The sequence below is a fragment of the Aquarana catesbeiana genome, linkage group LG07, assembly GCF_042186555.1.
Source record: "Aquarana catesbeiana isolate 2022-GZ linkage group LG07, ASM4218655v1, whole genome shotgun sequence".
Classification (NCBI taxonomy): domain Eukaryota; kingdom Metazoa; phylum Chordata; class Amphibia; order Anura; family Ranidae; genus Aquarana; species Aquarana catesbeiana.
In genome coordinates this window covers 100,719,733-100,791,821 of record NC_133330.1, presented here as the reverse complement: position 1 = coordinate 100,791,821, position 72,089 = coordinate 100,719,733, and the positions used below count along the sequence as shown (strand labels likewise).

Sequence of the window (72,089 nt, the reverse complement as noted above, 5' to 3'; positions counted from 1 at the left end):
CGGATAGCAGGAATAGTCTTCAGACAAGCCGGATCAAAATAGAAACAGGTTTCAGATTATCAGGGAACACACAGAAAGCTGCAGAGCAAACAGCAAAGTTTACCTGTGACAGCCAGGTTTAAATAGCCTGCCAGACGCTAACGAGTGCGTGCGTGTGCACATGCGCATAGGCACTCGCAATCACGCACCAATAGGTCTGGATTTCCCGTTACTGGCAGGATCTTCCTGACAGACACTCGCTGGTGGACACCCGAACTGCAGCCCATAGATTTGGAAGCCACAGTGCCACCAGCATGTGAAACCTTTCCTGACAGTATGTAACTATGTAACTTCCCTGCAAATTAAGGGAATACTTTGGGGACCCCCAGGTCTCCAGAACTAGTGTCCCCATTGGAAGATTTCCCCTCTATTACTTATCTGGTGATTTTTTTTTTTACCTTCACTTTCAATGATAATGGTAAACAGGACAAATATAGAGGGTGAATCTCCTTAACAGGGGTACAGCAATCAAAACTGACAAGTGTTTTAAATTCCTTTTGCACTCTATCCAAAACGGAAAAAAAAAAGTTTTACCTTAAGTTATACTTGAACTAAATTACACAACATGCTTTTTTGAGGGTTTTTTTCGATTAATCGAAGCAATAATCAGAAAACTAATTGATTTAGAAAATAATCTTTAGTTGCAGCGCTAGTTCTATTCAATAGAATGCTGGCTCATCCTCTTCTTGGTGTGCCACCATAGGAAGCTGCTTCCCATCATGGCACACCTGCGGACTAGATCCCAAGCCTCGTTGCCTGCATCCATAGACACAGACAGCATGGCTTGCCCCCCCTCCATCACAGGATTCGACTGACAGTAGCAGGAGCCAATGGCTCCAGCTGCCTCAGCAAAACCTGTGAGAGTAGGGAGAGCCTCTACAGATGGGCACAGTGCTGGATCGAATGAGGGCTCAGGTAAGTATATGGGGATGATATTACTACTTAAAATTTTTTACCTAAATGCAGGGAATGCATTAAAGTAAAAAAATGTTTAGCCTTTAGAACTTTTTTAATATTTAGTAAGATAATCCCAAATTGTTACTATAATTACTTCTAAAGGGATGCAGACCCTGCAACTTTCCTCATTAGAACTCTGAAAGTGTATCAGCTGGTTAATAATCAGAAAGTCCCTCATTTTCAGATGCACATTGACATAATTAAACCAAGAGCAATTCTTTCTGAGCTGAAACAGGTAGGAATCTGCGACAAAGTTTGTTAAAATCCTTCCAACGTAAATTGATCACACAGAGGGGATTGTTGTTTTTTTTTTTCTCAAAAAAAGTGGATTTGCTCTTTACAGGCTAGGTTTACCTGTAAAAAAATAAATAAATGCACAGGAAAAAATGTGCATTTATAATTTTTTTCCATGGAAGCCTGCTACTGAGCTGGAGGGAGTGTCAAGAAACTATTCTTACTCTGAATGGTCTAAGGTTATCAGTGGTGTACACCAAGGTTCAGTGTTGGAACCCTTATGCCGCGTACACACGAGTGGACTCCGTCGGACAATTCGAACGTGTGTGGTCTCCAGCGGAACTTTTTTTCCCCGAAAGTCCAACAGACCTAGAAATAAAACATGTTTCAAATCTTTCCGACGGACTCGAGTCCGGTCAAAAAATCCGCTTGTCTGTATGCTAGTCCGACGGACTAAAACTGACGCTAGTGCAGCTATTGGCTACTGGCTGTCAACTTCCTTATTTTAGTCCGGTCGTACGTCATCACGTACGAATCCATCGGACTTTGGTGTGATCGTGTGTAGGCAAGTCCGTTAGTTAGGAAAGTCCATCGGAAGTCCGCCGAAAGTCCGTCGGATAGACCGCCGGACCAGTCCGGTCGAAAAGTCCGGTCGTGTGTACGCGGCATTACTTTTAATATCTTTATAAATGATATAGGGTCTGGGATTAAAAGTACCATTTATGTCTTTGCAGATGACACCAAGCTGTGCAGTAGAATAACGTCCTTACAGGATGTCTCCAATTTACAAGCCAACCTCAATGCATTGTCTAATTGGGCAACTAAGTTGCAAATGAGGTTGAATGTTGATAAATGTAAAGTTATGCACTTGGTGGCTAAGAATATGCATACATCATACATACTGGGGGGGGGGTACAACTGGGGGAATCCATAGTGGAGAAGGAAAAACTGGGGGTTTTGGTAGATCATAACCTCAATAATAGCATGCAATGCCAAGCGGCGGTTTCCAAATCGAGCAAAGTCTTTTCTTGTAAAAAGAGAGGTATGGACTCCAGAGAGCGAGATATCATTTTGCCCCTGTTCAAATCATTAGTAAGACCTCATCTGGAATATGCAGTTCAGTTTTGGGCACCAGTTCTCTAAAAAAGGATATTGGGGCACTGGAGGAAGTGCAGAGAAGGGCAACCAAACTGATAAGAGGCGTGGAGGAGCTCAGCTATGAGGAAAGATTAGAGGAACTGAATTTATTCTCTCTTGAGAAGAGGAGATTAAAGGGGGATATGATCAACATGTACAAATACATAAGTGGTCCATATAGTGAACTTGGTGTTGAGTTATTCACTTTAAGGTCATCACAGAGGACTAGGGGGCACTCTTTACGTCTAGAGGAAAAAAGATTTCTTCTCCAAATACAGAAAGGTTTCTTCACAGTAAGAGCTGTGAAAATGTGGAATAGATTCCCCTTCAGAGGTGGTTCTGACCAGCTCAGTAGATTGCTTTAAACATTGCCTGTAATCTTTCCTAAATGTACATAATTTGACTGAATACTAACATTTATATGTAAAGTTGATCCAGGGAAAATTTGATTTCCTCTCGGGAGATCAGGAAGGATTTTTTTCCACTGCTGGAGCAAATTGGATCATGCTTTGCTGGGGGTTTTGGCTCCCTCTGGATCAACTGTGGGTATAGGATTGTGTATATTGTATTGTATGATATTTTTTCTTCTTTCCCTTTTATTAGTTGAACTAAAAGGTCTTTTTTTTCAAACAGATTAACTGTGTAAGTAGGTAAACCTCTCCCAGATGAGTTGAGTTACTACTGTTTACCTAGCTTAGTAGTGAAGTCATTTTCACTTTAAATGCCCAGCTATTTGCAAGGAAAATTAGAAAAGTGTTAGAAAAAAATCTGACACTAAATGATGTCCTTATTCTCCAAAAATAATTCATACACTATTTAATAGCCCTGTGCTATTTTTTTTAATGAAATTGTACCTTACTGTATTTTTTTGCATCCTTGTAATATCCTCCATGAACTCCTGATCCTGAACCTTTCTCTCTAACCACCCCCCCCCCCACACTTCTATTTGTTTGGAAAGAGCAGTGCACATTGGTTGGGGTCATGTGATGTGCACTTGCTGTATGCATACTACACATCCCATAGTCTAGTCAACCATGGGACCATGGAGAACAGATGTACAGTATCTCACAAAAGTGAGTACACCCCTCACATTTTTGTAAATGTTTTATTATTTCTTTGTATGTGACAACACTGAAGAAATTACACTTTGCTACAATGTAACGTAGTTAGTGTACAGCTTGTATAACAGTGTAAATTTGCTGTACCCTCAAAATAACTCAACACACAGCCATTAATGTCTGCTGGCAACAAAAGTGAGTACACTCCTAAGTGAAAATGTCCAAATTGGGCCCAATTAGCCATTTTCCCTCCCTGGTGTCATGTGACTCGTTAGTGTTACAAGGCCTCAGGTGTAAATGGGGAGCGGGTGTGTTAAATTTGGTGTTATCGCTCTAACTCTCTCATACTGGTCACTGGAAGTTCAACATGGCCCCTCATGGCAAAGAACTCTCTGAGGATCTGAAAAAAAGAATTGTTGCTCTACATAAAGATGGCCTAAGCTATAAGAAGGTTGCCAAGACTCTGAAACTGAGCTGCAGCACAGTAGCCAAGACCATACAGCGATTTAAAAGGACAGGTTCCACTCAGAACAGGCCTCGCCATGGTCAACCAAAGAAGTTGAGTGCACGTGCTCAGCGTCATATACAGAGGTTGTCTTTGGGAAATAGATGTATGAGTGCTGCCAGCATTGCTGCAGAGGTTGAAGAGGTGGGGGATCAGCCTGTCAGTGCTCAGACCATACGCCGCAGACTGCATCAAATTGGTCTGCATGGCTGTTGTCCCAGATGGAAGCCTCTTCTTTAGATGATGCACAAGAAAGCCCACAAACAGTTTGCTGAAAACAAGCAACCTAAGGACATGGATTACTGGAACCATGTCCTGTGGTTTGATGAGACCAAGAGAAACTTATTTGTTTCAGATGGTGTCAAGCGTGTGTGGCAGCAACCAGGTGAGGAGTACAAAGACAAGTGTGTCTTGCCTACAGTCAAGCATGGTGGTGGGAGTGTCATGGTCTGGGGCTGCATGAGTGTTGCCGATGTCCTGACGAAAAAGGTCCCCCAGGAGATAATGCCCCCCTGTACTGCCCAGGTGCAGCGTTTGCGCAGTACGAACCACATAGGAGCCGCCGAAAATAGCCGAAGATGAACAGCTCTGAGTCAGCTGTACATGGCACCTGCGCAATGACCAAGACACTGTGCCAGACGCTGCCGCATGCTCCCGATGCTCGTGCTACTCTGCAAGGGGCGGGTCTATTACTGTTATATCGTGTAAGGGGTGGATGGCTACAGAAGAGGCCGAATTTTAAATTGATGGGCAGTGCTCATAACTTAGGGGTGGTTCAAAATCTGCACTAATACTGTGATAAATTCATTGTGTTAGTTACTTAAATAGGTCACCCATCAATTTAAAATTCGCCCTCTTCTGTAGCCATCCACCCCTTACATGAGATAACAGTAATACACCCGCCCCTTGCAGAGTTGCACGAGCATCGGGAGCGTGCGGAAGCCTCTAGCACAATGTCGTCATCTTTGCGCAGGCGCCGTGTACAGCTGACTCACAGCTGTTCATCTTCGGCTATTTTCGGCAGTTCCGTTGTGGTTCGTACTGTGCAAGCACTGCGCCTGTGCAGTACAAGGGGTCATTATCCGCTGGGGGGACCTTTCTTGGCAGAACACCGGCACTGGGGTGCTACAGTTCATTGAGGGAATAATGAATACCAACATGTACTGCATGTACTGTGACATACTGAAGCAGAACATGATCCCCTCCCTTTGGAGACTGGGCCGCAGGGCAATATTCCAACATGATAATGACCCCAAACACACCTCCAAGATGTCTCCAGACCTAAACCCTACTGAGCATCTGTGGGACATCCTCAAACGGATGGAGGAGTGGAAGAGGACTCCAGTGGCAACCTGTGAAGCTCTGGTGAACTCCATGCCCAAGAGGGTTAAGACAGTGCTGGAAAAAAATGGTGGCCACACAAAATATTGACACTTTAGGCCAAATTTGGATACTTTTACTTAGAGGTGTACTTACTTTTGTTGCCAGCGGTTTAGACATTAATGGCTGTGTGTTGAGTGATTTTGAGGGGACAGCAAATTTACACAATTATACAAGTTGTACACTCACTACTTTACATTGTAGCAAAGTGTCATTTCTTCAGTGTTGTCACATGAAAAGATACAATAAAATATTTACAAAAATGTGAGGGGGTGTACTCACTTTTGTGAGATACTGTAGCTACCCTCTTAACAGGAAGTCAGATCGCAGCAGCAAAAAAAAAGGAATTTGGAGACTTGGAAGAGGCTGAGAGCAATAGAAGGCACATGATTTAAGAGTTGAGTTAAGAATACACACTTGGATAGATTTTTTTTTTAAAATAAAGTTTAGCGTCACTTTCACCTTATTCACTATTATTCTATTCTACTCTAAGCAAGCCTTAGATTATGCAATTTTCTTTTCTTTAACCATGGGTTGAAAGAAAGAAAATTTCTTGATTCCCCTATCAGCACAGTCATTGATGGGGGAATCCCTCCCGCTGTGCTATTGTACTCTGACAGCAGGAGGTTTCCCCTCTGTCGGAAAACAATGATCAGCGCTGTCAGCCATAGCCGCTGACAGTGATCTCACAAAGCAAAAACCCAACAGGCTGGTTGTAATGAATTCAATTTATAGATTGACTTCAGTACAACCAGCCTGCCCATAAATGGATTGAAATTTGTCTGGTTGCTGCTGAACCGGCTGAATTTCAAACCCGTCTACAGCTGGCTTTAGTAACTCAACCCTAAAGAACGGTGCATCTAAAAGAACTGAAGCATTCTCCATTGTTCTGGTATTATCAGCTCACCAATGAAGTTACATGACGTGGTTTTCAGGCACAAACCATGGCAGGTAGGAAGTGTGACACTGCCCTAGAAATTGTTTTCCTTTGAACCTGCTATGGACCAGGTCAAAAAAATGTCAGTATCTTGCATAAAGTGGATACATACCATATGGTTCAGTATCAGTGCCTTGTTTAAAAAATCCTGGAATATCTGTTTACTTTTTCTCTCTCAGATCTGATTGTCATTTTAACACATTCTTATATAATCTATTAAAACTGCATTAATTTTTCTCGCTTTGCTGGAAATGAATATGTATAAACAGAGGAATCTTCACAAATGGTAATTACTGTATTTTTTTCACAATAGCGACTGTCTCTTAAATATAATAAAAAATTTACTTTTATTTCCTAACACAAAGATAGTTTCAGTTAACAGCCGAATCATTTAGGCCTTGACATCTAAACCATACTATACTATAATAATACTATTATTAATGTTAATACTTACAATTGGTATTATTCAGTTGGAGGTAATATTATGAAAGACAGATACCATATGTTAGCTGTACATGCCTTTTTTTCTCAAGTTAATGGCAGTGCAAGTAACAGGTTTGGTAAAGTTGACGTAAACGAATTCACACAGCGTGACACTGAGGACAGAAATACACCTAGTAACAAACAGTAGGAGTCATTGTGAACGCATACGTCACTTACTGCCAGGAATCAATAGTGATGAGGTGATTTAAAAATAGAAGAGACTCATAGAAACAAAAGGAAACAAACACAAGCACTTTAGCTAAACCTTTAATTTAATATTTTGTTATATTTTAATTATTTTTATGTACAAGCATCAGAATCTGGTGTAGTTCATGAAAATGTAAACTAATATCAAGAAAACATCAGCACCAGTAATGTACAGCGATCTAGCTGCATTGCGTCTTGTAGTTATGTTTTATTCCTACTAAGCTTTCCAAAAGAATACTTACTATAGTGTAAAAAAAAAAAAAAATGCTTCCTGCCACGTAAGTGGTACGTAGTCAGCAGTGTGTAAGAATAAAAGTAGTTCATTTTAACGATAAAGCTAGTTGTGTTCAAAATTCACACAGAGAAGCTGAGGTCAGGCATCTTCAAGTAAAACTTTCAGTAATAAATATATGTATGAAAAGCTATTTTCTACACTGCAGATCATCAAAAGACTTTCACAACTTATAAGTAGGAAAATGATATTCATTATCAAGGATAGCATTGTGATATTACATAATATCTTTGAATGCTACAGAATTCATAAGAAATAGGTATTTGTGGAGATGGTAAAACGGCTTTATATGCCTTATGCCCAGTGCCCCAAATTTTCTTCTGATATAGAAAAGTCAGGATGAATCATGTGACTATTTAAAGGCCAACTCCAGGGTAGGCAATAGCAAAGTTCCGCTGCTCACGGGTGAGTAACTACAGCCATAATCTACATGGTGTGATGCAGGCAGTGGGGTGCACACCCTGTCACTGCTTACAAAGATCAATGCGAACCAAAAAATTGGATGGCTGCACTCCCACACGATGCAATACGGCTTTATTAAAGTAAACAAATGTCCATAAAAACAACCAATCACAGACAGGAAGGGGAAAAACAAGGTTGACGCGTTTCACAAGGAATCTGTGCTTTATCAAATAAATGATAAAGCACGGATTCCGTCTGAAATGCGTCAACCTTGTTATTCCCCTTCCTGTCTGTGATTGGTTGTTTTTATGGACATTTGTTTACTTTAATAAAGCCAAATTGCATTGTGTGGGAGTGCAGCCATCCAATTTTTTGTTGGCACCCAGGGTAGACGACCCCACCTGATTTATTTTATTGATTATTTTTAAATAGTTACATAGTTACATAGTAGGTGAGGTTGAAAAAAGACACACGTCCATCAAGTCCAACCCATGTGTGTGATTATATGTCAGTATTACATTGTATATCCCTGTTTGTTGTGGTCATTCAGGTGCTTATCTAATAGTTTCTTGAAACTATCGATGCTCCCGGCTGAGACCACTGCCTGTGGAAGGGAATTCCACATCCTTGCTGCTCTTACAGTAAAGAACCCTCTACGCAGTTTAAGGTTAAACCTCTTTTCTTCTAATTTTAATGAGTGGCCACGAGTCTTGTTAAACTCCCTTCTGCGAAAAAGTTTTATCCCTATTGTGGGGTCACCAGTATGGTATTTGTATATTGAAATCATATCCCCTCTCAAGCGTCTCTTCTCCAGAGAGAATAAGTTCAGTGCTCGCAAACTTTCCTCATAACTAATATCCTCCAGACCCTTTATTAGCTTTGTTGCCCTTCTTTGTACTCGCTCCATTTCCAGCACATCCTTCCTGAGGACTGGTGCCCAGAACTGGACAGCATACTCTAGGTGCGGCCGGACCAGAGTCTTATAGAGCAGGAGAATTATCGTTTTGTCTCTGGAGTGATCCCCTTTTTAATGCCTGCCAATATTCTGTTTGCTTTGTTAGCAGCAGCTTGGCATTGCATGCCATTGCTGAGCCTATCATCTACTAGGACCCCCAGGTCCTTTTCCATCCTAGATTCCCCCAGAGGTTCTCCCCCCAGTGTATAGATTGCATTCATATTTTTGCCACCCAAATGCATTATTTTACATTTTTCTACATTGAACCTCATTTGCCATGTAGTTGCCCACCCCATTAATTTGTTCAGATCTTTTTGCAAGGTTTCCACATCTTGCAGAGAAGTTATTGCCCTGCTTAGCTTAGTATCGTCCGCAAATACAGAGATTGAACTGTTTACCCCATCCATCCTTTATATCTTTTTAGTATATATACCCTTTTTAAAGGTGTCTTCTGTCTAGGCAAGTGATGACAGGGGTCCTCTTTCTCAACTTAATTCAATTTCTTTATTTTTTTATTTAATCAATCAATTTATATATATATATATATATATATATATATATATATATATATATATATATATATTTTGGCCTTGGCTATTATCATTGGTTTTTATTTCAAAATACAATATAACTTAAGCACTTAAGGACTAGGCCAATTTTTCAAAATTGTTGTTTACAAGTTAAAATCTTTTTTTTTTTTTTGCTAGAAAATTACTTAGAATCTCCAAACATTATATATATTTTTTCTAACATCCTAGAGAATAAAATGGTGGTCGTTGCAATACTTTCTGTGACACCGTATTTGCGCAGCGGTCTTACAAGCGCACTTTTTTTTTGTAAAAATACACTTTTTTGAATTAAAAAATAAGACAACTAAAAAGTTAGCCCATTTTTTTTTATATTGTGAAAGATGATGTTACGCCAAGTAAATTGATACCCAACATGTCCCGCTTCAAAATTGCGTCCGCTCGTGGAATGGCGACAAACATTTACCCATTAAAATGTCCATAGGCGACGTTTAAAAAACTCTACAGGTTGCATGTTTTGAGTTACACAGGAGGTCTAGAGCTAGAATTATTGCTCTCGCTCTAACGATCGCGGTGATACCTCACATGTGTGGTTTGAACACCATTTTCATATGCGGGTGCTACTCAAATATGCGTTCGCTTCTACATGCGAGCTCAGCGAGATGGGGCGCATTAAAAAATTATTTAGTTTTTTTCTTATTTATTTTACTTTTCATTTCCATAATATTACATTAAGGATATTCAAGGTAAGCATACAGAGATGGGTGGGTGGACAATACCAGAATTTACATGGGCCCAGCGATTTGAAGGTATACATGCAAACCAAAACTGTAAGAGTGGTTTATCGTTCAATCCAAATATAACGACAAAAAGTTGTATAACAACGGTATAGTGCACTTAAGGAAATACAGAGGAGTAGTATAGGTTATATGGTGAGTATTAACAAACTTTGTAACTTGTAGGTCCGAAGGGACCTAATTTTTAGGGAAGTCAAATCCATGTTGTGAATTAAGCTGGCTTCTTGAGATAAGAGAGATTGGTTAGGGGAGTCTCTATGTAGAGGTGGATGAGAATAGTCTACAGAGTGATAAATTACATGGGGTGGTTTTTATATGTTTTTGGGCGGTTTACATGGTTGGCAGAACTGCTGACAGCCAAGGTTAGGTACATTACTTGGTTTGGGGTGCTAATAATGTGTGGTAAGGAGGGTGGTGGGACGAGAGAGGGTGGAGAAGGGATCGGAAATGGGGGTGGTGAATGGGGGAGAGGATGAGTGAGAATGGCAGGGGATATGGGTGGGGTAGGCCGAAACAGGGGAGGCTTATGCCTCCTATCTGACCCTGGTTTACAGTCTATCCGGCCTCAACTATCCCCGGGGCTTTATGTAGGGTAGTTTGGTGTTAGGTCACCCAGTAAAAAAAAAAAAAAAAAAAAAAGGTAAACCCTGGGTCATTTCCTTCTTTATTAAGGTTTGGAGTCCATGGTATGAATATATTCAGGGGTGGTTCTAAACTGGGACCAACAAGACCATGAAGTAGTGTGTTTTGAGATGTTGTCATAGGAGATGGCTATGAGCTCTTCCATTTCGGCGATTTTGTCAATTCTCAGAAACCATTTTTTGGTTGAGGGGGCGTGAGTTTTGCCCCACAAGGTTGGGACACATAGCTTAGCAGCGTTTAACATGTGCATAGCAAGAGATTTGAAGTAAGAGTGTCTGGGTATAGGGGTATGGTGTAAGAGAAATTAGGAAAGAGAGAATTCTAATGTGAAGGTAGATACCCTGGAGATTATGTTGTGGACTTCGCTCCAGAACTTTTGAATGATGGGGCATGACCACCAAATGTGAAAGAGAGAGCCTGGTACAGGTTTGCACCTCCAACATAAATTGGATATCGATGGTGCAATTTGTGAATAACGGTCGGGACTCTGTACCACCTAGTGAGAACCTTGTATCCATTTTCTTGGGTTGACACATTTATTGAGCCCTTGAGAATGTTTTCAAATATTTGCTCCCAGTGTTTATCTGTGAGGTCTAGGGATATTTCTTTCTCCCAAAAGTGACATGTCTTGTTTTTCGTGGGGTGTTTGGCAAAGAGTAAGGAGTAGATGGTTGAAACCACATGTCTCTGCGGTGTGTTCTCTGAGCATTGTGATTCTAGAGCGGCTAAGATAGAACATGAAAGACACATAGCAGAGGAGAGAGAAAAAAATCCCAAGAAATTCTTTAAGTATGTAAACAGTAAAAAAGGGAGGACAGACCGTATTGGCCCCATAAAGAATGAAGAAGGACATCTGGTTACAAAGGATGGGGAGATGGCGAAGGTATTGAATTTATTCTTCTCAGTCTTCACGAGGGAATTGGGGGGCTTCAGTAACCAAAACTGCAGTGTTTATGCTTATGACACATCACAGGAAGTACCTCCATGGTTAACAGAGGACAGAATTAAAATTAGATTTGGGAAACTTAACATTGATAAATCACCGGGACCAGATGGCTTGCATCCGAGGGTACTTAGGGAACTCAGTCAAGTAATTGCCAGACCATTGTTCCTAATTTTTACTGACAGTCTACTTACTGGAATGGTACCAGGTGATTGGAGAAAAGCCAATGTAGCACCAATATTTAAAAAGGGCCCAAAACACATCCCTGGGAATTACAGATGAGTTAGCCTAACATCAATAGTATGCAAGCTCTTGGAGGGGATGATAAGGGACTATATAAAAGATTTTAGTAACGAGTACGGTATCATTAGCAGTAATCAACATGGATTCATGAAGAATCGTTCTTGCCAAACCAATCTATTAACCTTCTACGAGGAGGTGAGTTGCCATCTAGGAAAAAGGAAGGCCCGTAGACGTGGTGTATCTGGATTTTGCAAAAGCATCCAACACAGTTCCCCATAAACCTTTATTGTACAAAATAAGGTCCGTTAGCATGGACCATAGAGTGAGTACATGGGTTGAAAACTGGCTACAAGGGCGAGTTCAGAGGGTGGTGATAAATGGGGAGTACTCGGAATGGTCAGGGGTAGGTAGTGGGGTCCCCCAGGGTTCTGTGCTGGGACCAATCCTATTTAATTTGTTCATAAACGACCTGGAGGATGGGGTAAATAATTCAATCTCTGTATTTGTGGACGATACTAAGCTAAGCAGGGCAATAACTTCTCCACAGGATGTGGAAACCTTACAAATAGATCTGAACAAATTAATGGGGTGGGCAACTACATCGCAAATGAGGCTTAATGTAGAAAAATGTAAAATAATGCATTTGGGTGGCAAAAATATGAATGCAATCTATACACTGGGGGGAGAACATCTGAGGGAATCTGGGATGGAAAAGGACCTGGCTGTCCTAGTAGATAGGCTCAGAAATGGCATGCAATGCCAAGCTGCTGCTAACAAAGCAAACAGAATATTGGCATGCATTAAAAAGGGGATCAACTCCAGAGATAAAACGATAATTCTCCTGCTCTACAAGACTCTGGTCCGGCCACACCTAGAATATACTGTCCAGTTCTGGGCACCAGTCCTCAGTAAGGATGTACTGGAAAAGGAGCGAGTACAAAGAAGGGCAACATAGCTAATAAAGGGCTAATAAAGGGTCTGGAGGATGTTAGTTATGAGGAAAGGTTGCGAGCACTGAACTTATTCTCTCTGGAGAAGAGCCGCTTGAGAGGGGATATGATTTCAACTTACAAATACCGTACTGGTGACCCCACAATGGGGATAAAACTTTTTTGCGGAAGGGAGTTTAACAAGACACGTGACAACTCATTAAAATTAGAAGAAAAGAGGTTTAACCTTAAACTACGTATAGGGTTCTTTACTGCAAGAGGGTCAAGGATGTGGAATTCCCTTCCACAGGCGGTGGTATCAACGGGGAGCATCGATAGTTTCAAAAAACTATTATATAAGCACCTGAACGACCATAACATACAGGGATATACAATGTAATACTGACATAAAATCACACACATACAGAGGTGTAACTAGAATCTTCAGGGCCCCGGTGCAAGAAACCATGAAGGGCCCCCACCAGTAGTGTTGCTAGGTCTACAAAAGATCTCGGGCTAGAGCCCATAGCAGCTAAGTAAGGAAAGTCATACACTTTGGCGGGCATACACATATATATAATATATATGTGTATATATATATATCTATCTATCTATCTATCTATCTATCTATCTATCTATCTATCTATCTATCTATCTATCTATCTATCTATCGTTACATATCTGAATGCTGATCCCCCACTTACATCAGGGTCCTCAGGGATCCACTACCTACATCAGGGTCCCCAGAGAGCCCCCCCTTACATCAGGGTCCTTAGAGAGCCACCCCCTATATTAAGGTCCCCAGAGAGCCTCCCACCTTAAATAAGGGTCCCCAGGGATCCCCCCCCTTACATCAGGGTACCCAGAGAGCCCCACTTACATTAGGGTCCCCAGAGAGCCTCCCTTACATCAGGGTCCCCAGAGAGCCTCCCTTACATCAGGGTCCCCAGAGAGCCTCCCTTACATCAGGGTCCCCAGAGAGCCCCCCTTACATCAGGGTCCCCAGAGAGCCTCCCCTTACATCAGGGTCCTTAGAGAGCCTCCCCCTATATTATTGTCCCCAGCGATCCTCCCCTTACATCAGGGTCCCCAGAGAACCCCCCTTACATCAGTGTCCCCAGGGAGCCCTCCTTACATCAGGGTCGCCAGAGAGCCCCCCCTACATCAGGGTCCCTAGAGAGCCTCCCCTTACATCAGGGTCCCCACAGAGTCTCCCCTTACATCAGGGTTCCCAGAGAGCCTCCCTTACATCAGGGTCCCCAGAGAGCCCCCCTAACATCAGGGCCCCAGAGAGCCCCTCCTTACATCAGGGTCCCCAGAGAGCCCCTCCTTACATCAGGGTCCCCAGAGAGCCCCTCCTTACATCAGGGTCCCCAGAGAGCCCCTCCTTACATCAGGGTCCCCAGAGAGCCCCTCCTTACATCAGGGTCCCCAGAGAGCCCCCCTACATTAGGGTCCCTAGAGAGCCTCCCCTTACATCAGGGTCCCCAGAGAGCTCCTCTTAACATCAAGGTCCCCAGAGAGCCTCCCCCTACATTAGGGTCCCTAGAAAGCTTACCCTTACATAAGGGTCCCCAGAGATCCTTCCCCTACATTAGGGTCCCCAGAGAGCCTCCCCCTATATTAGGGTCCCCAGAGATCCTCCCCTTACATCGGGGTCCCCAGTGAGCCTCCCCTTACATCAGGGTCCCCAGAGAACCCCCCTTACATCAGGGTCCCCAGGGAGCCCTCCTTACATCAGGGTCCCCAGAGAGCCCCCCCTACATTAGGGTACCTAGAGAGCCTCCCCTTACATCAGGGTCCTTAGAGAGCCTCCCCCTATATTAGGGTCCCCAGAGAGCCTCCCTCCTTACATCAGGGTCCTCAGGGATCCCCCTTACATCAGGGACCCCAGAGAGCCCCACTTACATCAGGGTTCCCAGAGAGCCCCCCTACATTAGGGTCCCCAGAGAGCCTCCCTTACATCAGGATCCCCAGAGAGCCAACCTACATCAGGGTCCCCAGAGAGTTCCCTCCTTACGTCCGGGTCCCCAGAGACCCCTTTCCTTACATCAGGGTCCCCAGAGAGCCCCTCCTTACATCAGGGTCCCCAGAGAGCCCCCCATACATCAGGGTCCCCAGAGAGCCCCCCCATACATCAGGGTCCCCAGAGAGCCCCCCCATACATCAGGGTCCCCAGAGAGCCCCTCCATACATCAGGGTCCCCAGAGAGCCTCCCCATACATCAGGGTCCCCAGAGAGCCCCCCTTACATCGGGGTCCTCAGAGACCCCTTTCCCTACATTAGGGTCCCTAGAGAGCCTCCCCTTACATTGGGGTTCTTAGAGAGCCTCCCCCTATATTAGGGTCCCCAGAGAGCCTCCCTCCTTACATCAGGGTGCCCAGGGATCCCCCTTACATCAGAGTCCCCAGAGAGCCCCCCATTACATCAGGGTCCCCAGAGAGCCCCTCCTTACATCAGGGTCCCCACAGAGCCCCTCCTTACATTAATGTCCCCAGAAACCCCCCCACATCAGGGTCCCCAGACTGATGACCCCCCCTCCTTCAAGAGGTTCCTCATTTACCTGGCTGGTGGAGGTAGGAGGCGGCGATCAGCAGCTCTATGGTGTCCACAGGCAGGGAATCTCCATGAGGCTTGTAGTTCTTCTCCTGAGTGTATACAGTGGAGAGGGCAGGGGCCTCTGACCCAGGCATGTATCAGCAGCAGTGTACAAGCAGAGCAACTCACTGAAAGTGAAACTGATACCTCCCCTCTTCTCTCCACTGTATACACTGACACTCGGGAAGAGAGAACTACAAGCTCCAGGGAGATCCCACCGCCCACAAGAACAATAGAGCTGCCGATCGCTGCCTCCCACCTCCCCCCACTGCATTCCAAACGGCAAGCCAAAGGTGCAGGGGGAGATTCCAGGTCTTGGGCCCCCCCACAGCGGCAGAATGGCAGGGCCCAGTCGCAAGTGCGACTGCAGCGACCCCTATAGTTCCGCCACTGCACACATAGGTTGGACTTGATAGACTTGTGTCTTTTTTCAACCTCACCTACTATGTAACTAATTTTGAAAGAGAAGCTGACAAGTCACGCAACAGTTGTACCTGTTGGGACTCACCAGAAAATGTAGAACCCATATTCCCAGCTGAATCTGGCTGCTGAGATGAACACAGCACCGGAATGCTGTACCCCACTGCTTTGTCTCCCTCCTGGGCAGACACCGCTGAGCTGCCAGGGGTTGCTGGCTCCCCGCTCTGCTGTGCTGATCCGTTGGACACTGGAAGTGTCTCCCATTTCCCGAGGAGAAGGCACCCCCGCCGAATGCGCCACCTCTTGCTCATCTTTCCGCCCTGCCTTCTGCTCCGCCTTCCACAAAAACGCAGCTCCTCCTACCTGGAAACGGAAACTTTTCTTCGGAATTTGCCTCTTCACACAGGATGGCAGCTTCATCAGGAAGCTCTGCTGTCTCCCCCGTGACGTATCCGGCATCTACAACAGCAGTTTCTTGATCCGAAGGTAAGGCGGGGCACTGCCACAGCCAGTCTTCTCCCTTCTCAGCCTCTGCACACTCCAAAAGTTGCCTCAAAAGGGTCTTCATGTCGCTGACAGGAAACTCCAGCGGGCTTTAGTATTAGCGCTCATAGCTTCCATGGGAGTCATATGACCTTTTTTAACCAATAGAAATTCAGGGGGATCTAGATCTAGAATAATTGAGGTCAGCTGACCTGATTGACCTATTGCAGACCTCCCATTGATTTTAATCAGTGGGGGGCCTCAAAACTGTCCCTGTCACAGTCCCATAAGGAAAAGGCGGGCCTTAAAACAGGCTTACCCTACCTTTCTCTGTGTTTCAGTTATTTCTAACCTACTCCTATTAACATATTAACCTGAATAATCTTGAGGTTTTTACGCTTACTTTGTGAAGATCCATGCACATTTACTTTCTTGAATTCCATGACACATACTCACTATACCCTGGGGGCAGGCACTGCTGTGTCACACACTTTACAGAGCATGCCTTCTGAACTACAGAGGTGCTGAGAGGAGGAGATTCAGGAAGTGTAGTCAGTACAGGAATCACTGCTTGCAGGTAGCAAGGTACCATGGGATATGTTGTCCATAGAAATGGAAAGAAAACAGCAGAGGAGGAGTTGCAAACGGTGCAGGGAATCCAGGAACTTTTGGAAAGAGATGGCCAGGGGGCAGGCAGCAATCACAACATAAAAGGAGGTTTTTTCAAAAAATTGTCAAAAGAACTGTTATTTATGTTGATATTACCTAGCTGAGGTTTTAAAATGAAAGTGTATTCTGTGACCATAGATTTCCGTTGACTTAGAAGAGGACCAGTGTTGGATGGCAAAGTGTTGTGTCCAAGGAGAACAAAGTCACGGCGGGGGAAGACGAGTATTGCAGCAAGAGTTGTTTTTTTATATTTTATCCACCTGGATTTTCTATGCCATCACCATGGAAGTCACCATATGAAGTCATAATCAGACCTCCCCTATCCACAGGGCTGCTGGGATCATCTGCACAAGGTTGCATAGCTTAAAAACTTCCACAGCTCTCTGATATATTTTCAAATGCAGCCACACTGAAGTATTTACTGGTAAATATGCAAACATCAGACAACATTTTCTTTAAGTACTCACTTTTACTTCTCATTTTGAATATTTTTACTTCTCATTTTGAATATTTTTTTTCTAAAACCTATTAATGAACTACATCACCATGCTGCACTAGTTTTGTCTCTGTGGGGGAGATTTACTAAAACTAGTAGACACAATCTGGTGCAGCGGTGCATAGTAACCAATCAGCTTCTAAAGTTTATTGTCAAAGCTTAATTGAACAAGTTGAAGGTAAAGGGTTTGTAAAGCCAGAAGGTTTTTTTATCTTAATGCATTCTATGCATTGTGATAAAAAGTCTTCTGTGTGCAGCAGCCACCTCAGCAACCCCTAAAGACGTCCGGGTTGGGGTGCTCTTATAGCGGCCGGACACGGCCGCTGTGTGAGCCTACGGCCTCCTGTTGCCGCGCTTGTTGAAAAACATCATCGTGGGTAAGTTTTACTTTGCCCCCTTTGCTCCCAGTCAAGTTTTCTTCTTGTATTCGTATCTTCTTATCCATACTAAGTTTATTGAATACAGCCCCTCTATGCAGTGCCATATGCAGCGTTAATCTATGCTTATGTATCACTACCTCAAACTCTATCTCCTTTATTAAGAACCAATACCCCTATACTGATGTGTGTTTATTATCAGTTTACAATATCCATAATTTGGTAAACTGTAACCCCAGTTTGCTACTTTCACTATTCCCTCTTACTTGTGGGCAAAAATCCCCCTTTTACTATTGTGGATTGTAATTTTGACAAATTTTGATTGCAGTTGCTGCAGTGACCTCTCTGCTGCCCACATCATTGGTTCCAACTCTGGGGGGCCTTTTTTGCTAATCCAACAGCGCTTGGCTCTGTCAACTCTTCACTGTATGATCCTTAGCATGCTGCCTTTATTTATTCCAACTCATGCGTTTTTCAATTGAATAATGCTCTAGGGGTAAGTGTCAGCTCTTAATACCTGTGTGCAGCCTCTCTTTATCCTGACCTGTTTTTCACATATATGGAAGTATTGGGTCTTGCGTCCTCACTGACCCTCACAGTTCCCCTCCCCCTCTCCCCCCCCCCCTCCCCCTCCCCCCTTTCTTCCCCCCCCCCTTCCTTCCTTTTTCCCCTCTCCCCTCTTTTCCTCCCCCTTCCCCCCTCCCCCCCCTTCCCTTCTTCCCCCCTGACTCATATCCTTCTCCCCCTTTCCTCTGTAAATCCCCTCTTCACCACCATTTCACATATCCAAGTCCTATCATCCTTTTTTGCACACTGGTTCTTGAAGTTTGGAGCTGTATCACTGGTACCCCTATATCTTACTTCCCCTTCAGTTCCTGGTCCAGTGACCCTTATAAATTAATCATTCAATAAATTTTATTTACTAGAGTCTGTTTGCTATCCCCTGTGTTCGCCGCGGGGGGAATTTTATGGGGCCCTACATATTCACAGAGAATTTCTGAACGGGTGAGCTGGTCCTTATTATGTTTAATTTGTATGTGATTGTTTAATGCTTTATTGTAATGACTTTGCTGCAACCTAAATTTCTTATGTATTTTTGGTTTTGTTTGTATTCATTATTATTATTTTTTCATGCTACATTATAGACTTTACTCTCCTGAGGAAGCGGTGAATACCGCGAAACCGGTCGAGAATCCAAGCTATATATGTACCCTCTGTCATTATTGGATGTAATCCGTATGGTTGTATATATTGCTCTTGCTTTGAATTACAACTGTATGTGACATTGTAATAATTTTTTAAAATTGTTTCTTATTAAAAATCTAATTTTTATCATATTATTTCTCTCTTAAACCTCCTTTTACTAAATATCCAACTATCTTGAGTACCGTAATAGTCCCTCCCCTTGTTTCCCTTCGTGTGGGGGGCTGGGATATCGGCCGACAGAAGCAGCCAACTGCGGCCGCTCCTTACCCCCTTACCTTTTCTTGTATTAGACAATTGGGATGATGGTACGTTTATTTTGGTAATTTAATTTTTCTAATATAGGCGCTCTTCCTTATTGTAACCCCTAATACTTACCTGAGCCCCATCTCTCTCCAGCGATGTCAACAAGTGTGGCAAGTGACAATCCGCAACATGTGGCAGGCTACGTGGCAAGTGACATGGCAAGTGACAATCCGCAACGTGGCAAGTGAAAATCTGCATCTGGTGACAGGCGACGTGGCAAGTGACAATCCGCAACGTGGCAGGCGACGTGGCAAGTGACAATCTGCATCTGGTGACAGGCGACGTGGCAAGTGACAATCCGCAACGTGGCAGGCGACGTGGCAAGTGACAATCCGCACAGTGGCAGGCGACGTGGCAAGTGACATGGCAAATGACAATCTGCAACGTGGCAGGCGACGTGGCAAGTGACAATCTGCATCTGGTGACAGGCGACGTGGCAAGTGACACACTCGGGGCTCCCACTGATTCTGCATTATGGTGAGTTAAACTATTTAATTTTTTATAACAATGTAATTATGGTAATAATGCGCTTCAATCATCCTGACACCATAACAACCATGGTGCCGTGATGATTGAAGCGCCAACACCAGCCATTTCCCCGATAAATGTACCCCAAAAAAATATATTTTCTGGCAGTGCCCCTCCCGAGACTAGACTCTGGATCCGCCCCTGAGCCCAGGGCTAAAGGGTATTGCCCCTCTATGTGTGCAGGCTGTGCCTGGAATTCATGTTTGTCTTAAAAGGCTTTCTGCTAGAGCCATTGCTGAAAAAAGGCTTTCTGCTAGAGTCATCGCTGAAACAGAGATACACTAGAACCTCCAGTTTTGTGGCTGCTGCTCTTTAAAATCTCTGTATGATGCCTCTAGATGCTGACATCCACCTATTGATACTAGCCCAGGAGTTGTAGGAGCCCTGTGTGAGTTTTTGGTATTCCATCTCTTTTGTTCTCCTGTTCTACATAGAATTTCAAAGTATAGCTTTGAAAACCACTTTCAAGTGTGAAACTACTTACTTTCAAAGGCACGTAAGTGTGATCTTTCTCGGGGACTAGGAATTTTCTATGGGGGAGTTCCTCTGCAGACTCTTTTCATTGGATGCACTAAAGCACTAAAGGACATCAAAATACTAAATATTAGAACTCCTGTTTGGCAGAGGCTCAGAATATCCTGTTATCGAGATGCTGTTACAGCATTTGTATTAGATGGGTGAGAGATAGGAACCATCTTACATGACCCTCCCGAAAAACATTGTTACAGTACTATATTTGGGCTTCCCTAAAACCTGGGCAAGATTTACCATTAGGCACAGTAGGCAAATGTCTATAGATAGCAGAGGTAAAAAGGTGACTTTTCCCTGTATAATTATTCGCCTTACATTTTCCCCATCATCAATAGAAAAAGTCACCTCATATCAGGTTAAAAAAAAGGAGGTAACCCTAGCAGATGGGTGTTACTTAGTACACCAGAAGTTGTGTCCCTAAAGCCTCCAGTGGTGAAACGTGTCTCTGCAAATACATTTGATGCAGTTCCTCAAAGATGCTTAATTTGTTAATAGAGGTTTCTTGGTTTAGAAAATACTATATGGCAATTAATAGATAAATGGCTGATAGGAGGAAAGAGCAAAATGGACATAAAACTTAGTTGTCACCAGAGCAAGAGGTAAGGGTACAACTGTCTAAGATTGGAATTTTTCTTTCACTTTGGAGTTTCTCCTGTCATTTTCTTTTTTATCTCCAGGACAAGAGGTGAAGTGAAATCTACCCAGTGGGACGTAGACAGAAAAATATAACCGAAAGGGATTTTAACCTTTTTGTATTTTATCTAAAACTAAGCAAAATTTAAGTGATATGTAGGTCCCATTCACACTGTATCTATATGCTGTGGTGTGCTACAGTGTGATTTGTTGTGTGTTAACATGCATTGCATTAACCCCTTCCCGACAGGCAGGTTGGCTCCCCTGGGCAAAACGATGTTACCTCACGTCACTTCACCTTTTGGCCACTAGGGGGCGCTATGTATGAACACCGATCTCTGTCTCCTCCTAGTCAGTCCCACCCCCCACCCCCCACAGTTAGAACACACTAGGGAACACAATTAACCCCTTGATCACCCCCTAGTGTTAACCCCTTCCCTGTTAGTGACATTTGTACATTAATTAGTGCATTTTTATAGCACTGATCACTGTATAATGTGTGTCCGCCTCAATATCACAGTCACGATAAAAATCTCTGATCACCGCCATTACTAGTAAAAAAAATAATAATAATAAATATGCCTTTAATCTATCCCCTATTTTGTAGACGCTACAATCAATATACGCTTATTGCGATTTTTTTTTACCAAAAATATGTAGAAGAATATATATCAGCCTAAACTGAGAAAAAATGTGTTTTTGTTTTTTTTTAAATTGGGATATTTATTATAGCAAAAAGTAAAAGGTATTGTGTTTTGTTAAAAATTGTAGGTCTTCTTTTGTTTATAGCGCAAAAAATAAAAACCTGCAGAGGCGATCAAATACCACCAAAAGAAAGCTCTATTTGTGGGCAAAAAAAGGACAGCAATCTTGTTTGGGTACAATGTCGCACGACCGTGCAATTGTCAGTTAAAATGACGCAATGCCATATCGCAAAAAATGGCCTGGTCATTGAGCAGCCAAATCTTCCAGGGCTGAAGTGGTTAAAGTAATTGTAAACGATCACCTTGTAAAGCAAAATATTCCGTTTCAAATAGAGATGAAGGGTAAAACATTTTTGTATAGATATGAAAAAAAAACACACATTATAAATATATTTTTTCTGTTTTTATAAGTGATCACGTTGCCTCTGTTCCCAGCAACATAAGAGCTGGGGGAGGAGAAGCAGCAGTACACTGAGCTTTCCAGTAAATGGCTGTGCAAGGAGGTGGGGGGGCACAAGTCTGATCATTGGAGGACAATAGGCTGAGTTCCCAGCATAGCTAGAAAACTGAACACGTTTTGTTCTCCTGCTGAGTGTGGTCAGTTTTTAAAAACAGAGGGACTAACAGGAATGCCAGGGATTTCACACAGAGGAAGCAATACAAAGAGAACAGGATACTTTCTCATATAAGTACATGGTAAAGCAGGCAAATATTAGTGATATGAAATGTTGGGGTAACAAACGCTTTAAGACAGGCCATTCAACTTACTACAATCCTGTCAAAATGGACATAACCCTTTTTTTTCTAATGTAGCTCACCGCAATTCATGGCATGTGCATTATGGTGTGAATACCCTTTTATTGAGAAGCTGCTACAGCGTTGGTTTTAGGGCGATGTGGTGAGACTGAGGGTGGAGAGAGGACACCACTATATACCTTAATTGAAGGTCATGTCATCTACCTGACTATTGAAAATTAGGTGCAGATGAACAGAAATGAATATCCTATATCAGGGCATTACTTAGGCATTAATTCATAAAGATATATTTCTGCTGTTAATCGGTCATCTAAAAAGAGTATAAAGATTGTTCAAGGCCTGAACAGCACATGGCTATGATTCTGGATAATATCCACTTAATCACACTTAGTGGTTTGCAGTCAGCTATTACACTAACGTGCCAGAATCTGAGTCACAGACAGGGCAAAAGTCAATTTGTGAGGCAATGGTTACTGATACAAGCAAGGGGGCACATCCACCCTGTAGCAAGACTTGTGCACTCTAGAAGAGTCCTTTTTATATGTAGTTTGGTGGTCTTGTATATATTTTAGCTCATATGCTCACCCATAATACTTTAGCATACCTCTCAACTTTTGAACTTCCGAATGAGGGACACTTGAGGTAAGGGAGGAACTGCAGCATGCGTAGCGTTTTGCGTCAAAATGTGGGTGTGACCAAACTCTTACCAGTGGGAGGGAGAGAGAGGGGGGTATGAGAGAGAGAGAGGGGGGTGAGAAAGAGAGATGCGAGAAAGGGATGTGAGAAAGAGAGGGGGTGGGGGGGGGGATAAAAGAATGGGGGGTTAGAAAAAGAGGGGGTGAGAAAGAGAGAGGGGGGTTAGAGAGAGAGGGATTGAGAGAGGGAGTGAGAGAGAGAGTTGAGAGAGGGAGGATGAGAAAGAGAGAGGGGGGTTAGAGAGAGAGAGGGGAAGGTGAGAAAGGGGGTGACAGAGAAAGAGAGAGGGGGTGAGAGAGAGAGGGGGTGAGAAAGAGAGAGAGGGGTAAGAAATAGAGGGGTGAGAGAGAGGGGAGTGAGAAAGAGAGAGAGGGGTAAGAAATAGAGGGGTGAGAGAGAGGGGGGACCTGAAAATGTGATCAGGCAGGGGGACCTGGAAGTGTTATAGGAGAGAAGACCTGGAATTTTGATCAGGGAGGGGGACCTGTAAGTGTGATCAGGCAGGGGACCTGGAAGTGTGATCAGGGAGGGGGACCTGTAAGTGTGATCAGGGAGGGGGACCTGTAAGTGTGATCAGACAGGGGACTTGGAAGTGTGATCAGGCAGGGGGACCTGGAAGTGTGTTCAGGCAGTGGGACCTGGAAGTGTGATAGGAGAGAGGACCAGGAAGTGTGATCAGGCAGGGGGACCTGGAAGTGTGATCAGGGAGGGGAACCTGGAAGTGTGATCAGGCAGGGTGACCTGGAAGTGTGATCAGGCAGGGGGACCTGGAAGTGTGATCAGGCAGGGGGACCTGGAAGTGTGATCAGGGAGGGGGACCTGGAAGTGTGATCAGGCAGGGGGACCTGGAAGTGTGATCAGGGAGGGGGACCTGGAAGTGTGATCAGGGAGGGGGACCTGGAAGTGTGATCAGGCAGGGTGACCTGGAAGTGTGTTCAGGCAGTGGGACCTGGAAGTGTGATAGGAGAGAGGACCAGGAAGTGTGATCAGACAGGGTGACCTGGAAGTGTGATCAGGCAGGGGGACCTGGAAGTGTGATCAGGCAGGGGGACCTGGAAGTGTGATCAGGGAGGGGGACCTGGAAGTGTGATCAGGCAGGGGGACCTGGAAGTGTGATCAGGCAGCGGGACTTGTTAGTGTGATAGGAAAGGGGGGCCTGGAAGGGTGGTAGGAAAAGGGGACCTGGAAGTGCAATAGGAGAGGGGGACCTGGAAGTGCAATCAGGCGGGAGGACCTGGAAGTGTGCTCAGGCAGGGGGACCTGGAAGTGTGACAGGACAAGGGTACCTGGGCAATATGAAAGGAAGGGGCACCTGGGCAATAGGACACTTAACTAACACCTGTTCATTTTAACTTTAGCGTGGCGCCTGGGAATTATGACAGGAGGAGGGCAACTGGTCTGTGTGACAAGAGGGGAGAGTGTGACAGCAGAAGGATCCCTGTGCACACACCATACTTGCTCAGGCACTGGGAAAATATGTATTCTTTTCTCCAGTGTTGGGGTTTTTGACTGGAGTCAGGAATCTGAAGGTGGCAGAGAATGTACTGCATTTGTAGGTTACCGGGTGGGTGCAGCCTGGGGTGAAAGTGGTCCTCCTACATCACCAGGTGGGAACAGCCTGGGGCAGGAGTAGTACTGACACATCCCCGGAATCCGGGACGGTTGGGAGGTATGCTTTAGTAGCAGTAGTCCTTTAACAATTTAATTGTTGTATTTTGTAAATACGTCTGTAACAAATTCAATGCCTTTTTGAACCAACAATTTACCTGCTGTTTTATGAAATAAAAATATAACCATGAATGTTTGAAAAGTCTTCTGAATTCTTCAACTGTATTTCATTAGAGGTAACAACACCGCCGACAATCATTTTCTTCAAATACACAAAATCTCAACCTCTTATTATATTTTCTTACAAAAACTATGCTGTGTTGAGCTGGGTCTAGCTGAGAAGTCAGTGAAAATCCCAGCTGAGGAATAGTTTTAAGATCACACTGAACACAGAAAGGAGTTCTCTTGATGTTTGTATCATTGCACTTACTATAATACTTAAAGTAGAACTTTACCCATAACAATTTAATAAAAAAGAATGTTCTTTAGCAAGTAACATGCATACAACATTAAAAATGATGCTACCAAAATTAGTGTGTGCTGTAAATTGCCTTCAGCATCGTCCCTGTTTCTTCTTGTTGAAGGCTGCCATTTTGCTGAAGCTCAGAGCCCCCGAGCAGCAGTAAATTTTAGGCTGTTCAGCAGATCAGCCTCTACATTGTTGGCACAGTAATGAAAAATAGAAAGCAACTAAGCATGTGCAGAGCAGGGTGAGACAGTGCATTACTGGATGTTAAATGGTATAGGCACTTATTTTTATTGTTTTACATAGTTATACCTGCAAAAGGGGCCAGCCTGATGTGATCTAACAGAACTTAATTTTCTGACTAAAGTTCCACTTTAATATGGTTAGGGATGAGCTTTGGGTTCAGGTCAACTAATGCCCCGTACACACGGTCGGACTTTTTATTCGGATATTCCGACAACAAAATCCTAGGATTTTTTCCCGACGGATGTTGGCTCAAACTTGTCTTGCATACACACGGTCACACAAAGTTGTCGGAAAATCTGATCGTTCTAAACACGGTGACGTAAAACACGTACGTCGGGACTATAAACGGGGCAGTGGCCAATAGCTTTCATCTCTTTATTTATTCTGAGCATGCGTGGCACTTTGTCCGTCGGATTTGTGTACACACGATCGGAATTTCCGACAACGGATTTTGTTGTCGGAAAATTTTATCTCCTGCTCTCTAACTTTGTGTGTCGGAAAATCCGATGGAAAATGTCCGATGGAGCCCACAAACGGTCGGAATTTCCAACAACACGCTCTGATCGGACATTTTCCATCGGGGCATAAGAGTTCGCTGAACAGGGGAACTAAATGGCCAGATTTGTAATTTTGTTATTTGTGACTAGCCGAACCTTAGGTTGCTACAGCAAATCATTTTAGTGGCAGTATTACTATCAGCACTAAATGAAGCTTTCGGTCACTAGCCCGCCAAAAGGAAACAAGCCAGAGTGCATTCAGGGTGACTTCATTGACCAAACATGGTCAAGACCATAGTTAGTCAATGATATCAGCCAGTCAGTTTGTTGACATTCAGCAGCTAGTCAGGGAGCTGTCATTTCTGGCCAGATTACAGCAGGACATTTCGTCAGGCCATCATTCATCGTGACTGACAATGACTAACTTACAAGAGGTATGTACCCCTTACTTATTCACATAAGGAGGAAGGCAGATAACTGGGAGCCCCCTTATCACAAAGCGGATTCCAGATTTCAATAAGTCCACCCCACAGACACCCACATCTGCATGGCCAGGGTTTTGGGAGTGAGGCATTGTCCCTTTGTGGCTTGGTATAGTTCAGGAGGGGGTTTCACCCTCACTGTCCCTTCTATTCCTGCCAGGCCGGACTGCATGCCTGGATATAGGTCTGACATTTAGGGGGGACCCCACTACATTTTTTTGTGTGTGCAGTTCCCCTTAAAAATCCATACCAGACCCCTATCTAGGATAAGGGTCTGGCCAGGAAAGGGAGGGTCAGTGAGTGTGTGTCAGTTTGTTAAAAAGAGATTCTCAATAGTGTCACAGTTCATTTTAGGTTTGGATTAGCTTCCGGTTCACCAATTCTATGGGTTTGTGGCAAATCCTTGCTTTTTCTATGCCTATTATTCGACAATAGCTTGCTTAGCCTACCCTTACAAATGTATATAACAACTGCAGCACTTGAAGTGAGACTCGCTTGCTGTATGCTTTAAAGTGGATGTAAACCCGATTCATAAATTTTGAGCTGGGTACATAAATCTGCTGTGTTTTCTTATCTCTCTGCAAAGCCCTAAGTCCTGTGGCTTTCTCCTGCTCCGTTCTTCTGTTATCAGTATGATAACTTCTGACAAGTTCTCTGAAACATGTGATAAACCCAACCTGAAATTTGTGTCAGGGCGGGTGCTATAAATAGATTAGCAGACAGTTGGTCATTTCACAGTTCTGCAAGTCTCTGCCTGTGGAGAGGGGATGTGTGCCTTTCCACCAATCAGCTGTCTCACAGTGTATGGCAAGACTCCCCTCCCCCTGCTGGAACAGGACGAGCAAATTCTAACAGAAGGTACACTTTCTAAACAGTATATAAAGCTGAAGACAGCAAATATACATGTAAAACTTATGTAAGTGTCATCTACCTGATAAGAGACTGAGTTGATGAGGTCGGCCTCTCTTATATCTCCTGTCCTGGCCCCACTAAGGATGAGACAGAGGAAGCTGAAGGACAAAAGGGACACGAGTGCCTGATGCAGATGATTCTGGGCCAGCAGCTTGTCAGGGACTCCCTTTAAATAGGCTGTCTGGCGCCAAGAGGAATTATGCCCGCACATGCGTGCGCATGCACACACGCGAATGCAGACTCTCGCGTGCATGCGCGTGCCTGTTAGCCATTCTATGGGAAACTCTATACGCTTGCGCACATCTATGTGCCAGACATCTCACAAGAATTCCCTGACAGTAGGGAAATTTGTTTAATCTCTGTGTATCATCTGAGGCTGTTCACTTCACTGGGTATATGTGAGGGTTTACATCCACTTTAAGTGGTTGGAAAGGCTGAAGGTTTTTTTACCTTCATACATTCTATGCATGAAGGTAAAAAACTTTCAGTGTCCAGTTGCCTCCTAAGCCCCCCTAATACTTACCTAAGCCCGATCCCAATCCAGTCTTATGCACGAGAGCTCCCATCTCTCCTACTGGGGAGGCATGTACATATTGCCATGGGCCCACATTGATCACCGCTGTTCTGGGCATTATTAAACCCATAAGGCCCCATTCACAAGGGAACAGTGGGGGCGGTGGGGGCGTCGGCGGTAAAGCGCCGCTATTTTTAGATTCCATTGTTACAGAGGGTTCCAGTGTTCTACCTGTTTCAGTTTTCCTGTTGTTACAACTGTTCCAGTGCTGTGGTGCTCAGGGACTGCTGTATCAGGAATCCAGAGGTAATTGGAGAAAACTCCAGTCATCATTCACCTCTGAACAATCAGAAGTGGTGAGAGATCTCTTTGCCACATGAGCAGTGTTGCCAACCTACCAGATTGAAATTTACTGACACGACACCCAAAATTTACTGGCACAGCCACGTTTTTACTGCCATCGGACTAGCATATAGACGAGCGGATTTCTGGGTCCGGCGGAGTTACGACGTAAAGATTTGAAACCTGTTCCAAATCTAAAGTCTGTCAGATTTGCGACTGCAAAAGTCCGCTGAAGGTCCGGTGAAGCCCACACACGATCAGATTGTCCGTCGGATTTGGTCCGTCGGCGTCCGTCAGACCAGTCCGGTCGAAAAGTCCGACCGTATGTACGCCCCATAAGAGAAAGTGTATAGGGTTCATTTGAATGGGTGTAGAAAGTAGTTTTTGTAGAAGAGCCTGAATCTCAGTCCAATACGGGCCGATGACGGGGCACTCCCAAAAGATATGAAAGTGAGATCCTACAGATTCACCACATCTCCAGCATAAGTTAGAAATAGTGGGGTTACGGGCATGTAGTAAGTCAGGGGTTCTGTACCAAAAAAACAATATCTTAATAGCAGTTTCTTTCTGTGCTACACATCGTGTAATTTTCATGACAATTCCCATAGTGGCAAGATTGGCTGGTGCAATATAGAGGACCATTTTTTCATGTAGTTATTTGTGGTATCCGTTAGAAGGGGAGTCTCATGTAAGATTTTATATATGGATGATATCAATTTGGGTTCGTAAGGGCCATTAGCACATCGAATCTCAAAATCTGTGGGTTTCTCTAAAGACTCCAGAAACAGTGGGCAAGTTCAAAGAATTTTATGATGATCTATAAAGCTCTTTGCAGAACGAGACGAGGGAGGAAATGGATAGCTTTCTTGGGGATCTGAGTCTCCCCTTTCTCTCTGAGACTGACAGATCAGAGCTGGACCATCCTATAACTTTAGAGGAGATGCAGCGGATCACTAATGAAATGGCTAGGCAGAATTCCCCGGGCCCAGATGGCCTCCCCACCGAGATATATCGCCATTATGGTAAGGTATTGCTTCCCAAGCTGTTGAGGGTATTGAATTGCTCCTTAGCAACGGGAGTGCTGCCCCCATCAAAGATGGATTCCACTATAATTACTATACATAAGGAGGGCAAAGACCCACTTGATGTTGCCTCATATAGGCCCATTGCACAGATATGAAAATCCTTGCAAAGGTCCTGGCGGCCAGGCTTAATAAAGTAATTGCGAAACTCATCCACCCTGACCAAACAGGCTTTATACCCGGCAGAACAACTACCACAAATATAAGGCACCTATATTTGAATCTTCAGGCCCCAAAGGATGGGGGTGGAGAGAGGGCCATTCTGTCTTTGGACGCCGCCAAGGCCTTTGACAGTTTGGAATGGCAGTACCTTTGAAGGGTAATAGAGGCAGTCCAACTGGGTCCAGGCTTCATCAACTGGGTCAAAATGCTCTATAGAGCACCAGAGGCTAGAGTACGGGTAAATAATGAACACTCTGATAAATTTAGATTGGGGAGGGGGACGAGACAGGGATGTCCCCTGTCACCCCTCCTCTTCGCCATCGCGATTGAACCTCTGGCTATCGCCATCAGAGCCTCTAACTAAGTGAGGGGTTTCAAAAGAGGTGATGTGGAGGAAAAGCTTGCACTATATGCAGATGACCTTTTGTTATTTCTTGGAGACACGCAGGATTCCCCTAAGCAAGTTATGAATATTATTAACTGATTTGGTCAAATTTCTGGGTTAAAGATAAACTGGGCAAAATCTAGTTTGCTACCCATAGATCCCTTGGAAGGTCCCCTTCTGGAGGAGGTGGCCCAGATCCAAGTGGTCAATATATTTAAATATCTGGGTATAAATATTACAAGAGATCCTTAACTTTATACCTCACACAACTTTGACCCGCTATTGACCAAATTTAGGGGCAAAATAAAAGTGTGGAAACGCCTGCAGCTATCTGTGGCAGGTCGCTGTAACCTAATCAAAATGATTTGGATGCCACAGCTCCTATATGTACTGCATAACTCCCCAATTTGGCTTCACAAGAAGTGGTTCCAAAAGATAGATATTTTGTTCAGAGATCTGATTTGGAAGGGTGGCCCAACAAGAATACGCTTAACTACCCTGCAGCTCCAGAAATCGGAAGGAGTAGCGCTTCCGCATCCCTTCAGCTATTTCTTGGCGTCTCAACTCCAGCATATAGCAGGGTGCAATCTAGTAGGCCAAGAAGCATGCAGAATGTTGCTCCTACAAAATACCCCACACGACTCAATAGTTGCAGCTTTGGAGGCAGGATCATTCACCTCAGGCTTCCCTACTCTGAATCTAATGATGAGTGTATGGGACACCGTGAAAACAATTCTGAAATATAGAGGCCTCACTGTGCACACCCCCCTTTGGGAGAACAGCAAACTGGGAGAACTACAAAAGATGGGGGTAGTAAAGGAATGGGAGAGACGTGGTATAAAATACATTACCCAGCTTTACTCAGATGGCACTTTGAAATCCTTCCAGGATCTGAGATACCAATACGACCTACCGAATAATTCTTTTTTCAGATATTTACAGGTCAGGCACGCACTGGTCGAACAGTTCAGAGGGTGCCCCCTAGAATGGAATACAATCCCAGTTCTTCAAAAATGTATTACTGTAGAGTCAGGGAAAGGGTTCATTTCAAAAATGTATCCATATATCAACAAGGGGAGAATGGGAGGGATGGAACCCTCTTTGTACAGAAGAAAATGGGAAAAAGACATGGGAGATATCTCTGAATCGCAGTGGAACAGAATTTTGGAACTGGCCCCTGTGGTCTCGCTGGCCCCCTCCCAGAGGTTGTCAAATTTGTTCTTGTTATATAGAACCTATTATACCCCTTGAAAACACAAAAGAGCCATGTTTGGGTTATATAGGATGGTATTGATTGTTTTTATGCATTTTTTTTCTCCCTTTTGCCACTAGTGCCTTTTTCGTTGCCTGCATTTTTTTTTTTTTTTCTCGTTTCAATATATTTTATTTTGTCAAAAGTGGATGAAAAGAATACATCACAAGTTATAGATACAACGTGAGACATTCGTCTTGGGGCGACCAACACGGTCATGTGGAAGACATATTAATCAGTGATATTATTACAAAACATATCTGCATAAAACAAACATAACCTGTCAAGTGTTTTGATCAGAGTCCCCGGGTGTCAAACATGTTCCCAGGGGCTTTATCCGATGAGAGGTGCAGAAGGGGAGAAACCCCCGCCACACCAACTGGGCACAAGCTGTGGCGGCGCTTCCCACCCCCTCAGCATCCCCCCATCATAGACAATAAAGCTATTGATTAATCTTGTGTAAAGAAAAAGAAAATGTAGAGGGTTATTAACCCAATTCGTAGAACAGTAAGTGTATGAACTAGTCCATCGTTTTCTGGACAAAGGAATAACTTCGAGTCCTGTGAAGGAAAGACTGCTCAAGAAAATACAAACAAGGACACAGGCATGGGAACACATGCCTGAATTAGGGAATTAGAACAGCGACATGACCGTAAGAATCTAGGTGTAGTCGAAGTTGGGACCGGGAGCAGGGCGAATCTAGACCCCGGCCCCGGTCACAAACAGTCAGTCAGTGGCTCAAGTCCAAGACTGACCTAGAGAGGTAGGGGATAGGAAGGAATACAAGAGGAAAGAAGAGGGAGGAAAAAGAAAGAAGAGATATACGATAGAAGAGGTGAGTACGAGTCGACTGGGGGGAAAGAGAGCCGGAAGGTGACATCCAGGGAGAAATAATTAGAGGGCAACCCCTACAAAGGAAGCCCAGGGTTCCCAAATTCGTTTAAATTTATCCGAGCGATCCAGGATTACACTTGCCATCTTCTCTTGGTTCATAATCCAAGAGATCTTTCTTTTGGCTAGAAGTGTTGAAACTGATGGTTTTTTCCATGCATGAGCCAGGGTGAGTTTGGCACCTAAGATGATAAAGAATATAAGGCGTTGAGTAATCCTGGAGGCTTCTTTCACTGGGAAGTTAAGGAGCGCTATGGGGGGGACATTTGAATAGGTATTGAGGTTAACTTGCCAATCCAAGAAAAGATCTTGTGCCAATATGGTCGAACTCTGGGACAGGTCCACCAGATATGGAGCATATCGCCTGTAAGGCCACATCCTCGAAAACATAGGGGAGAAGCTGACGGGTACATGTGCGCTAGCTTTGAGGGGACCAGGTACCATCTAGTCAATACTTTTAAACTAGCTTCCATGAGGCTGGAGTTAAGGATACCTTTGTATGATTGGGAAAAGTTCCGGTGCCACGTTTCCAATGTCCAGTGTTGGGAAAGGTCAGTTTCCCAAGCCTGCATGAAAGACGTCTTGGATTGCGCGGAGGACAGGGCTTTATAGATTACCGAGATGCCCCCCCTCTGCTAACTGGCCTGACCACACCATATTTCATAGGGAGTTAGTTGGGGCCCATTCGGGAGTGTTTTACACCTTTTGTGTAAAAAGTTTGAGATTTGAGAGAATCTGAAGGATTCAGAGACAGGCATGTCTAGGTTGCTAACACAGAATGCTTTGGAGAGTGGGCCCAGAGGTCTAAGGAAGTGCCCTATTCTGTATAACCCTTTGTCGAGCCACCATCGAAATGCTGATATGTCAAGGCCCGGAGGGAAATCAGGATTTCGAAATAAATGTTGCAATGGTTTTGTGGGGGAAGTCAGATGTTGGTTGCCACGCAGACTGTCCCATAGTGCGAAGGAGTGTGAGAGGGTTGGGGAAAGTATGGAGGGTCTTAGTTTTCTATGGCTCCAGAGAAGGTAGTCTAGAGTGTGGAGAGGGACTGCCTGCCCTTCTATGTGAATCCAGTCAGGTTGTTCCCAGCGTGAGTATACCGCTGAGATCTGGGCTAGATGAGCAGCTTGCAAGTACCAAAGCAGATTTGGAAGTCCCATGCCCCCTTCAGTTCTAGATCTGAACAGGACTGCTTTGGGGAGTCTGTGTCCCCCTCTACCCCAAATGTATTTGACGATTTTAGCTTGGAGTCGTTGTAGGCGAGTTTTGTCTACAGGAATCGGGAGGGCTCTAAAATAGTAGAGAATGCGGGGGAGTAGAGTCATCTTAATCGTGTTGATTCTACCCAGCCATGACAGGGATAGACGGGACCACCGGGAGAGGTCTTCCTCTAGTTTTTTGTAGAGAGGTGGGTAATTGGCTTGGTATAGGAGTTCTATCCTGGGGGTCAGTTTGATCCCCAGGTATGTGATGGAGGAGTCGTTCCAGGAGAATTGGAAGCTCTCCCTGAGCCTGGCCAAAAGAGGGTCTGGGATGTTAATATTGAGTGCCTGTGATTTATCGTAGTTAACCCTAAGGCCTGATGCTGCCCCGAATTGCTCTAGGAGGTGACATATGTTGGGGAGTGACGTCAGTGGGGAGGAGACAAATAGTAAGATGTCATCTGCAAATAATGCGCATTTATGACACTTGGGGCCACTTTGAATGCCTTGAATATTCGGGTTGTTTCTGATGGCTATCGCTAAGGATTCAATTGCTATGGCAAAGATTAATGGGAATAGGGGGCAGCCCTGTCTGGTTCCTCTAGCTATGGCGAAGGATTCTGAGTAAAATCCCTGCAGACGCACCTGAGCCGAGGGGTTGGAATAAAGGGCATGCATGACATTAAGAAATTAATTCCCAAATCCCCATCTTTGAAGAGTTTTGAAAATATATGGCCATTGGACAGTATCAAAAGCTTTTTGGAGGTCTAGAGAAAGTAAACATCCCTGTCTGGAAGGGCCCCCATCCCAGTTAGAATTGAGAAGAGACATTAGATCGATCGCTCGTCTAGTTTGGTCAGGTCCCTGCCTCCCTGGGATGAAGCCCACTTGGTCTTTGTTAATGTATAATCTAATGAAGGAGGCCAGGCGGTCTGCAAGGATCTTAGTCAGAATCTTTAAGTCATTATTAATGAGAGATATTGGTCTATAGTTACTAACCGAGCTGGCATCTTTATCAGGTTTAGGGATGACCGTGATGTAGGCCGTGTTAAGTGAGGCATCTAGTAAAGTCCCCTGCCTGAGTGCGTTAAAGAATCGGGCCATATAAGGGGCAAGAATAGAAGAGAACGATTTGTAATATGGTATGGAGAAGCCATCTGGGCCAGGTGCCGATTGAGATTTCAAGTGTTTAATAACTGCACATACTTCCTCAGCGGAGATGGGGGAGTCTAGTTTCTGGCGGTGTCTTTCTTCTAATTTGGGAATTTGAATGTTGTCTAGGAAGTGATCTACCGTCTCTGTAGTGGGACCGTTCTCACCACTGTATAGGGATTTGTAAAAGGTCAGGAATTCCCCCATTATTCGTTTAGGGTTCTGGGACAGAGTGCCACCTTGGATTTTGATTTTGGGAAGGGCTGGGGATTTAAATTTCGGGGATAGCCTGCCCGCAAGCATAGAAACGATTCTATCGCCTTGGCAATAGAATCGGGATCTATTCCACCATAGCCATTTTTCGTCCCTTGTGGTCATAGCGAGGTTTAATGCCGTACGAGCTGCGTCCAGCTTGACGGTGGGAACAGCTCTTGGGTCGGCCTTGTGTTTTTTAGTTAAGGCTGTATAATCCTTATCCAATTTCTCTATGTCAGCTTTGTTGGCTTTATTGTTCTGAGAGGCAATTTGGATCAGATGACCTCTAATTACGGCCTTATGTGCTGCCCAAAGGCAAGAAGGGCTAGTTTCTGGCTGATCGTTTGTAGTAAAGCAACTGCTGATTATAGTTTCGATTTCTTTGATTCTAATCTGATCACTCAGGATGGACTCATTAAGTCTCCAACGCCTGCAGGGTTTAGGGCCCAACGGGCACTGAATGGAAAGGATCACTAGTGAGTGATCCGACCAGACTACATCTTTGATATATGCCCTGTTCGTTAGGGGAATAGAAGCAGAAGCGATGAGGATATGATCGATTCTCGCGAAGGATCTATGGGGGTTAGAGAAGTGTGTGAAGTCTCGTAGGGTGGGATTTACTTCCCTCCAAATATCAACGAGACCTTGTTGAAAGATTAGTTTGGCTATACGAAGACTTTGTTTAGTGGGTCTGGTGAGGCGTTTACCAGGGGGACGAGACTTGTCCAGGCCCTGGTCAAAGGCCGAATTAGAGTCGCCTCCAAATATCACTGTACCCTCCAGCAGTGGTGTTAGTGTTGTAAACAAGCGTTGAAAGAAGGCTAGTTGGCCTCTGTTGGGGGCATAGTACAAAATCAAAGAATACAGTTGGTCGTCTAGTTCCCCCACAATGAGGATATAGCGACCATCAGGGTCCCTGTGTTCAGATTTGAGAGTAAATTTGCATCGTTTAGAGATAAAAATGCCCACCCCCTTCGTTTTATCTTCCGCATTGGCTAGTGTGAAGAAGGGAAATTTGGAGTGTACAAAGGATGGATTGAAGCGTTTGGGGAAATGCGTTTCCTGGAGGAGAACTACGTCTGCTTTTTGTGCATGTAGGTATTGGAAGACTTTGCGCCTTTTTGCCGGTGAGTTTAGGCCTTGCGCATTATGTGATATTATTTTAAGTGGTGCATTTACGGGTGGGTCATCAGCCATCGAGCAGTAGATGGGGCAGGGCTAGGAAATCTGCAGCACTTACCATCTGACGTCCACGGATGCCAAGACATCCCGCATAGCGAGCGAAGACCGGTGAGATGTCCTGATGTTGTCCGGATAATTCCCCCCGGCCGACTTCTACGGGGAAATGTAAAATAAAACATTGTTGGGAAAGAGAAAAGGAAAAGCATGAAAGAAAGACGGGGGACAAGAGAGTCTCCCGTAGAATGGAGGGGACAGAGTCCTCCATCGGAAAGTGTGTGTCACACTGGAGTCCATCCCGAAGGTAGGGAATGGTCCTGTCCAGGGTAGGGTAGATTACCTAAACCACTAGACAGGAGGGGGCGCATGAACACCACTTCAGCAGAGTGGCCGTTGAAAATGGTTTGCGATTAGCATGATAAAGGCACTGGTGGCGGCATTAACATAGTACCCTCCCTGCTAACAGTGTCGCATACTAAGTAACACGTGGAGGTGAAATTGCATCATTAAACTGATAATGCTTATAGTAATTAAACAGTTAACAAACAAATAAGCGTGGACCTGGATATGTGAGGGTGAGCTGTGAAAAGGGGCAAAGGGTGTACAGGAGGGGGAAGTGAAAATGACTGATGGGGAGGGCGTATAACTGGTATGGCTATCCAAAACATTGTGGATTGTATAACAAGAGCATCGGGATTAGACAGGCGCCATAAGTACGTCCCTCAACTCCCACCTAGAAGTAGCAATGGAGCGACCCAATGGGGCCTGTTAGAAAAAAAAAAAAAAATTTTCTTATTTAGTGTCCTCCCCAGTTTGAGAGTTACCCGAAACCGTCTCAGCCAAGGCTTGAGGTCATCTAAACAGTGAACAGAAAACCTGTCTCGGGAAGCACAAGTGGGGGGGCTCCGTCATCTCAGCCGGTAGCTGAGAGGAAATGGAGACAAAAAAAAAAAAGGGTGAGTCCTTGAGGAAAGATGAGTAACGGAAGTCATGGAGGGATAGTTTCCTTGGACTTCTTGGATCTGGACTTCTCCCAAACCGGATTCAGAGGGCTGGTGGGCATATGTCTTTTTGCGGAGTTTGGTGGAAGTCCCGACTGACGGGCATTAGGGTCTTGGTTGATGAGGCCCAGTTGTAGAAACAGACGTTCTCCTTCCTGCAGGGATCCAAAGGTGTATGCCTTGCCTTTGAAGATTAGTTTAAGTTGGAATGGGAAGAGCCACCAGTATTTAATTTCTCTGACCATCAGGATTTGAAGTAGTGGCTTTAGGGCCCTCCTTTTTTGGATAGTGAGGGGGGATAAATCAGCAAAGATTTGCAGCTGATGACCCTGAAACACTATTTTAGACAGGGATCTTGATTTCCTCATGACCTCCTCCTTGACAGAGAAGAAGTGCGGTTTCACCACGACATCACGGGGGAGTCCGTCCGCCCTAGGAGATCTGAGAGCTCTATGAGCCCTATCGAGCTCCAGTCTGTGTTGGGGTGTATCAGGGAGTAAGTCCTTAATTAAAGATTGTATAGTTTCAGGAATGTCCTTAAATGATTCAGGGAGCCCCCTGACTCTAAAATTGTACCTCCGATTTCGGTTTTCGAGGTCATCAAGTTTGGCATTGGCAGTCTCTAATTGCTCCTGAAGGGTCTGTATACAGGCAGTGTTCTGGTTTGTTCTTGAAATGGTGGAATCGAGATTGGACTCAATGAGGTCCATGCGGGTGCCTATGTGCTGTAGGTCTGCTTTAATGTCATTCGTTATTTTGAGGGCTGTGTTGTGCAGGCCTCTGTCTAATAATTCAGCAAATTTGGCAAACATTTCAGCCACAGAGGTCGGTTGCAGTAGGCCTGAATCCCCAGGCTGTATTAGCTGGTGTGCCTGGGGGGGGCCCGCATCCATGGGGGAGTACTCCAGTCCTGTCAGGGAGTGTTCTAGGAGAGATGTGGTGGATGCTGGGGAAGCTGGATCCAGGGGAGAGTTACCTATGAAAGGCTCTGGCTGCAGCAGGGAGGGGGATGCTGCGAGCTGGACACAGGGAGGGCATGTAGCTGCAGAGCGGTGAGGAGCGGCCGCCATCTTAGCTGTCTCAGTGTGGGACAGAGCGGCTTCAAATGCGGGCTTTAGATTTATTGTTACCGCTCCTGAGTACATCGGGAGGGTCCCTGAGTCTTCCTGTGTCCGTGGGGGGGTGATCCAGGCGCCGATCGCCGGTTAGAGTGCCACTGCGGAGGCCCGGTCTGCTGAAGCAGGACGGAGCTCCCTGACTAAGCGTCCATGTCAGGAGCCGCCGCGCATGCGCCTTCCCAAGCTAGGATTCTGATTGCCCGGAGGTGGCAGTCGGCGTCACCACCGTCCAGTGGGGATTGGCTAAATAGTATGAATGGGGTAATTCTCAAGGAGAAATCGGTATATATAAAGCAAGGAGCAATAAAGAAATATGACTCGATCTGGAAACCCTGGTGGGATGCAAAAGGATTTTCCTTATAAATTTTATCAGCGTGACGGTGAAGTGAATGGAATAGGACTTGGGTTATAATCAAAACTTTAGTCAGGCCCCTCCTTGGGTTGCCCCCCTAGCCAGGAAACACCCATAAAGTAGCCTTCATACCATCTATACTGCATATTTCTAGGATGGGGGAGTACTGGTGGGGGAGGTGGGGCCCTGGATGTCTGTATTGTTATTTTGTGTAAAAACTTTGTTTTTTTGTTTTTTTTTTTTTAAACTTTAATAAATAATTAAATATTAAAAAAAAAAAAGAAAAGAAATAGTGGGGTTACGGGCATGTAGTAAGTCAGGGGTTCTGTACCAAAACAGCAATACCTTAATGGCAGTTTCTTTCTGTGCTACACATTGTGAGATTTTTAATGATGATTCCCATACTTTTCCCCAGTCTAATAGCGAGATTGGCCGGTGCAATATAGAGGACCATTTTTTCATGTAGTTATTTGTGGTATTCGTTAGAAGGGGAGTCTCATGTAAGATTTTATATATGGATGATATCAATTATTCCATATGAAATTAAGGCATCTTCTCTGGGGACTTTTCAGCTGCGACATTGGGACGGGATAGGTAGCGTTTCAAATAAGTAAAGCAACTTAGGTAGTATCAACATTTTGAGGAAGTTGATTCTGCCAAGGAGAGATATAAGGAGAGAGGACCAGAAATTCAAAAGTCTGGTTATTTCTGCAAACATAGGGGGAAAATTGGCTTGATAAAGAGAGGAATATGAGGGGATGAGATGGATGCCTAGGTACTTCAGTGTAGGTGAGCATCAACAATATTTAAAGCTGCCCTGTAAGGAGCTGAGCAAGTCTGAGGTGATGTTAATGGGTAGGGCTTCCGTTTTGGATTGGTTAATTTTAAAACCTGATAGAGATCCAAAGGTGGATAAAGTGTCATGTAAAGAAGGCAAAGAGACGTTGGGGTGGGTGAAAGTCAGTAAGATGTCGTCTGCGAAAAGTGACAACTTATAGTCCTGTTGTCGCAGCGGGACCCCCCGGATATCTGGATAAGATCTAGTGGCCAATGCCAGGGGTTCAAGACTCAGTATAAACAGCAGGGGTGACAAAGGACACCCCTGTCTGGTGCCATTACTAAGGGTGAACCGCTGCAACATATAGGAGGACATCTCAACCTGAGAGGTGGGGTTAGAGTATAGCGCCTGTAGGGCCTGTACGAAGGGACCTGAGAATCCATATCTAGCAAGGACCGCAAACATAAATGGCCAACTTACATAGTCAAATTCTTTTTGTGCATCTAGGCTTAGAACAATAGCGGGTTGTTTAGTTTTAGTCAAGTCTATCAGGTCTAAGGATCTTCTCGTGTTGTCCCCTGCATGTCTTGTTGGGACAAACCCCACTTGGTCTTTATGGATCAAAGTCATCAGTAGTGGTGAGAGTCTATTAGCTAATATTTTAGTAAAGATCTTGTAGTCCGAATTTAGTAAAGCAATAGGGCGGTATTTGTCTGGCAATGAGGGATCTTTACCCGGTTTAGGAATGACGATTATATATGCGTGTAAAAATTGTGAGGGTGGGATAGAGCCTTTAAGAAGAGAGGAATACAGGAATTGTAAGTAGGGGTTTAGATGCGGGGAGAAGGTTTTGTAATAAACGTAGGGGAGCACCCCCCGGGTGACCCCGCCCCCTCGGACTTCCAATGGCTTCCCCGTTTACGTACCCTGGTGGCCCCGTCCCTCCCCCTCCCATGGAGGCGGATCTTTTTAATTTTTTTTCAGTCTGTCGGCGGAGCGAGAGAAGAAGATGAATGGACTTTGTGGGACATTTTTTTAAAATTATTTTTTAATAAAGGACTTGTCCCAAGATGTGTCTTGTGTCTTGTGTTTTTTTAACATTTTGACACTTTTTTTGTGAAATGGTACGGGTACAATGTACCCGTTACCATTTCAAACAAGGGGGGCCGGGATCTGGGGGTCCCCTTGTTAAAGGGGGCTTCCAGATTCCGATAAGCCCCCTCGCCCGCAGACCCCCACAACCACCGGCAAGGGTTGTGAAGATGAGGCCCTTGTCCGCATCAACATGGAGACAAGGTGCTTTGGGGAGCTACCCCAAGGCACCCTCCCCATGTTGAGGGCATATGGCCTAGTGCGGTTCAGGAGGGGGGGCGCTCTCTCGTCCCCTCCTCTTTTTCCTGCGGCCTGCCAGGTTTGCGTCATCACGCTGAAGCGTCATAAGGCGTTTGCCTCCCATGGAGGCGGATCTTTTTTATTTATTTTTTTTCGGTCTGTCGGTGGAGCAAGAGAAGAAGATGAATAGACTTCGTGGGACAATTTTATTTTTTTATTTTTTAATAAAGGACTTGTCCCAAGATATGTCTTGTGTTTTTTTAACATTTTGACACTTTTTTTGTGAAATGGTACTGGTACAATGTACCCGAAGACCTGAAGGGTCTGGTATGGATTTTGGGGGGGACCCCTACGCCATTTTTTTTTTTAATTGGCGCAGGGTTCCCCTTAAAGCGGAGTTCCACACAAAAATGGAACTTCCGCTTTTCGGAACCCTCCCCCCTCCAGTGTCACATTTGGCACCTTTCAGGGGGGAGGGGGGTGCAGATACCTGTCTAAGACAGGTATTTGCACCCACTTCCTGGCATAGACTCCCACAGGAGTCTATGCCTCTTCCCGTCCCTCCGTGCTGTCTCCTGGGAAACACACAGGTCCCAGGAGATAGCGGGGACCAGTTACGATGCACAGCGCGCCTCACGCATGCGCAGTAGGGAAGTGAAGCCGCAACGCTTCACTTCCTGATACCCTCACCTAGGATGGCGGCGGCAGCTGCCGAGAGTCGAGCGGGTGATCGGTGTCGGCTGCCAACATCGCTGGACCCTGGGACAGGTAAGTGTCCATTTATTAAAAGTCAGCAGCTGCAGTATTTGTAGCTGCTGGCTTTTAATATTTTTTTTTTTAGGTGGACTCCCGCTTTAATATCCATACCAGACCTGAAGGGCCACACAATTTTCTGTTTAAATTTGGTTCGGGGTCCCCCTTAATATTCATACGAGACCCAAAGGGCCTGGTATGGATTTTTGGGGGGACCTCTATGCCGTTTTTTTGAATGACTTTTATCTGTATTGCCGAGACCCAACAATTCATTACAGCCGCGATCAGTTTTGAATAACAATTTTTCCTTTAGAAATGTCATTTTGTGCTGGGACTGTTCTAAACACGGGAAAAATGCGCCACTTTACAGGCATACTATAGACACCCCCTAGGTACGAAATTTAAATATTTCACTTTTATTGTTTCACTTTAAGCATTATTAAAATCACTGCTCCCGAAAAAAACTGACGTTTTTAAAACTTTTTTTACATTGATACATGACTCCTGAGGCAGGACCTGGGTCCCCAAACACTTTTTATGACAATACTATGCATATAAGCCTTTAAAATTAGCACTTTTGATTTTTCACGTGGTGTCCCATAGACTTTAACGGTGTTCGCGTGTTCGAACAAATTTTTTGCCTGTTCGCATCCCTACTCTCCAGGTGTCAAAGAGGTTATGTAATCTAGTTAATTTACGAAAAGAGGCGGATAGTTTCTGGTTAGGGATCCGTGAGATATCTTGAAATAAGGCACGTCTATCCTTGGTCGGGGACATGCACACATTGAAATCGCCTCCCATGATCATAAAAGCTTGGGAAAAGGAGTGTAATTTCTCAAAAACTGCTGTGAGAAAATTGATGTGTGCAACATTTGGAGCATATAAGTTAGCCAGAGTGAATTTAGTGGTCAGATGACTTCAATTCAGGAGTACAAATCGACCATGGGGGTCTTGGTAGGATGAGAGGACTCGGATCGGGCAGGATCGTTTAATGAGGATTGCCACACCTGCTTTTCCAGATGGGTTCAAGGCCATATAGGCCATGGGAAAATGTTTGGAGGCAAACATGAATGATCCACCAGGTTAGAAGTGGGTTTCCTGAATCATAATCACCTCTGCGTTGGAGGACCTAAATTCCTTCAAAGCTTGCCATCGGTTCCCGATAAAATTTAGGCACTTTACATTACATGAGTATACCTTAAGGGCCATAGCAAAGCAGGTGTGAACATCGCTAGCATACTATTGAATTTAAACAAATATATGAACATCCATGAGGTAAAACACATATGCCCCGTACACACGGTCGACTTTGTTCGGACATTCCGACAACAAAATCCTAGGATTTATTCCGACGGATGTTGGCTCAAACTTGTCTTGCATACACACGGTCACACAAAGTTGTCGGAAAATCCGATCGTTCTAAACGCGGTGACGTAAAACACGTACGTCGGGACTATAAACGGGGCAGTGGCCAATAGCTTTCATCTCTTTATTTATTCTGAGCATGCATGGCACTTTGTCCGTCGGATTTGTGTACACACGATCGGAATTTCCGACAACGGATTTTGTTGTCGGAAAATTTTATCTCCTGCTCTCCAACTTTGTGTGTCGGAAAATGTCCGATGGAGCGCACACACGGTCGGAATTTCCAACAACACGCTCCGATCAGACATTTTCCATCGGAAAATCCGACCGTGTGTGCAGGGCATTAGAGGTATATAAAATTTGCATTGATAACCGTAGAAAGGTCAAAAATGAGACCTGCAAAGTGAAACATCAAGAAACAATAAAAAAAAAGAAACAATACAAAAAAGAAAAATTAAAAAAAAAAAACACAAAAATATTTTTTGAAAAATCCGAAGGTAGAAAAAACTTCAGGATACCCAGGCCAGAGCTTGGGGTTATGATGAGGGGCATTGCAGCCTGCAGGAACAGACGGATGGTTCCCATATCTTCTGATGTAGCAGTCAAAACCAGTCAGTGGTAAGATACTAATCCAACAAAAGGGAAATAATCAGCTTCCAGAGAAACATGGGTGTTAATACTTACCAAACAGGTTAAGAAAGGTGTCTCTAAGAAAGAGAGGGTGACCCAGTAGGGTCACTGGCATAGCCGAACTAAACATTGTCCGGCCATGGTATGAAAAAACTAAGGAGTGATGAAGGAAGGGTCTCTTCAGGTCGGGAATCTGTGAGGGTTAGCCTGCTGAGGGGTGGAAAAGGCCTTCTGTGATTGTCGTTGAACTGGGGTCCAGATCTTGGCCGGGGTTGTGAGTGGTTTGGGATGAGGTACCTGGAGCTGGAATTCTTCCTAAGAGATGGGTGGGAGACCCAGGTTGCCGACAAAAGCTTCGCTTTCATAGAGGTCTCTCAGCGAGAATTGGACCCCATCTTTAGAAGCGGACAAGCAGAAGGGGAACCCCCAGCGGTAAGGCACTTGGTGGTTTTGTAGATGGGTAGTAACAGGACGGAAGCTGCGCCTTTTTGCTAAAGTAATTGGGGGGAGATCGCTGAAAATCTGGATCTTGGTTTGTTTAAAGTCAATGTGATTTGTGCGGGTTGCAACTGTGAGGGCTTCCTTACTCTCATAATAGTGGAAACGGACGATAACATATCTGGGGTTAGAGCCAGGGGGGGGGTTCTAGCCAGAGATCTATACGACCAATCAAGGTGCCAATCTATGTCTGGGATGTGGGGAGCTAAGGTAATGAACAGACCCAGAAGGTAAGGGCGCAGTTCCTTATCACTGACCGTTTCGTGGATCCCTCGGATTCTCAGATTCTGGCGTCTTTCCCGGTTCACCAAATCTTCCTGCTGTAGCTGGAGCAGGGAGACTGTGTGCTTCATGGCGGCATTATCTTCCTTGAGTACATGAACATACTGAGTTAGCTCATTAAACTTGTTCTCCAAGGTGTCAGTGTGCTCTCCCAATTGATCTATCTCTCTCCGGAGCTCTGTGCTATTTTACCCACCTCTTTTGCAATATTGTGGGTCAAGTTCTGAAGTAGTGATTGCAGCTTGAGATCCAGTACCGCTACGGTCACTACAGCTGTAGTTTCAGGTGTTTGGGAATGCTGGGATCTGTGTTCCACCGGGGCTGCACTTTCGACCGTCAGGTCGGATTTGACGGTGTTGCGGGATTCGACGGTGTTGAGGGATTCGACTGTGTTCGATGGGCCGGCCAAATCACTCAAGGCTGTTGATTGCAGTCTGTACAGGAAGCAATCCATGGTGTGGCTAGGCCGCGATGGTGGCGGTGGGATAAATCCTCTGTATTTTGCTTTTTGGAGGCCGATTTTTCCCATATGGTGCCTGGGAACCACTGGCAGTCGGCGATGTCGCTCCTGGAGCTATTGGTGCGGTGTGAGCTGAGTAGGAGCCGTGAACGGAGAGACGGGGACCGGAGCTCTTCTCTTACACGTCCGCCATCCTACACGCTGCTCATGCGCCTCAAATTTAGTTTTAAGTGCAAATTTCAGTATTTAGGCTACAAACAAGTACAATATGCAATTAGCAATGTGATTTAAGGCATATATTAAACATATTTCCTATTTTATTTTCAATATATTAAGTAAGTATCTCAGGGACAGGACACAGGAGGGCAAGAATTTAGAATAGGCATGCACACACACATGAAATTGACTCTCACAGTAACACTGACAGCAATGTATAGCAGCACAGATGATGATGACACCTCACCGAGACGACACGTCCCCTCCTGAGTCACAGTGACAGTCTCTCCCCACGTCAGGTAGTCCCTTTAGTCCACTCCAGTCCAAACAGCAGTGACAGTCCTGCTCCTGGCTTGCCTTGTGTCCGTCCCACAGACCCGCACACGAGGCTCCAGCTGCTCCTTTCAGTTCCCTTGCACCATGACATCACATGAAAAGGTCAGGCATTGCCTCCGCCCCCCACCAGTGCTGCCTGAACACACTGCAGTAGGCACTCGGATGCGTCACAGCCATATTTTTACTGCCAACCTTTTCCTGTCACTGGCATTTACTGGCAGGAGAAAAGTGCCCATTTTTACTGGCTGCCATTAAAAATACTGACGGTTGGCAACACTATACCTGGGCCAAATTGCTTCAGTAGAGCATTCCACTGTGAGAAAAGGGCCCTATAGATGTCAGTGCTATTGATAAAACTAGGCAGGCTCCACTTACCCTAATTTACCTGTGCCAGTATTTGATATTGTGAAACAATGTGAGTAGTATTTACTAAAACTGGAGCAGACAGAATGTGGAGCAACTGTGCATAGTAACCAATAAGGATACTAACTTCAGCGTGTTCAGTCAGGCCCCTATCATATGGCCCGGATCTGTTTTTGCTCAGCAGGGAATCTGTCCACTAATCCCCTACTGAGCTGAGCAGAGTGGGTGGATGACAGGTCCATGCCCGCTCTACTTATGCAGAGTGGACACAGACACAAACACAGCCAAACACAGATCCCCTTCCCTTTTTTTTTTTTTTTTGCTAGATCAGACCAGGTGGTAACCAAAGTCTGTTTACATCTGGCACTCCATAGAGGAAAAATGGCGGGTCTGAAAAACGGACATCCAAGCCCAACCAGATGTCTCGTGTGAAAGGGACCTTGGGCTTTGAAAATGAAAGGCAGAAGCTGATTGGTTGCCATGAACAGCTGTAATATCTTGCAGTTCTATTGCTTTGTTTAACCAGACTTTCATTACAGGACTTGTTCCTCTTACAATAAAGCCCATTCAACTGTTCAGATGTGTAATGCCGCGTACAGACGATTGGAGCCGAGAAAAATGAAGTTCCATAGCCAGTGCAGCTCTTCTGCTTGATTTTGTTGTCGGAGAATTTGAGATCCAGCTCTCAAACATCTGTTGTCGGAAATTCCAACAGCAAATGTCCGATGGAGACTTCCACAATGTCTGATGGATTTTCGACCACAAGCTCACATCAAACATTGGTTGTCGGAAATTCCGATCGTGTGTACGCGGCATTAGTGTTCTCAGCTGCAGGTACAGGTCACTGTCAGGCAGGCAGAGGGACCTAAACAATTCAACAGCTTCTATAGGAGTAGCATTCCAGCATGAAAGTGGAAGTTGGTCAAAATATGCTACTTTTAGCTATCCTTTCTGCTAGACGTACACAGATCTCACAAAAGTGCTCAAGAACATTTTTTTATGTAATCTGTATGTACAGCCGTTTATTGCACAGATTGCAGAGTCTGTACAAGCTCAATGTTTTATTTTACATATAATTCTCTACCCATGTATTAAACCCTAAATAGACCACATCCGCTACCACATCCTGAACTATGTTTCCTTAATAATAGCAACAAGACAAGCATAAAAAACTTGCATCTGAAAAAATGTGCTGGTTTGCTTATAAAAAGTTGTTGGCATTTTTGTCATTTTTGTCCAGTTTTGTGTATTATAGAGAAAAGCAAAGTGATATACTGATCAGCATGCAAACATTTGATAGCAAATTGTGCCTAATAAATGCTAAAATAAATCTTTCATCAGTGAATTGGTAGTTTATTGTAGTGTCACTTCTAATAAAGTATTGCATTATGTAATTTGATCTTTGCCACTTAAATCAGATTACACTACAAATGTTCACTTAGATGTGTAAATATAGCAAAGTTCTTTTTGAATACCCAACCATATGCAGGAATTTAAAAAAAAATGGATTTTGCCCTGCACATCATGTTGAATGAATGAAGTGAACAAAGCTTAACCTTTTTCACTTTGTGAACATTCTTTCCTCCCCTTTACTTTGAAAGTGACTGTGTTAAAGTGGATGTAAACTCACATTTTTTTTATATATATATCATACTGTAGAGTATAAGATTTCCTATCATTTGAGCCCAATCTTGCCACACAGAGTTAATCCATCTCTGAGCAATCCTCTTTTATTGTTCAGTGAGATAAATCTTGACAAACTGAGAAAAACTTTGTCAAATCCTCCCCCTTGCTGTGGGTGACAGCCTAAGACACAGGCATGATTTTTTAATTCCCTCCCACTCCTTTCTTCAGCAGCTCTGCAAGGATTGGCTGTTCCACACCTCAGCATGATTTGGCATGCTGAAGTCATGTGGCTACTTTCCTGTCTTTTCACTGGATGTTAGAGATCATAGCAGAAGTTCAGTTAGAAATACACAGGAGAAAATACATATTGACAAGGGGAGTGTAGAGGTGGGCGGGGAGTCTACTGACATCACGACTCCACCCACCGAGCTCCAGACAACAGACCCACCCACAGAATGTGCAGTTTTTCAGCTCTCATAACAGACAGAGGGGAGACATTTGACAGGTAAAGATACATGCAGGAGGCATGTATATCCTTATAGATAACCCCTATGGCAGTAGTTTAGAAAGGATGACATTGGGTTTACATCCACTTTAAGGATATATCTGGTGGACATGTATCTTTGTTGTCAATTTTTGGTCCAGAGTGTTTAGCCTTCACGTAAAAACACCATGTAACCCATGGATAGCACTTTTACACAAACAAAATGATGGCTTATTCAAACACCAGTTGTGACATTTGTCCCCTAAAACTATGTCTAAAAAATGATAGCCTCAGCCTGGAAAAAGCAATCTATCCTCCCATGAGGTCAAGACCTGCCTCCGTGTCTTTATGATTAACAAGTAACTTTCCAGCATTTTAGCAGATACTCATGAAAATTTTCTTAAGCTTTCATCCCCATGGGTCACCTATGAACTACCCTCACCCTCGGCCTAACTTACCTCATAGTAACTATAATTTCTGTTAGCTAACCTCTTGGCTGGCCTGCAACATGAGCCACCACCTTTGCTTTCCTCCCCTCTCCTCTCCTCTACTTTCCTTTTTCTCTCCTTGGTTTGATACTATCTTTTTCTGCTTAGTAAACTCTGCCCCTACTCCATGTGAATTGTTTTCTAGTTTTTGCTAGTCTTCACAAAAATGGTAAGTGAGGAATGGGAGGTAAGCATAACCTGGAAAATAGCTTCTGGTGGTACCAAGATCCGACTGTTTCTGTCCATGCATATTCCTTAAAGGGACTTTTTTACTGCAATGGTGGCCCAATAGACTTCTTTTGCAGCTACCAATTCCTTTCAAATAATGGCAGAGGCTGGACACATCATAAGAAGGGACCAGAAACAGCCAGCCAACAGTACTACTGTACCATCATCAGGGTTTTTAGAGAGCTGTACCTTGGAAAGCACAATAACCACATCACACTGACATTTCCTGATGATGCTTTCTGTAGGTATCCTTTAATCTAAGAGTATATAAACCCAAGAACAAAATGTTTATATAGTGTGGCTTACTAGTTCTTGGATGTGGTGGCTGGTTTAAGGAAGCCATACATGGATTAAAATTCATGTCAGCAGGGACCAGACAAATTTCAATTCATGTATGGGCAGGCTGGTTCCATATATTAATCGACTTGTGTACAACCAGCGTTTCGTATTTTCCCCATCGATCAGTGCCGTTGGCTATGATCGCTGTGTCCTGATGGCGGGGAAGGCTCCCCGCTGCCAGAATACCAATGCTCAGTGGGAAGGATTCTGAAGTAGAATAGTAAAGTATCGAACCAGGCAGAACTTAAGCAATGCAGGTTTATTAACAGCTGATAACATACAGGTTTATGTTCAAAATATTACAATATACAGGTCTAATTTATACAGTTTCTTACAATGCAAGCATATTAGATATAAATATTCTTATCCTCTACCCCAATTGATACAATTGTGAATTGTTCTTACCTTGAACCAGAATGGGTCTTTACTGCCAATTCTTGGGAACCTCTCACCTGATAGGGACCAGCCAATTGGCCGGTGGTCTGGTCTCCTCACAGAGTTCTGGGTTCCAGCTCAACCAAGTTTGTGAGGGAAATTCACCTGAGACCACACTCCGGAACAAGTTAAGAAGTCTTCTCTGACTCGTACGAGGAGACAAGTTAGGACAGATACTTGCCCATTGGTTCTGACCTCTATGACCCGTGCAATAGGGCAGCATACATAGAGTTCAGCCTTATGAGCTCCTATCTGACTTGTCCGAGGGGACAAGTTAGGACAGATACTTGCCCATTGGTTCTGACCTCTATGACCCGTGCAATAGGGCAGCATACATAGAGTTCAGCCTTATGAGCTCCTATCTGACTTGTCCGTCTAACAATTGCAGAGCTTGCATTTATATACCATTTCACAAGTCTTATCTCAACCATCCTTCTTACCTATGATTGGTCGCTAAGATCTACATCAAAGTAACCAACCATAAATCTGACACCTGTTCTACAACCAGACAAACTTAATTATTCCCAAAATTCCTATATGTTCATTAAACTGATTTATAACTGTTTTTGTCCAATTAAAAACACCTGTATAGAGACAGTCTGGCACCCAGCTGTGTTATCAAACTCTCTTTATCTTGATAAGATTTAACTAGCTTTAAGGATGACAGATTTATGACATTTGGGAAAATGAACTTTCAATAACCCCACCAGATGTGTTATATGTCTCACTATATGTATGTATTTTAACAGTTTTAATGAGGGCACAAGCAGACCTTTGTTTGACCCTGTCAAACTTAATTAATGTTCTGTACATAACTTTCCTGTATTCCACCTAATTATTTTAACCACCTGTTTTCTTATCTGTCTGAGACAATTCTTCATAACTTGAATCTATTCTAATGAACTTTCATCCAGTAGACTATCTTAATACATTTTCGAGAACACCTGTTTACAAGTACTTGTCATAAAGCAGAGGTCATTTAAAGTTCAACACTTATAAATGAAGACTTTCTAAATCTATGGAAAACACAGTATACATTATTAAAGATTAATAATTGTTGCTTTACTTATTGAATAATAATACTGATAAAACCACTACTATATAATAATAATAATAATAATTATCAATAAAATATATGCAAATCAATATATACAATATGAAATACATTGGCTAATATGAGATTCCACAACAATTCCCACATCTGCACTGAGTGTGTAGATGGGGGAATCAGCTCTTTTTTTTATCGTTCAACCTGCTGGTTGAATAGAAAAAAAAATAATAATATAAAGCTTGCCTTAAGTTTTCTTTTTTTTTCCAGGCGAAAGGTGAGTACACACTGATAAGTTTTTTTGTTCAACCCAGCCATACCAACACAAGCAGTGACCTCCCCCGTTGTGCTTTTGTATTCTGACAGGGTTTTTGGGTTTAAAATTGATTAAAGTGTTAAAGTGTTTGCAGAGCTTATTCAATTTTTTTTTTATATAAAAAACATTTTATACTTTCCTGGTCTGTGCAATGGTTTTGCATAGAGAAGCCCCGAACCTCCTCTTCTGGGGTCCCCTACCGGCATTATCTGCTTCTCCTCTGCTCCATCTGCTCAGACAATCTGTATAAATTCTGCACTTTTAACAGTTGTAGAGAAGAAAAGACTGCAAATAGGTACAATTTATGTAGGAGGATTTGTGTTCATCTCTGTGTATCACCTGGGGCCAGTCACTTCACTGGGTATATGTAAGGGTTTCCAACCACTTTAAGTCAGCAACTAAAATACCCACAACATGTTTATTTGCACTTTTTATAATATATTAAAATTGACCCGTGAGACTAGTAAGTCAAAAATGTGAAAAATATTATTTTTCTTTTAAGGACTGTTGCCAGTGCCAATTTTGAAAGTTGAAAATGATACCTTTTTATTAGCGCTAAGGAGGAATTATTTGGGCCTTCTCTTGAGTTTCCAGCACCACCTGCTAACCTGTGTGACAGAAGCACTGTCTGTTGCTGTAAAAGTGCAGGAAGGCTACATGCAGACGGCCTTTAGAATTATACTGATCATGTAGGCATGGTTCTTATTGGCACAAAAGTTTTTGCCTAAATGATCAGTAAAAAGCTTGTGTTTAGATACGTTTAAATGCATAAAAACGCATATGTGTTGAAAAAGTTCTAGTCTAGAGAGTCAGTGCTCTGTAAAGGGAGCAAAGTGTTGGCTGGGACATACCAGCCTCATATCAGGCAGCAAAAAAAAGTACAAAGGCAGATCATTCCAATTTCAAGTACACAATATACACAGTAGCAGGTACTTGGTCCATAATGGAGTAAAGAACTGACAATCTATCTGTAATATAAACCTGTCAGGACCATCAAAATGTTTAAACTGAAGCTAACTACACACATTATGATTTGGCTGCACAACCTTCTTTGGATCTACTAACAACTGTGTAATGCAAAGGCCTGCCTGACTAAACACAAATTGGCTGGGTAGTCTAGGTGGGTTGTCAGGAGTTTTGGTAAATCTAAAGGTGATTATACAAAGATTGTATGGTCAGATTTTAAGGTGTATGATGAACCACCTACTTTTATATATGTAGAAATCAAGAAGAGCCTGAGGAATTGGACAGTTGATTGGCAGGAAGCAGGCCTAGCAGCTAGGAGGGTGTGGGACCTAATTTCAAACTGGAGAGAAGACCTGGAGCAGTAGGATACAGGATGCTCCCTATACACAAAGAAACTGATATAAAGACAAGAATTGGCACTTATATATCTTTTAGATTGTAAGTTCTAACGAGCAGGGCCCTCTGATCCCTCCTGTATTGAATTGTATTGTAATTGTACTTTCCTGGCCCATCCATAACACCTCCTTTGGAGCCTCCAATGACCACATGTTCCAAGCTGAATATAAAAGACAGGCCCTCCCCCAACTAAGATGTTCTTTTTTTGGTCATGTTTCAGGCCACATGCTGATTGCAGTTGGTAAGTAATTTGTTTGCTGCATCCTCCCCTGCCGAACCTGCCCCTCCATGTTCAGCCTCTCATGGAGTTGGAAGACCCAGAATGCTGAAAGTAAATCTTTCTAAAAACTGAGGTGCCTTGTGCCAAGGCTGCGGGCAAAATAATGCTTAAACAGCATTAATATATTGTACAGGTGTGGTATTATAAGAGCTATGCAAAGTCATCATTGCCTCTCCCTTTGTTTTTTTTCCTGTCTTTTTATATGCAGCACACTGCACTGCTCTCCTGGCTTTATTATTATGAATACATAGAGTCTAGGGGTGGGACTTTGAAGGCACAACAGTATTGAACTACAAAAAGGTAAGTTTGTTTAGGGGTTTTTTATTTATACAGTATAAAAAGACAATGGACAAATATAGATGTTTAAAAACACATCAGACTAGGCATAGAACCTAATATTGGTGTACCGTCTGGAACCTATCCTGCAAGCTTATATAGCATTTGGAAAGATTATAAGTATATAAACAAATCACTTAATCAAAGTGGAGGAGAGATACTTCCCCAAACGTTAAACAGTAGACAGTCATAAAACTATAACAAACAGAGTGCTGCAGGTTTGGTAATCCACGGTGGGGTGCTCTCTGATTGCTCCTGGCTTTATTGTCAGTCTGAGAGTGGCTGTGAATGGTGTCACAGAGTGTGGGGAGATGGGGAGCACAAGATGGGAACCGCCAGACGCCATGCAATGGTGTTACTGATTTTGGAGGTCTGCAGTTGGGAGGGCTTCTCTCCCTCTCTCTCTGCAGTCCTGCCAGGTAAAGGACTTACCTCAGATTCTGGCTGAGTCTCCTGTCTGTCTTTGGATGTGCTGTCCTGTCTGTCTTGCTATGCTGTGTACTTCTGTGGGTTTGACAGTCTGACTGTTTTTGTCAGACTCTGACTGTGTCTGATGTCTGCCTTTGGAAATGCTGCCTGAAGCTCACCTGCAGAGACTTCTGAGGTGAGTGGATGAAGGCAGATGGCTCTTAAAGAGACAGGGTTCCATGTTTTTTGGTGAGAGGTAAGATGCTTTTCTCCATATATTTTGTGCAAATATGAGCTTGCCACAACTGTTAGTGGCACAGAAGATTAGCAAAGGTAGGAGGGAGCGACATGGGACATGGTTCTTAAAAGAGTGCCCAAGGAAAATATGCAAATTAAGGTGTTTTGCATTATATTAGGAGCAGAAACCCTGAACGCAAACGCTCCAAAAACCATAAGACCCACCAATGATCACAGGATGACAACACCTAACAGGTTGCCACATTCATTAAGCATGTGGCCAATACACTCTAAAGGAGTTGTTTCCACTTACCCTGTGAAGGGACAGAATCCAGGAAATTGGCACATGCGTTTATGCCAGCATGATAGAAGATGCCTTGCCAAGCTCAGGGTGCATGTTGGGCCTGCATGCAGTCTGCAGTGGCAGAGCAATGAAATTGCACAGGTTGCCTCACAAGGATGGGGGTTGTGCAAAACTCTAAGACCATTAAGGCGGCTATAGCAGAAAGTATGCTGCAAATATCCATGCCACAAGCAACACCCATAACGATAGAGCATAAATAGTTCATTCATGAAGGATGGTCTTTTCCCATAATGGCAGAGCGTAAATCGCTCGTTCATGAAGGATGGCCTTTTCCAATAATGGCAGAGCATAAATCGCTGATGGAGGATGGCCTTTTCCCATAATGGCAGAGCGTAAATCGCTCATGATGGAGGATGGCTTTTTCAAATAATGGCAGAGCGTAAATCGCTCATGATGGAGGATGGCCTTTTCCCAGAGGTGCAGGGCGTAAACCGCTCATGATGGAGGATGGTCTTTTCCCATAATGACAAAGCGTAAATCGCTCGTTGGAGGATGGTCTTTTCCCAACAATGATAGAGCATAAATCGCTCGTTGATGGAGGATGACAGAGACCTCGTCAGAAGACCAATTTGCAGTAACAGGTTCCCTAAGCTTTATCCAGATAAAATGGCTGTTGTATGTTTATGCACTGCACTTCCAGGGGTGGTTGCTGCCCTCTTGTGTCCGGTGTAGCAAGTGTCTTTGCCTTTTTATGAATTGGTTGCCTTCAATGGACTTGTTCACACCAGATGCAGTCCACTGCATCAAGAACGCATGGATAGTGTTTAGGCTTGATTCCAATTACTTAATTCACACCAGTACAGCGCATTCTAATGCCGTCAACAAGAGTAGAAGGTTGCATTGTGTCTTTATAGGAACACATCGGGAAAGTGGCAAAACACATGTAGAATGTATCAAAAACACTCATGCAGAAACACATCTGGAATGCAGAAACTGTGGTGAACTGGCCATCAGGCTTGCACAGAATCTATACAGTGACAGATTTTGCCTGCCAACCAGCAATAGAGTTAACTTTGATATATTAACTTCAGAAATGGCATTACATTTAACATTGGAAACTGCAAGATTTGGCACAGTTTCTGGAAAGAGTGGAACCTGGCAACTGACTTTTTGGTTGATGCTTTTGATAGACCTAGTACAAGCGCTGGCGCACTCAGTCACTGCTAGGAGAGCATTGTGGTTATGCCACTGGAGTACAGGCGGAACTTCACAAGCCTTCGACATTTCCTATAATGGGAGGTCATTGTTCGGCCAAACGCTGAACAATGCAATTAAGCGAATGAAAGGAGGAAAAGTCTCGACTGTAGCCACCAACTAGTAAGAGGAAGCCGCCATCCTTCACTCAAGCCCACTGAACTTCAGAGGGTGCAGGAGGTCAAATCTTATAGGACAGGCTGCAGATTTAATAGATCACAATGGAGGTATCTCAAAGTTACTTTTGACATGAAATAAGTCCAGAGCAAGCTGCTAAGATGGCTGGAAAGTCTCTTTTTAATGGTGCGTCCAACCAGTCTCTTCCAGTTGGGGCCAGGGGGCCTAAGTGAAGTAGATGATTGTAGCTTCCTTCTGGAGGGTTTGGACAACAATCGCCAAAGACCAGTGGGTCCAGAAGACAGGTGGGTGGACAATGGAGAACAGATCTCAGAAGAGAAAATGTTTGCAAAATTTTTATACTGCTACAAGGCCATTAAGCCAGTGATGCCGAAAACATAGAATCATCTGGGGTCCTTTCTCCCCAGTTTTTCTAGTACCTAAGGCAGGAGCCTCCTGACCTGTTTCAGTTTGAAGGAATGGAATGTGTTCATATACATCAAGAGGTTCAAGATGGAGTCCATGCAGACAGTTACAGGTACAATTCAGCAGGAGGACCAGTTGGAATCATTCGACTGGCCGACTCATACTTCCATGTAACGATCAATGCCGAACACCAGAGGAGTGTAAGATTTGCGGTGGCCAGAGGTCACTTCCAGTTGTCTGCCTTTTACAGAATTGGCACAGCCCCTGGAATCTTTTTGAAGATCTTGTTGGCAGCGGTGGCACATGAGGGCGTTTCAATTTGCCTTCTTTAGCCTATGAGCTGGGCTGTCTATGGATCAGAAAATCTTTGTGCCTATACAAATCCAACAAAAACTAAAATTTTGGACATCGCCACTGCGCTTCTTTCGGAGGCATGCCCAGGCGATGATTCTGAAGCCTGATGCCAGTCTCTGGGGCTGGGGAGTCCACAATCTGAAGAAACAAGTGCAATGCCATCGGTGAAGCGCAGACTCCCCAAGTATCTTGAATGGAAAAAAGCCTTTTTCTAGCATTGCAAGCCTTTCAAGATTTTCAAGGGGTTGACAACAAGACAGTAGTAGCCTACATTGCCTAAAAAGGGGACACCAAAAGTCTTTTTCTGATATTTGCAACAGGATACCAGTGCAAAGACTCTGTCAGACAAGAGATTCACAGTGCCATGGAATTCTCTGTTTGATCTTTGTCTCTGGCCAAATTAAATCCTTTATGGCAAAGTCAGTAATAGCTCCCCAATCCAATAAGACTACTTTTAATAGCCTGGCTGTGGAATAGGCTACACTAGAGGTCCAGGGATACTCATCTGAGGTTGTTCAGAACCTGGTGACCAGAAGATCATCCATGAACGCTATATAGGAGAGTATATGAAAGAAGTCTGTTTTGTCTGCTCAGCAAAAACTTTCTCTCCTGTGTTCCCTGCTCTAGCCAAAATCCTTGACATTTTACAGTCAGCGCTAGAGGTTGGTCTGGCATACAATCCATTTAAGGTACAGATCGCTACCTTATCTGTTCACAGGCTGCAGATGGGTGCAAAAGCCAGTGACCAGATGATGCTTCCAGATGACGATCCATATGACCTTGACGGAAATCCTGATTCCCTCTGTGGGACTTATGCCGCGTACACACGATCGGACTTTACGGCAGACTTTGCTCGGCAGACTTTTCGCCGGACTTTGTCGGCTCTTTGCACCGGACTTAAAAAGGGACGGACTTGGACACACACGATCACTGCAAAAGTCCGCTGGTTTGGAACACGGGACGTACAGCACGTACAACGGGACTATAAAAAGGAAGTTCAAGCCCCACTACGGCACCCTTTGGGCTCCTTCTGCTAATCTCGTGTTTATCTCGTGTTAGTAGAAGTTTGGTTAGAGGCGATTCGCGCTTTTCACACTTCAGCTTATTTCGATTGTTTTCTGTGGTTCAGTTTGTGCTTATGAGGTGGTTTGTATCTGCTTTTCAGTGCATGTTGGTCAGTTCGTAACCTGCCTTGCAGGCCGTTCTGGTCCGCTCGTTCCTGATTTTCAGGTCGTTCTTCATAGGCCTTGCTGTTCTTCAGTGCGTTTGTTATAAGTTTGTTTGTTTGACCAGCCGACCGTTTTGAAGCCATGTCGCGTGGACGTACTCGTTCTCGAGTTCATGCTGCGTGGGGAGTTGGTGTTGGGGTTAATACTTTGACCCGAGTCCAGTCCATGAACAGGGCGAGGAGGGGTTCATGGATGAAGAATTGGTTGCGCCAGCGTGACCAATTCTCGCATATGCCTTTGCTCCGTGAGCTCCGTGAGAATAATCCTGAGGATTTCAGGAATTGTCTCCGGATGACGGACCCCGTTTTTGAGCGTCTGCTGGCTATGCTGACCCCCTATATCAGCAGGCAGGATACCTGCATGAGGCAAGCCATCAGTGCGGAGCAGAGGCTAGTTGCCACGTTACGTTACTTGGCGACTGGGAGAAGTCTTCAGGACTTGAAGTTCTCGACAGGCATCTCTCCCCAGGCTCTGGGGATAATAATCCCAGAGACTTGTTCTGCCATCATTCAGGTCCTGCAGAAGGACTATATGAAGGTAAGTTTTATCCTTTTACCATTACATGATATGTATTAAATGTTTGCTAATGTATAGTCTAAATGTCCTCCTTACCTAATTACCATGCTTTGAATATGCTGTGAATGTCCACTTTATCTTCATGCATGCCTGTTTTTGGACATTAATCATTTATTGCCCTACATGCATATTTACATTCAATAACCTCCCCACCATGCAATCCTGGGTCCATTTATATCTCTAGCCTATAGTCCCTTGAACAATGTATATTGTCAGCTCCATTGTACTGTTTGACCCTCCCCCACCCCTCAAATGTTTTAAAATGTCAGGTGTGTTTTTCACCCTAATTAGACCCCCTCCCCCACCCCTCACATGTTTAAAAATGTCAGGTGTGTTTTTCACCCTAATTAGACCCCCTCCCCCACCCCTCACATGTTTAAAAATGTCAGGTGTGTTTTTCACCCTAATTAGACCTCCTCCCCCAACCCTCACATGTGTAAAAATGTCAGGTGTGTTTTTCACCCTAATTAGACCCCCTCCCCCACCCCTCACATGTTTAAAAATGTCAGGTGTGTTTTTCACCCTAATTAGACCCCCTCCCCCACCCCTCACATGTGTAAAAATGTCAGGTGTGTTTTTCACCCTAATTACACCCCCTCCCCCACCCCTCAAATGTTTAAAAATGTCAGGTGTGTTTTTCACCCTAATTAGACCCCCTCCCCCACCCCTCACATGTTTTAAAATGTCAGGTGCGTTTTTCACCCTAATTAGACCCCCTCCCCCACCTCTCAAATGTTTAAAAATGTCAGGTGTGTTTTTCACCCTAATTAGACCCCCTCCCCCACCCCTCACATGTTTTAAAATGTCAGGTGTGTTTTTCACCCTAATTAGACCCCCTCCCCCACCCCTCAAATGTTTTAAAATGTCAGGTGTGTTTCTTAACCTAATTAGAACCCCTCCCCCCACATTAAAATTGATCAATGGGCCATCAGAGGGGGTGATTAATCTTATAAGTGGGCCTTATGTTTTTTCTAATTTAAGTAACAAACACACATATTAATAATGTTTGACTGCTGTTGTTCACTAATGTTTTTGTGTAATCTGATATCCAAGTTATGTTTTAAATTCCTTATATTATTTTTTTTTTTGCTTTTTCACTCCACAGTTTCCTTCCAGTACACAGGAATGGCAGACTGTGGCCTCCCAGTTCGCTGACCGTTGGGACTTTCCCAACTGTGTCGGGGCGATTGACGGGAAGCATGTCCGCATTGTGCCACCACCGAAATTCGGGGTCTTATTTTTTACAACTATAAGGGGTTCCATAGTGTAGTTTTGATGGCGGTGGTCTCTGCACATTTGGACTTTCTGTTTCTGGATGTGGGGAAGAATGGCCGGATGTCTGACGGAGGAGTGTTTGCACAGACCGAGCTGTGCCAGCGTCTCACGACTGGTGGCCTGGGATTGCCACCTGATGACCAGAATGTGGATGGACTCCCCTCAGTTTTTATCGCTGATGAAGCGTTTGCTCTCGGTGAGCACTTGATGAGGCCATTCCCCCAAAGAACACTCACCCCTGAGAGGAGGGTATTTAATTACTGGCTGGCCAGAGCAAGAAGAGTTGTGGAGAATGCCTTTGGGATTCTGGCCAGCCGGCCAGCCGGTTCCGTTTGTTCCTTTCAGCCACAAATCTGGCGGACTATAAAATTAATCACGTCATACTTGCTTGCTGCATACTACATAACTTTTTACATAGACATTCTGCTACATATCTAAACTCTGTTGGGCCTGAGGCCGGAATTGTACAAGATCCAACAATGACAGGCTTGGAAATTGGCCGTATTGGCTTGGCCCCCTGAACCGCACGTCAAGTGCGTGAGCGATATGTGAATTATTTTAATGGTTGGGGGGCCATTGCTATTCAAGAAGAGCTTTAATTTTACAAAATAAAAAAAATTAAAAATTTTTGAAAAAATATCTTGTTTTTATTCTTGTTTGCATTTAGTTTGGTCTGTCTCCTAGTACACTTGTAGTAGTGGCAAGTGCATTTACCTTTAGTTAATAAGGCCCTTTGTCACTGTAACCACACACAAATTTACTAAACATCTGATTGAGAAATAATCAGCCACACACATTGTAGTAGTAAAAACATTTTACTGTGTGCACATTGAAAGGTGCATTTTTTGAAAAAAATTTCTATTTTTTTTTTTTTTTTAACAAAAATAAGTTATTTTGTAGAAAACTTTATTAAAGGCATATTTAAACAAAAATACACCTTGTTTAAAATCTTAAAATTCCCAACAGTGTTTTGAAAAACATAAAAAAAAATCAAAGAACTTACAAAGTTCAACATTTGAAGAACGGTGCTGGTGATGTCACCCTTGTAAATCGAAAATTTTGAATATGCTCAAAATTGAGCATTACAAAAGGGTCAAGTCAACATGTGCTATCTCCCATCATGGGTGAGCAATGTACGTGTTTTGTGTGTGCAATCCTTTTGTTCCTCTCACCACTCAATAATTTTGAGGATAAAGGGGTTGCAAACACAAAACAAGTACATTGCTATCCCATGATGGAAGATAGCACATGATGACACACCGTGTGCATCATAAAAATTTGTTGGTAATGAAAAAACTTGTTAACAACATTTCTAGAAGAAAGAAACTTCACAAGGAAATGAAGAACATGATTGATGTTTTTAGGCAAAACGTTATTATATTCTGCCCAAAACATCAATCATGTTCTTCATTTCCTGTTGCATGGAGTCCAGGCGAAGTTGCATGCTGTGAATTTGTTCACGCATTTTATCAATTTGGCTATTCCACAGCATTGTCTGGCCAATCAGTCTTTGGGCACTGTCTGTGGTGAATGGCTCTGCCGCTTGGCCTTCCACAACCAGAAGCTCACCTAAAATGTGTGAAAAAAACAAGGGTTAAAATATGCACGCCTAAATACATTACCTTACGCTGGGGTGTCAGTCACTCACTTGGTGGGGTTGAAAGGTCGCACACTTCCTCCACCTCTCCTTCCTCCAGCTCATCGGGTGGGCGTGGTCTTGGGCTGGGGCTATCTTCAGCCTCAGGCTGGTGACTTGGGGGGGTCCTGGGATCCTTGGACTGTTGTCTGAGTCTTTTCTCCCCTATGATAATTCAACAAAAGGTATAGTTAAAACACAGTGTTATTTTATATTTTTAAAAATAATCTGAGACGTTGGTTAGGAGTTATGGACAATTGCCCTTTTTTGTCCTCAAAAAATTAGAAGACAGGATGAACATTCCCTCTGAACAACAATTCTAAACAATACACATTTTCATGCAAGTTTCACAGATGCAGATACCTCAATGATCTCCTATGTGTATTACCCCTCTAAAATGTCTTTATGGTCACATAGTACACTAGTGCTCGTGAGTCCAGATGTGGAAGCAGCTGCTGTGTCCTGTCCTTACATTACACTGAATCATTTTTGAAGAAGCATTATATTTTCCAACACATCTACACCATATCCACAAATTATTTGAATACTAAAAATTAACAAGACATAAATGTATATGTCCAACCCTGTACCATCGTATTTGGCGGGAAAAAAAACGTCAGTTTCTTTTGTATCATATGTCTTTTACAAAGAACGGTCTTTACGAACAATGCTGTATAAACAAAAAAAATATGGATGAGCATGCAAGTTAAGTATCTCAATAGGAAAACACAACAAGTACTTACTTTTTTAAGCAGCTTCTTTATTCGCAAATATTGTTCTGGCTCCCGACTTTTGATGTCAGACCACCACTTCCTCAATTGTTCTTTAGACCGTTTTGTGCCAAATTTAGCTTCTAGAGCGGTGACAACTGAGGACATTATTTTGTCCTTACGCATATTCGGTCATGTGTACGGTCCTTTTTTGCCATCGTAGTCCTCCCTTCTCAATATGGACACCATCTCCACCATCTCTTGAAAAGCCATGTTGGTGGCCTTATATCTCCTCCGGGATGTGGATGGTTGTGGCTCCGGGCATTCCTCCGTGCTACTTCCACTGATTCTCTCCGCCATCTTTCTCGATATACTCCCACTGCGCAACGAAGAGTGAAGGGGCGGGGACAAATCGTACTAAAGAATGTCAGGGGCGGGCGACGCAGGTGGAGCATGACACATGCGCAGTGTATATAAAGCTATTACGATGGCCTACGTATGTCCGTGCGGAAGTAGCGAGCGTCAGAAACAAAGGTAAGATTAAACGTGGGGGTGTGTGTGTGTGTGTATATGTGTCACCTAGATTCTTCACCAAATAATCCTGGGAGTTCTGACTGACATTACAGTTTTGATCTTGTGTCTTGTCTTTCAGCAACAATTAATCCCTTTAAAGAGGCAGATTTTTTTGTCGCGATTTATTGACCTATATCAGGAAAAGAAAAACCTGTGGAAGGTCAAACACCCATTATATTACAATAGAGATGTAAGGAAGGCAACACTGGGCACACTTTTAGAATTTGTGAAGACTCGAGTCCCCCAGGCAGACCTCAAGTTTGTGGACAAGAAAATTGGTATCTTGCGAAACATGTATAAGCGAGAACACAATAAAATCCAGGAGTCGCTCAGATCCGGAGCAGCAGCCGACCAAGTTTATGTACCCAAGTTGTGGTACTACCACAAAATGCGATTCCTGGATGACCAGACAGAAACCAGCCAATCACTTTCGACCCTTCCCCCCACCCTTCCCCCCACCCTTCCCTCCAGCCTTCCCCCCACTCTTCCCTCCAGCCTTCCATCCACCTCAACCCCAGCTGAGGAGTCCCAGGAAGAACTGGGCCTTTTCATCCCTGATGAAGTGGATGCGCTCAGCTTCAGCCAGGTATCCTTTTTTGTGGAAGTTGTGATTTTGTAAATGTTATTACTGATGTTAACGTGTTAAATTTTGAAGTGCTTCATAAAAAATGACTTCATCACAAATATTAATATGTAGACATATCACTAGACAGTAGTGGCCAAAAATATACTTCTGCATAAGTGTGCGCAGCCTCTTGCATTAGGGTGTGCACCCCAAAGCTCAAATACATATGCATGTGTATATGTACCGATGGTGTCAGTAGGGCAGTGGACAGTGTAATTTTGTTTCTTTTCTTTGCCAAAAAAGAATTTTCTTTTGTAACATTTTTTTTGGGGATGAAATATCAGTGGTCTAAACAGGGGGGAATATGCACCACACAAGGCGATTAGGGTGTGCCCAGGCACACCTGGCACACCCTGTGGGCACGCCTATGTACTTCAGATATTGTTGATTACCTGAAATAATGGTGGTGTCAAATAGATAGCCTTTACTATTTGTGGAGAATTATATTTGCAAGTCATGAGCTGAAAATTGTGTGTGATTGCGTAACACAAAATTACAACTATGTACCTTTTTTTGACACAGGATGAACTCAGCCAGGAGGAGGCCTTGAGCAGTGGGAGAGAGGAGGAGGCCTTGCCCAGTGGGAGAGAGGAGGAGGCTGTGGCTGGGCCAAGTAGAAGCCACACGGAGTGTCAGGTGCCTCCCCTCCGCATTCTCACCAAAAGGCCCAGGAGAATGACCCAAACTGAGGAGGAATCCCTAGCCCTCATACGTGAAGCAAGCCAAATCCTGAGTACACCACCCAATGCAGAGGAGGCGTATGGGACATATATGGCCACCAGATTGCTGGAATTGGAAAAGGGGCAACGCCTCCTCTGTGAGGGTTTGATTTTTCAGGCCTATCAGAAGGGCTTGAGATACTGCTACCACGTATCTGGCCGATGAAGCCACGCCTCCTCCTCCTACCCCAGTACACCACCAAAGGCCCAGCCTCCGAGGAAGGCTGCAGAGAAGCGTGGAGGGAAGGCTGCAGAGAAGTGTGGAGGGAAGGCTGCAGAGAAGCGTGCAGGGAAGGCTCCATGGAAGAGTCGAAAGTGATTGCCTGGCTTCTGTCTGGTCTGACTGTGCTCCCTGTGCTCCCTAGTCGCAAGATATCAATTTTCTTGTCCTATAACTTGATGTGTGTCCTTGGGACGAAAGGCTTCACAGATTCTAAAAGTGTCCCCAGTGTTGCCTTCCTTATTTTTTTTTAACAAAAATAAATGGATTTTTTTGGTTACCTTACATTATTGACTATGTCTTTTGATTCCAAAACGACATTTTGTTTGGGAGTAGGCAGGTACAGGTCAAAAAGACTATGGGGTTGATTTAATAAAAGCAAATAGACTGTGCACTTTGCAGAGGGCAGTTGCCCTCTGCAAGTGCAATTGCTCCAGAGCTTAGGAAATGAGGTAAGGCTTGACTTTGCAAAGAGTACCCAATCCTGTGCAAGGAAAATTAAAAAATCAGCATTTTTGCTTGCACATGATTGGATGATGGAAGTCAGCAGAGCTTCTGCTCATTTACTAAGCTCTGGAGCAACTGCTCTTGCAGAGGGCAACTGCACTTTGCAAAGTGCACAGTCTTTTTCCCTTTAGTAAATCAACCCCATGTGTGTTTTTGCCAAAAGGCTAAATCATTTCTAAAATCAAGTGAAAAGTACTAGTGAAAAGTTCACTTTAGAAATTGCACAGCAAGTGCACTTGTTGGAAGTGCAGTCGCTGTAAATCTGAGGGGAAGAGCTGAAATGAGGGTAAGCTCTGCTGATTTTATCATACAATCATGTGCAAGAAAAAGTTTTTTTTGGGGGGGGGTTCCTTGCATGTGCCCCTCGGATCCACAGCGAAGGCACTTCAAAATGCTCTTTCTGTGCAATTCCAAGTAGAATTTGCACTTGTAGTGAAAAATGAATTTGTCTTTGGAAAATAAACCCCCCTATGTCTAATTAACAAGGGACACCAACCTCATTAAGGTTCATTAAAACAACACTACATATTAAGGTTATTGTGGTAACTTGAAAATACAAAAATAAAATAAACCAAAAAAAATGTTTGTATAATTTAGCACACATTGTAAAATAGATAAGTGTTGAAATCAATAAAAAAAAAAGATGAGTCCAAAATCTAATTTAATACTTTATTTATGGAGATCTGGCTTTTTAAAAATACCATATTAGTCATGGCATTAGGATAAATCATGAAGAAAGTAGTTTGTGAGAACTCTGTGTGAATATAAAGCAGAAAAACAACTTCATTCCTCTCGCATTATAAATAAAAAAAAAGCGCTGTATTAAAAGATCACAGAAGAGGAATGTGCTAGCTTCAATACGAAGGCTAGTTTTACCATACCGAGCGCTTCCGTCTTGTAATTGCTTCATGTGTGAGTTTGAGTTCGTCGGACTAGCACACAGACGACCGGTTTGTCCGCTAGAGAGAAGAGTCCATCGGATAGATTTAAAACATGTTTCAAATCTAAGTCCGTCCAACTTTTGAGCAAAGTCCGCTGGAGCCCACACACGATCGAATTGTCTGACGAGATCCAGTACGCCGGACCAAGTCTGCTGTAAAGTCCGCTCGTGTATACGCGGCATTAGCCTTGGATCTGAGAGCACCCTTTTGCTCCAATAGGTTTCATTTCCATTGAAGTACCTCACGGTAAAACTAGTTATGACAGCAACTACTTCAGACAGATATTGAAGTGGTATCCAATTTCAGAGGGACTACTTCCCAGTATTTCTGGAGTTTTCACATGACAGGCACTGAGTGCACAGCAGGAAGACTTCAGTTTTCTTACACATGGTCGAGTTACTAACAGTGTACTTGGTCAAAAGAGGAAATTGTACAATCTTTTCATTTAGCTATCAGGCCCTCAAGAGTCATCCACTCTTGGGTTACCAGTGTGACTAGATTGGCATGCAGGAAGCACGCTTTTCTGCTCTGAAAAAATTGCAAGCCTATTTGACTAGAGGGGTGGCAGCCTTTGGGGCAGTTATGCCAGGATTGCTTGGAAGATATAGGTAAGGGCTAGCTTGAAGGTCTGGTGCGGTCTTCATTCAACCTTACAAACTAAATATGCGACCAGCAAGTTGGGGACAAGAGAGATCAATTCTTTCTGGCTTTAGCAGCTTTTCTTTGATTGTCATTATCTCTTTTCATTTGTTCTCTCCCACCCTATATTGGCTTTGGTATATCCCATTATGTGCTGATGGGAGGATGGGCCAGGAAAATTGTTATCACTTACCGTAATTTTCCTTTCCTGGCCCAGCCTCACGTCAGCACAGGACTCACTCCCTAGTGGCCTGTCGCAGGCTAAGTTATCAAACATCTTAGTTGGGGGAGGGGCAGTCTTTTATGTTCAGCTTGGAACATGTGGTCATTGGGGGCTCCAAAGGAGGTGTTAACCCGTTATGTGCTGACGCGAGGATGGGCCAGGAAAGGAAAATTATGGTAAGTGATAACAATTTTCCATTGTCTTCCCTGATGTTGTAAAGCGCTGCGCAAACTGTTGGCGGTATATAAATCCTGTACAATAATAATAATAATAATATACATCCAAAGGAGCCCGCAATTTTCCATTAATGTTAAGCTGGTCATAGATGGATAGAAGTTTGACCCATCTATGAACGAGCCCACTAAACAGAAGTAACAACAAGAGCTAAAGCGCCACTTGTTTTAGCGATTGTGCTGGCGTTGAGAGGCACGATAGAGCACTGAAAATCGCGCTGGTCTATACCAAAGATCCAACAACCCTATCCTCAGAAACTACATGTGCCACTATCTTTGACAAATTAAGAACTGTATTGTGCAAGGAGATCAGACTTTGGTGGGACCTAACAGGTATAAAACAATGAATTGATGATTCCGAGGGGATTGAGGATCAAAAAGATTCCCTCCACCATATACTCTGACTCTTTACTTACTGAATGGAATGCAGTACTTTCCAAGTGCTCACTTGAGTTAATGAGCTTGATTGCTACACATGAGGAGACACTGCTACATACGATTACCACAGAGATGAAATCTCTAAAGCACTCTCTTAAACCATACCAATTTCTAACCACATACACAACTCTACAGGATGACCTGACAGAATACATTAAAAAATTGGAACGTGAAATCATGAACTCAAAGAGACAGAAATACATCCGTGATGTTCAAGATTATGAGCAGCAGTCAGTGTATGTGTACAAGAAATCCAAGAGACTGCACTCCATATTGAGAAACAAAAGAAAATATAGACGCAATACTCACAGACATGTGAGTTTCAGTTTTCCGGAACATTCAGATACACAATTGGAACTTTCAGATGTTACCAGTATTAAATTCCCAGCCCCATCACGTGGCTCAGTTACATCAGTCTTTTCCTGAGTGGATTCCAACACTGCACTGTCAAAAAACTCATCTGAGGCTTTGGACAGAAAAGGAAAACGAGGGGGACACAGGGAGCCAAATGCAAACAGGACAAAATATCGACGACGGGCACACAACAAAAAAGCAATGGGGGAAAAGCGAACTTAGGACTTTAATTGGGACGCAAGGGAAAGTTTGTGCCCCCATCCTTAATATCATGAAAAAGAGGGGGGGGGGGGTTGGGACTTTGAATGAGGTGCGCATGATGCAGCCCAATCACACTCACAGAGGTGCAAACATATGTATGTTTATTAAGGACCAATGATCAACATGGCATAAAAAAGCATTGCATGCATTAGACATAAAATAATCGCATATAGACAATAAATCTATGCATATACAACCATGGGACATGGGTAGGTACAATTATGCATCTTAATCCCCCAAACAAGATAAAAGTCATGTGAAGTAAAAAACATCTGAAAATTGGTCAATGTGTGTTTGATCCATCAAAGGTAGGCCCGACGCTGCGTTTCATGGACTTCAATCCACTCTTCAGGAGCCAGATGCATCTAAATTCTATAAAAGATGTATAAAAAGCAATATAGTTTCATGGGTCTAACAAAATCAGCAAAAAAAGGGGGAAATTTGGGCATAATGGGCCACGCCAAAAAAGGTTACTCACATGATAGCCAAAACTGGGACCGTGCGACAAAACAAAGCCAGGGGTAAGCCATGGAGCCTGGCCCAGGAGCTAAGAGGTGGACCTCAACGAGGAACACTGGACCGCACACACCAACACCCCGCAGTGGAGGGGACTTCTATAATGTAGGAGATATATAAAATGTATCTATGATGCAAGTAACAAAAAACGAAATGATATAAGCTGCGGATATCACCAGGGTGATTGAAAAAAGCACCCGGAAGATTACCTTGGAGAGTACATATGATGTTTGAAGCCACATAGATAGAAGGGGATCAGGGTGTGCATAGGTTGTATCAGCACCATGAAGCAGGGAGTGAGATGCAGCCCCAGTATGGAACGCCAGCTCCCCCTCAGCGTCACGCAGGCACAACACAGTGGAGCAAAACCTCGGCAAATGCCAGAGAAGCTCACCGCATGTCAGCCCAGCTGATATAGCGGACGTCTGTGTGTCCGACGCCCAACCAAGGAAGTCACATGCACAGTGCCGGGGGCGTGGCGCCAATGCACGGTGGAAGGATCCGCCCAGCCACCCACCCCCAACCCTGTGGAGGGGAGGTAGAAGGGCGGACACCAGCATGCATCGCAGCTCCCAGGAAACAGGACATCTGCCCAGCCACCGACAATGAGTCACACAGACCCAGTCTGGCCACAGGGAATAAAAGATGTATGAAGTGGTGGAAGATCATGTTAGGTGCAACTTTTAAATAAGTTGCTTAAGTTTATATTGCTTTGCCAAATTATTGCTTCATATAGGAATTAAGACACAGAGTCAGGTATGTCTGTATCAAAGTTCTGAGCATCCCAAAAAGGACTGCTCCCTTTACTTCTTTTATAGGCAGTTCCAAAAGCAGTAATCTTATCGGCATTACCAAATGAGGTTAAGGTACAAAGAGTTTCTCATCAGCGAACATGTAATGATTATTCAGCAGTTCCAAATTCCATCTAGATACAGATTGATAGAACAATTGATACGTACACAGGTAAGAAAGGAGCACAAACAATTTAAATAGAACAATTGATACGTACACAGGTAAGAAAAAACAGAAACAATTAAAGTGGAACTCTAAGTCATTATTTCAACCCTATCAATCAAAATATGTGAACTGTCAGTGCAATGAACGTTCCATATAAAGCATGCTGAATTATGACTGGACCCGGTAGGAATCCGCCATAAGAGAGCGATGGGCTACAATCATGAGCACCTCCATCCCTAATCAATGCAAGCAATGGGGGAAAAGCGAACTTAGGACTTTAACTGGGACACAAGGGAAAGTTTTTTGCACACAACAAAAAGGACTAACACTGGTAGCTAATGATGTAAAAGATAATGTCACCAATGTAGTGAATTTATCTGATGTCCCACTTACATCCTCTGAAAATTCCTTACTGTCTAAAGATCTGTCTTTTGCACCCACTGCACACTTTGATGTCTTTACTACACTCCTAGATGTCAATAGGTTTGTCTGCAACATTTTCCTGAGAAAAAAAATTTATGCACCCATGGATGTGCATACATTTTCCCTCACGTAGGACCAAGACAATGCAGACTCCTTTGATTTAGTTGCTAAACCTACACTGGAATGTCTGCAGTCCGAGTCCACTGAGGGAATGTATGGCATTAATAATGATACCACTTATACTGGCAACAATTTTTTTTTACCGATGTGCACACCAGGAGCAATGCTGTTGATACCATTCAGAATCTAGTGGAGAAAGCGCTTCTGTCTCTAAAAGAGGAAATCAACACTGCTCCTCCTATTGTTATGAACAATCTCAGTAAATCTGAAAGGCAAGCTCTCACAGATAAAGCTCACACTGACATGTGACAGTGATATGTGAGGCAGACAAAGGAAGATCAGTTGTATTTAATAAGGAAGATTACAAGGTTGAGGCTTTGCGCCAACTTAGCGATACATCCACATATCGCACACTCAGCTCTGACCCTACACAGGTTTTCAAACATAAACTCATACACCTTTTGGACAGGAGACAAGAAATGGGGGTTTTAACTAAGAAAGTGGCAGAGTATCTCCTTGTGGACTATCCAATAATACGGTTTTTTCATCACCTACCTAAAATCCACAAGGATGACATTCCCACTAAAGGTCGCCTGATAGTTGCAAGCATAGGCTTCCTTTTAGAAAAGCTACGTGAATGGGTGGACCAGTACTTACAACCACTAGTGACAAGACTGCCAGGATATGTTAAAGATACAGCTTCTATTTTGAGACATTCTTGCAACATTCACTGGCAGGATTCTTTTTCTTTGGTCACTTAGGATATGAAATCTTTATATTCCTGCATTCCCCACTTCTTGGCTCTGGATGCACTTAGATTCCATCTTTTCCACTACAGCACATATCACTCCCCCTAAGGGAACTTATTATTTTGGCAGTGACTTTCTTATTAGAACATAATTACTTCATTTTTGATTAGGTTTTTTTATGTACAATGCTGTGGTGCTTCCATGGGAGCCAAATTTTCCCCATCACTAGCCAATCTTTCCATGGGCTGGTGGGAGGAAGTATTCCTTTTTTCTCAGCGTAATGTATATACACCCCATATCAATGGTATGGGAGGTATATAGATGATTTGAAACAAATTTGGAACCACACAGACTCTGCTTTGATTTCCTTTGTTTCATATTTAAATGATAACAATCTCAATCTTGAATTCTCCTATGAAAGCAATAGAGCTAGTATCAATTTTCTTGATATTACACCCAGTAGCAATTAGAGCACAGGCAATATAGACACCTGGACCTTCTGCAAACCTTGTGCAGGCAATTCCTTACTCCTGGCTTCAAGTTGCCACCCTTCCCACATGATCCATTCCAGTTGGAGAATTTATTGGGGCCAGGCGCAATTGCTCAACTACTTCTAGATTGTAAGCTCTAGCGAGCAGGGCCCTCTGATTCCTCCTGTGTTGATTTGTTTTGTAACTGTACTGTCTGCCCTAATGTTGTAAAACTGGCGCTATATAAATCCTGTATATTAAAAATAATAATAATAATATTGCCAGTTTTAGGTTGGGTTCACACTATTGCGAATTGGATGCAGATTTCTGCGCATCCAATTTGCATAGCAGGAGATCGTGACCAGCCCTCTATGGAGCCAGTTCACACATCTCCGCAGCGGCTTCGGTGCAAATTGTACAGGAGTCTTGTGCGTCTTTTGGTCCGTTTCAGGTCTGAATTCAGCCAAAAATTCAAGGTGAAATCGGACCTGAAATGGTGAATGAGGATGCACCGGACTCCTGCTGTGAGCCGCTGCAGTGTGAACCCAGCCTTAATGAGGAATGTTATAACATCACCCTGTGGCTTAAAGACCGGAGAAACCAAGACTGGCATATAGAAAGAGCTATTGGTATTGCCACAAATAGGGACAGAAAAAGCCTCATTCACAATAAGAAAAGGTCCTCTAACAGTAGGAACAATGATAATGACAATCTTCCTGTCACGTTTGTAACTACTTTTTCCAGGGGGTTCAATAAGATTAAACATATAATTAGAAAGTATCTCCCTGTCTTATATGGCGATAAAGACCTCATTACAGTCCTTTCCCATGGCTGCAATTTTTCCAGTCGCCGTGCTTGTACCCTAGGTAATTCACTGTCCCTCAGCTTGCGCAAATCACCCACTCCATCTAAAAACTGGCTTAGTGTTACTGGTTCCTATAGCTGCAGGGTAAATACCTGCCGCTATTGTGACAAGCAAGGTAGGAATCATAAATCTATTATTTCATGTCACAATGGTAAAGTGTTTCCTATCAAAGATTTGATCAATTGGAGCACTAAGAATGTGATATATGTAATTTAATGCAGTCTCTGTAAATTTCAATACATAGGATGCACGTCCAGGCTCTTATGCACTAGGATTAGTGAATTATTTTTTCCATATGGTTGTTTAGTGTACAATAACATTACTTTGTATACTGCATTTAAAATTACGTTTTTTATTCAGTTCTTATTTGTTTCATTGTTCTGCCTGCCTGCCTTTGGTATTTTTTTATAAACTGTTTAATTGAGCAACTACAACAATCAATTATGCACATTTTTTCTTGGGTGGAGTTTGTATGGTTATAAATTGTTTTACCATTCCAGTTTTAAATGTGCATCAGCTTCTTTGTTTTATTTTCACTCTTATGTAGTCAATAAATACGCATACAAATTTCAGTGTTTCTGGCTCCATCTTTCTGCATATCCTCAGTGCTTATATATTGTAATACAAGCTGCTAAATGCAACAGAGGTTTAACTTACAGTACCACCTGCTCAATGTACATGTGTGACCACAATGCACTAGGGTACATAGGCTTCAATTTTAAAACATATAAATTGAATCCAATCACTAGAACACATAAATGAATCACTCTACGTTCGAAAACAGGAAAGGCATCTGCAAATACCTTTTACACTTGCAAATGTGTTTATTTTTGAACTGTTAAGATTTTTCAACTGTGTTGTTACTTGTATCTAGTTTTCCGTTACCCGTAGTGTTGCAATAGTGCTCTTATTGTTGTATCCAGTTTGTGGTTAATAGCAGCAGTGCTATGCCTCCACTCTCCCTGGGTCTCTACCTCCTCATTGGCTTAGACAGCAGCAGTAGCCATTGGCTCCCACTACTGTCAATCACAGCTAGTGAGCCAATTAGGAGAGAGTGGGGGCAGGGCGGAGCCATGGTCTGTGTATGAATAGAAACACAGATCAGCGGCTCAGAAGCAAGCCTGTTGGGTGCACCCATAGCAAGCTACTTGCTATGGGGGCACTAGGCAGGAGGGGGGAGCTGGAGAACCAGCAGGGGACACGAGAAGAGGAGGATCAGGTCTGCTCTGTGCATAACCATTGCACAGAGCAGGTAAGTATAAAATGTTTGTTATTGAAAAAAAGGAACCTTTTAATGTCACTTTAAATATACCATTAAAGGAATTTTGCTACCTCTATATGACAAATGCAAAAAAAAAAAGAAAAACATACTTGATGATCTTGCCAGAAATCTTGTGAGCTGATAAAACTATAACTTCCTGTGCTTTCTGCTTGACTGTTTTCAGTTACATTGTTCTAGACTATCTGTGAGGACTCCAGAACCATGACCCCTCTATATAATGAAAAGGAAGAGAGGGATGGAGTCCTGTAGTCTTCTCCTGGTTCTGTTTTCCTGATACAGTAGGATGAGAAAGCACAGTCTCCTTAGAGACAGGAAGTGTGTTAATGGA

The 72,089-nt window shown here is 43.7% G+C and overlaps 1 long non-coding RNA gene across 3 annotated transcripts; it reads left to right on the top strand.

The window, feature by feature from the left end:
- Nucleotides 1-16,036: 16,036 nt before the first annotated feature.
- On the top strand, nucleotides 16,037-63,068 carry LOC141103205 (uncharacterized). Of its 3 annotated transcripts, none has more exons than XR_012235263.1 (4): nucleotides 16,037-16,171; nucleotides 16,976-17,261; nucleotides 19,313-19,696; nucleotides 62,367-63,068. It is a non-coding gene; the product is annotated as an uncharacterized lncRNA (long non-coding RNA). The 3 variants fall into 3 exon arrangements; XR_012235264.1 differs by lacking the exon at nucleotides 62,367-63,068 and adding an exon at nucleotides 58,131-58,879; XR_012235265.1 differs by lacking the exon at nucleotides 62,367-63,068 and adding an exon at nucleotides 20,956-23,136.
- Nucleotides 63,069-72,089: the final 9,021 nt, after the last annotated feature.